The sequence below is a fragment of the Drosophila miranda genome (assembly GCF_003369915.1).
Source record: "Drosophila miranda strain MSH22 chromosome Y unlocalized genomic scaffold, D.miranda_PacBio2.1 Contig_Y1_pilon, whole genome shotgun sequence".
In the NCBI taxonomy this organism is placed as follows: Eukaryota; Metazoa; Arthropoda; class Insecta; order Diptera; family Drosophilidae; genus Drosophila; species Drosophila miranda.
In genome coordinates this window covers 26,685,075-26,757,163 of record NW_022881603.1, presented here as the reverse complement: position 1 = coordinate 26,757,163, position 72,089 = coordinate 26,685,075, and the positions used below count along the sequence as shown (strand labels likewise).

General features: G+C 44.3%; 2 protein-coding genes, 1 non-coding gene and 1 pseudogene across 3 annotated transcripts; 1 reads left to right on the top strand and 3 right to left on the bottom strand.

Annotated features, from left to right (window-relative positions):
* Window positions 1-22,992: 22,992 nt before the first annotated feature.
* LOC117191284 (probable 3-hydroxyisobutyrate dehydrogenase, mitochondrial) lies at window positions 22,993-24,318 on the top strand. Its single transcript, XM_033396193.1, has 2 exons — window positions 22,993-23,085; window positions 23,152-24,318. The coding sequence occupies exon 2, from the start codon at window positions 23,154-23,156 to the stop codon at window positions 24,129-24,131; it is 978 nt and encodes a 325-aa protein (XP_033252084.1). The 5' UTR covers window positions 22,993-23,085; window positions 23,152-23,153; the 3' UTR covers window positions 24,132-24,318.
* A 7,956-nt stretch (window positions 24,319-32,274) lies between these two features.
* LOC117191840 lies at window positions 32,275-36,121 on the bottom strand. Its single transcript, XM_033396608.1, has 2 exons — window positions 35,951-36,121; window positions 32,275-32,855 (listed from the first exon to the last, which is right to left on the bottom strand). Exon 2 carries the CDS (start codon window positions 32,671-32,673, stop codon window positions 32,281-32,283), a length of 393 nt encoding a protein of 130 aa, XP_033252499.1. The 5' UTR covers window positions 32,674-32,855; window positions 35,951-36,121; the 3' UTR covers window positions 32,275-32,280.
* A 4,144-nt stretch (window positions 36,122-40,265) lies between these two features.
* LOC117190722 lies at window positions 40,266-59,180 on the bottom strand (annotated as a pseudogene).
* Trnal-aag lies at window positions 44,490-44,571 on the bottom strand. The gene has a single exon. It is a non-coding gene; the product is annotated as a tRNA-Leu (tRNA).
* Window positions 59,181-72,089: the final 12,909 nt, after the last annotated feature.

Sequence of the window (72,089 nt, the reverse complement as noted above, 5' to 3'; positions counted from 1 at the left end):
CGGACCGAGACGAGTTTGTTTCAAAATTTCGCCACACCCCCTTCCGCCCCCGCAAAGGACGAAAATCTGGGGATATTCAAAAATCTCAGAGACTATTAAGGCTAGAGTAACCAAATTTAGTATCCGCACTCCTGTTAGATCTCACTATAAAACGTGTATCTCAAAATTTCGCCCCACCCCCTTCCGCCCACACAAGGGACGAAAATCTGTTGCATCCACAATATTGCACATTCGAGAAAACTAAAAACGCAGAATCATAGATAATGACCATATCTATCAGATTGCTGAATCTGGATCAGATCAGATCATTTTTGTAGCCAAAAGCAAGAAATCAATTTTCAGTGGCTACGCAGCGCCCGACGTCACGCTCAGACTGATTTTCTGTCTCTCTCGCACGCACTCTTTGTCGTGTCGTTTGATATTAGCGGCGTCTGCCGGAGGAGAGCCATACTGACTTAGTATCGGGTACAACCGTAGAGTTGCGGTGTCCGCAGCAACTCACAACGTTCCCCCTCGTTTTTTCTGGGTTGAGGAGATTTTTATACCCGATACTCAAAATGAGTATTGGGGTATCCACACTCCTAATATATCGGACCGAGACGAGTTTGTTTCAAAATTTCCCCACCCCCCCTTCCGCCCCCGCAAAGGACGAAAATCTGGGGATATTCAAAAATCTCAGAGACTATTAAGGCTAGAGTAACCAAATTTAGTATCCGCACTCCTGTTAGATCTCACTATAAAACGTGTATCTCAAAATTTCGCCCCACCCCCTTCCGCCCAAACAAGGGACGAAAATCTGTTGCATCCACAATATTGCACATTCAAGAAAACTAAAAACGCAGAATCATAGATAATGACCATATCTATCAGATTGCTGAATCTGGATCAGATCAGATCATTTTTGTAGCCAAAAGCAAGAAATCAATTTTCAGTGGCTACGCAGCGCCCGACGTCACGCTCAGACTGATTTTCTGTCTCTCTCGCACGCACTCTTTGTCGTGTCGTTTGATATTAGCGGCGTCTGCCGGAGGAGAGCCATACTGACTTAGTATCGGGTACAACCGTAGAGTTGCGGTGTCCGCAGCAACTCACAACGTTCCCCCTCGTTTTTTCTGGGTTGAGGAGATTTTTATACCCGATACTCAAAATGAGTATTGGGGTATATTAGATTTGTGGTAAAAGTGGATGTGTGTAACGTCCAGAGGGAATCGTTTCCGACCCCATAAAGTATATATATTCTTGATCAGCATCAATAGCCGAGTCGATTGAGCCCTGTCTGTCTGTCCGTCCGTCCGTCTGTCCGTCTGTCCGTCCCTTTCAGCGCCTAGTGCTCAAAGACTATAAGAGCTAGAGCAACGATGTTTCGGATCCAGACTTCTGTGATATGTCACTGCTACAAAAATATTTCAAAACTTCGCCCCGCCCACTTCCGCTTCCACAAAGGACGAAAATCTGTGGCATCCACAATTTTAAAGATATGAGAAAACCAAAAACGTAGAATTGTAGAGAATGACCATATCTTTAAGACTGCGGAATCTGAATTGGATCGTATTATTATTATAGCCAGCATCAAGAAAACAATTTCATTTTTTCTCGCCCTGTCTCTCTCTAACACACACGTAGCATAGGCGGCTTTGCTTAGAGTAAAACATTAGCGCCTAGATCTCAGAGACTATAAAAGCTAGAGCAACCAAATTTGGTATCCACACTCCTAATATATCGGACCGAGACGAGTTTGTTTCAAAATTTCGACACACCCCCTTACGCCCCCGCAAAGGACGAAAATCTGGGGATATTCAAAAATCTCAGAGACTATTAAGGCTAGAGCAACCAAATTTGGTATCCGCACTCCTGTTAGATCTTACTATAAAACGTGTATCTCAAAATTTCGCCCCACCCCTTCCGCCCACACAAAGAACGAAAATCTGTTGCATCCACAATATTGCACATTCGAGAAAACTAAAAACGCAGAATCATAGATAATGACCATATCTATCAGATTGCTGAATCTGGATCAGATCAGATCATTTTTATAGCCAATAGGAACAAATCACTTTGCAGTGGCTACGCAGCGCCCGACGTCACGCTCAGACTGATTTTCTGTCTCTCTCGCACGCACTCTTTGTCGTGTCGTTTAATATTAGCGGCGTCTGCCGGAAGAGAGCCATACTGACTTAGTATCGGGTATAACCGTAGAGTTGCGGTGTCCGCAGCAACTCACAACGTTCCCCCTCGTTTTTTCTATGTTGGTTAGTGTATGGCTTGGCTACGCGTCCATGCATTAAAAGAATGCATGGAATGCGAGCAAGGCAAGCTTAGCAGAATTGGCACCGAAGAGACCGAAATGCTTCGAGCGTGTGGAGCGCAAGCGTTGCGCTCTCTTATCAGCAGCGGCTGGCCGCTGCGCATGCGTTTTAGATTTTGACGAAGACAGGCGCAAAGGAGAAAATTGAAATTGGGTCACTTACGGCTTTAATACAGTGGTCCCTCGCTGAAAGGCGCCTTTCGTTGTGGAGCTGTGGAAACCATGTTAATGTGTGCCCTGGTCGGAGGGGGATTGGTAAATAGGGGGGTATGAAAAAGGTTTTTTTTTTGTTTTTTTTTTTTTTTTGTAGTCTGTTACTTTATGATAAAGTTTTTCGGTCTCCAACCCGCAAAAATAAATTCCGTTTTGGGAACTTTCACATTCCCGCCTATCGAGGTAGGACTGTGACGCAGAGTTAAGGAAAGATACATAATCATATAAGTGCTCAGAAGGAACCAAAAACAAATTACAATTAAAACTACACTATGCTTCGAAATCTGGGTCCGGATCCGTGGCGGCGTCTTCTCGGCCGTCGCAGACAGCGAGTTAGCGGCGCAATGGTGGGGGGGGGGGGGGGGTGGTGATCTCTATGCCCTCTATGCGCGTACGTTAGATATGGCACAAGGGTTATGGCCGGTGGAGGTTATGTCGCCGGGCAGGTGGATGCTTCACCAACTCCAAAAGGGAAAAAAATCTCGGCCCCACACCAAGGTCGACTCCGAAGAGTACTCCCGTCAAGGGTGGGAGTTTGGTGTGGGTGGGGCAGAACTTTGGGAGAGCCGGGTGGCTACCGCTCGGGGCCAGGGCCCTATGGGCGAAACAGAACCAAAACCACGAGGGCTAAGAAAAAAATCTACATTTTCCCTACAGGGCACTTTAACATACCGGTTTTTCGGACTTTTCCACGGAGACACGAGCGTTGGGTTCTCCTGGCAGAGCTGCGGGACGCACGGGTTTGCAATAAGAACAACACTTGCTGGCGAGGCGAGGCAAATATGCACTTTTCGCCAGGGTAGTTTCTTGCCAGTTTTCTCGGCGCACGGTTATTAATTTTCGCCCGATTTTTGCGGCGCGCCCACCGTGTGGGATTTTCCCCGTTCCGTTTTATTTCTTTTCGGTTTGTCTTTGTGGCACTTATTTGGGTTACTTTTCTTTTCTTTTGGGCTTACACGTGGTCGATTTAGTTATATATTTGCTACCGACGCGGAGATAGCCACCGGCTGCACAGATTCAAATTTTGGAAAGAGAACGTTCTGGTGCTTTTGCACTGCTTAAATAAGAGCATACCGATCTTAAAGCTCGGCTTCGAAATCTCAGCTCAGCTGTTCCCTACCTCGAGCTTGCTTGCACCCACCCCAACTATACTATGCCCTGCAGCGATAATTGGCCCAAAGTTATTGCATGCGATATCCGAGCACCATAGCGATAACCTATTTTGAATCGGTATTGTCCAACCGCAACCGTTGCAAATTGTACTGTTTTTTAGTCATTTCCATTGGTCCAACGTGATCAATGTGATACGTTTGTAACGGCCTATCACCCTTGTCTATTGGTTGCAAATAACCCTCACGTTTTCCTGTCTTTTCTTTGACAATGATACACTCGACACAACTATTTATTACGCGCCATACTTTGTCTTTTAACTTCGGAATATAATACGACTTTTCAATGATATCTTGTGTCTTTTTAACTGAAAAATGTCCTTGCTTATGTGCTATTGATATAATCTCATTTTCCAACTGAGCTGGTACTACGATAAGCTCCTTATCCGGATCCTTAAACAAAATCTGATTCTGAATATAATAATCCTCATATTCCTTGTCCTCCACAATACTTTTAACAGCCTTAACCCAATCGTCGCTTAGCTGAGCTTCTTTCAAACGATGAGCTATACTTTCGCTCACCATAAAACAAGATACACGACTCAACGCGTCAACGTGCCTCATCTTCGTTCCTGAGCGATGTTCTATAACATAATTAAAATCTTGTAGGTACATGGCCCAACGTGCTACTCTCAAAGGAACGTCTTTCTTTTTGATCGTCATTGTAAATGCATTACAATCTGTGACAATTTTGAACTTTATACCCAAAACGTATACACGCCATTTCGCTAAAGCTTCGATAATTGCCAGAACCTCAAGGTCATAAGCAGGATATTTCTCTTCACATGGCTTAGTCCTACGGCTCATATATTGAACTGGATGGAATTGGCTGTCTTCCAAACTCTTTTGCAGTAACACGGCTCCATACCCCCATTTTGATGCATCAGTATGGATTTCTGTCTCCAACTTCGGGTTGTACATTTCTAAAACAGGTCTACTAATCAATGCTACCTTTAGTTGTTCAAACGCAACCTGATGTATCTCCTTAAATTCAAATTTAACATCCTTCCGCAGCAGATCTGTCAATGGTTTTGCAATAACAGCATAACCCTCAATAAACTTTCGGAAATAAGAAGTCTGTCGGGTCAAGCAGCTTAAATATTTTAAATTATTGCCAGTGGTGCGGCCCAAAGGAAATGCATTTTGGTGTTGTCGTTTCCAATGCCCCCACTGCAAAGATCATTTGCTACCGCATATGCGCATGCAGCGAAATTCTTTCGTCTCCTTATGTCGCAATCTCTCGGACTCGGCTTAACAGCGTCCCCGAGCAGCTCTAACGCTCTCGGGCTATCATACGCTCTCGCTCGCGTCTAAGCTTGCTGCATAGGGCCCGGCAGTCTTGCAGTCTGCATGGGCAGTCTTGAGCTAATCGTCGCAGCTATTAGACTAACATCCTCGCATCAATCGTTCGCCCCAATCATCCCCATATGTACATATGCGATAAGTTGGTTTACATATGCAACTAAATTGTGAATTATAAACAGCCTCTCGACTTTCCTTAATTTCAAATTGCAACAGTTGTTAAAAACGCTTAATAGCTTAACATTTGGTGACCCCGACGTGATCGTGCAATAAATAATCCATCAGTGCAATCATACTCCATCTCAGTCTGCACTGTCTGAGTCTACGCCGTCTGAGCATACCACTGCGCCCTCTACTTCAGCGGCTACCTCGTCTGCCCTTATTGCCCAAGATCTCAGGAATGGTGTTGTTCTACTTGCCACGGCCACGGTCTTAGTCAAAAATCGTTCCGGAGTTTTAGTTCCCTGCCGAGCGTTGCTGGATTCCGGCTTCCAGTTGCATCTAATAACTTCTCGTTTCGCGAATCAGCTTTAGCTTCGAAAAATGAAATCATCGACTGCAGTCTCGGGAATAGGCGACTCTAGCTTCGTCACGGATGGATTTTCGGTCAACGTTAGCCTGCACTCTCGCTCATCGGATTACTCAACTCTCATCGCTGCCATTGTAGCCTCTAGCATAACCGATCGACAGCCAAGCTTTGGAATTGATACTCAAAACTGGAACATTCCATCTAACATACCACTAGCTGATCCGGAGTTTTATAAGCCGCAGCGCGTCGATCTGCTAATTGGCGCAAGTCTGTTTTTCGAGCTCCTGTGTGTTGGTCAGGTCAAGCTACTGCCAGGATTGCCTTCAATTCAGAAAACGCGCTTGGGATGATGGGTCGTGCCTGGAAGTTGTTCGCGTTTAAAAGGTTCCTCGTTGATGGTCTCTCGCGCTCGGGCCTTATCTGCTGAGGATAATAGTCCAGAGGATCGGCTTGAGGTGCTTCTTCGGAGGTTTTGGGAGGTAGAAAATTGCATCGAACCAATAATAAAGTCTACCAAAGAAGAGCTAGATTGTGAAGCACACTTTGTGCAGCATTTCCGTCGACTACATAAAGGCGATTATTGTGTTCGGCTGCCAGCAAAATATAATTTGGATCTCCTTGGAGAATCTTACAATCAAGCGCTTCGTAGATTCCTGACCCTTGAGAGAAAGTTAGATCGTAGCCCTGATGTTAAATCTCAGTATGCAGCATTTATAAAGGAGTACCTTGATTTAGGCCATATGTCTCAGGTTCCTACCCAGTCAATCAGCAACTTCCCATATTTTTTGCCTCACCATTGCGTGATGAAGGAAGATAGTTCTACGACCAAGCTTCTCGTCGTTTTTGATGGATCCGCTTCAACCTCATCTGGATATTCCCTGAACGACGTTTTAATGGCTGGTCCCGTAATCCAACCCAAACTGTTTCATATTCTTGCTCGATTTCGGTCATACGCCGTTGCGATTACGGGAGATATCTGTAAGATGTATCTTTGTGTAAGAGTCTCGACCGAGGATAGCAACTTGCAGTGTATTCTGTGGAGAAACTCCAGGGAAGAAGACTTGCGTGTGTTTCAATTGGACACCGTTACTTATGGGACGAAGCCTGCCTCCTATCTATCTGTGCGAGCGATGCATCAGTTGGCAATAGACGAGCAGATGGCGTTTCCAGTTGGAGCTGAAATCCTTCGCCGTGACTTCTACGTGGATGACTTGATATCTGGAGCCAGCTCGCAGGAGGAGGCTATCCGGATTCGGGAGCAAACTACTGGAATTTTGTCTAGAGGTCTGTTCAGATTGAGGAAATGGTGTTCGAACGTTCCTGCTGTGCTGGATGGAGTTCCGGAAGAGGACAGGGAAACATTTTTGAAGTTCGACGATGGCAGCCATGTGACTAAAACTTTAGGACTTGCGTGGGATCCGGTTTCTGATCTACTATTATTTTCGTTCTCGGCCTTCAATCTTCTTTGAATTCCTGCAGGCGCTCTGTTTTGTCATCCATAGCGCCATTCTACGATCCTCTCGGACTAGCTGGTCCCGTAATTACTAAATCTAAAATCTTTCTCCAGCGTTTGTGCCAAGAGAAGTTGTCCTGGGATGAAAGCCTTCCAGTCGCACTGAACACCGAGTGGCAGGAAATATGCACCAGTTTTGGTCAGATTCGTCGACTTGAATTTCCTCGGCTTGTGCTCCTTCCAGACTCTACGCTGGAAATTCACGGATTTTGCGATGCCAGCATCGGGGCTTATGGTGCATGCATTTATGTCGTGTCCAAGGGTCAGCATTTCAGCAGTCACTTACTTTGTGCCAAATCTCGTGTGGCTCCTTTGAAGACACTTACAGTACCAAAGTTGGAGCTTTGTGGAGCGGAGTTGCTGGCTAGGCTCATATCTGAGATAGCTGGAATGAATGTATTCAAGGGAAGGTGTTACTGTTGGTGTGATTCTGCCGTTGGGATTCGGATTCGGGACGAGCCGTCAAGATTTAATATTTTTGTTGCAAATAAAGTGTCAACGATTCAGGAAATGACCGAAAAAATGGAATGGCGCTATGTTCCCACAGCTTTAAACCCAGCCGACATTCTGTCTCGAGGGGCTCATCCGACTGAGCTGAATGACTCACCTCTTTGGGCTCATGGTCCTCCATTTCTTTGCGGCTCCTCAGATGACTGGCCACCCACTGTGCTACCTGATAAGCCAGCCCTTGAACTTCGTCGGAAGGCTCTTCTGGTCAAATCGCACTACATGGACATTATTGCTGATTCCAAGTATGCGAATTCATTTGCTTCTTTGCAACGCGTTTTCGGATACATTCACAAGTTTTGCAACCGAATTCGGCGCCCCGGACTCACTGTCTCAGACATTGAACATGGAACCGAGGTATTGCTACGACTAGTCCAGCGTACTCAGCTATGGGAGGACATGAAGTCACTGCGGGCAAGGGGAGCAGTCTCCTCATCGAGCTCAATCGCATCGTTATCGCCATTCATGGATCAGTTTGGACTTCTCAGGGTAGATGGTCGACTGAAAAACTCTTCGTTGGATTTTGATGGCCGTCATCCCATCATCTTGCCCAGCAGCCATCCACTGACTCTTGCAATAATCTCCCATTTTCATGAGCGGAGTCTGCACGCTGGTCCTCGAGCTTTGCTTGGACTAGTTCGATCCCAATATTGGGTTATTGGGGGGAGGAAGACGGTAAACAAGGCAGTAAACAAGTGCGTAAGATGCTTTCGGCTGAAGCCCAGGGTATTGGAGCATATTATGGCGGATCTTTCAAAGGAGCGGCTCGATGGTTCTCATGCCTTTGAGATCACAGGCGTGGACTTCTGTGGGCCGTTTTTCTACAAACCTGAGGCACGCAACAAGGCTCCAATCAAGTGCTTCGTCTGCGTCTTCATTTGTTTCGCTACCAAGGCTGTTCATCTGGAGCTTATAAAGGACTTATCCACAGTTGCGGCCCAAAGGAAATGCATTTTGGTGTTGTCGTTTCCAATGCCCCCACTGCAAAGATCATTTGCTACCGCATATGCGCATGCAGCGAAATTCTTTCGTCTCCTTATGTCGCAATCTCTCGGACTCGGCTTAACAGCGTCCCCGAGCAGCTCTAACGCTCTCGGGCTATCATACGCTCTCGCTCGCGTCTAAGCTTGCTGCATAGGGCCCGGCAGTCTTGCAGTCTGCATGGGCAGTCTTGAGCTAATCGTCGCAGCTATTAGACTAACATCCTCGCATCAATCGTTCGCCCCAATCATCCCCATATGTACATATGCGATAAGTTGGTTTACATATGCAACTAAATTGTGAATTATAAACAGCCTCTCGACTTTCCTTAATTTCAAATTGCAACAGTTGTTAAAAACGCTTAATAGCTTAACATTTGGTGACCCTGACGTGATCGTGCAATAAATAATCCATCAGTGCAATCACAAACTAATATAGCATTCAAAGATCTTAACTAATTGCAATCTCAACCAGTGTCATCGACCACATAAGTTATCCATACATATATACACCGGCCTCCCCTGCATATTCGGTAGTGCACGGAGCTGTTGGCTTGCGCTTCTCTTTTCGGTCATCTTCCCGCAAGAAACGTTTCTTACACCGGCCGCCTTTGTATATACAGTTCGTACATAGCTGTTCGCTTGCTGGGCTCGGTTCTTGTCGTCTATTGCTCGTGTTACTCTTTGCGATCATCTTCCCGCTAGAGACGTTGGTCTTTCTGCTAACGCTGCCGCTACCATGGAAATTAATGCTGCTAACGAAATTCCAATGACCAGTGAGCAAAACAGGTTGTCTTTTTTGAAGCTTAAGTCAACGGAATTATGCGAGAAAATGAAAAGGTTAGCTACCGCTTGGCAGAATGAGTCGTCAGACTGTGACTACTACATGCTCGTGGTAAAGCAAGAGCAAGTCGAGAAGGTGATCAGCAAATTTGAGATGTTTCACGGCGAGCTTGAGGAATTGGATCGAAGCGAAATTCACAGTGGTTTGTGTGACATTTTTGAGTCACTTGCAAGCTCGCTGAATGCGGCGATTATGAGGGAAATGGCTAAGAGTAGCGGCCGCATGCCGTTTCATTCTACCTTGGCTGGAGGAAATACTACGGTTGAGTTTGCCGGCTCGCAATTTCTACCTCACCGTAGACAAGTACCATCCCTGCCTCCTATACAATTGCCGACGTTTAGCGGCGGGTATGCGAACTGGACGGACTTTTATTCAATGTTTACCACCATCATCGACAGCCATCCGGACTTAACAAACATAGAAAAGCTCCAGCATTTGCGTTCCTGTCTGCGGGATTCGGCATTGGAGACTGTTCGGTCGCTGGAAATCTCAGATGGCAATTATGCTGTGGCATTAGATTTGTTGGAAAACAGATTCAATAATCGGCGATTGGTCTTTTAGGCACACATCAATGAGATCTTGGCGCTACAGGCTGTGGAACCTGGGTCAGTGGTCATGCTTCGGGAGCTTTCAGACAAGTTCAATTCACATATGCGCGCGCTCCAGGGTTTGGGCACCACTGAGCAGATCGCAGGATGCATCGTCGTGCAGGAAATTCTCCGAAAACTGGATCCAGCGAGCCAAGAGAAGTGGGAGGAACGATTCAACGACCCCGCATTCGCAAACTTAATTCCGTCGTGGGAATCTATGGCCTCGTTCTTGGAGCAGCGATGCAGATCATTGGAGACGATGGACTTTTCTATGGCAAGCTATGCGTTGAGCAATCAGGTGGGCAGAAGTAGAAAGCATATTAATTCTAGGTCCATATTGGTTACAACGAACCAAACCGTAGCACGCTGCGCGCTGTGCAACGATGGTGCTCACGAGGTCCAGCACTGCCAGAAGTTTAAAGCGCTGTCCCCCACAAATCGCCATAAAGAAGCCAAGCGGCTCGTACCTGCGGGGGTAGACACCATACCCTCCTTCATTTTGGTAGCTCTGAAGATACCGCAGTCCAAGGGAAATCAGCGCCGTATACTCCATCTCAGTCTGCACTGTCTGAGTCTACGCCGTCTGAGCATACCACTGCGCCCTCTACTTCAGCGGCTACCTCGTCTGCCCTTATTGCCCAAGATCTCAGGAATGGTGTTGTTCTACTTGCCACGGCCACGGTCTTAGTCAAAAATCGTTCCGGAGTTTTAGTTCCCTGCCGAGCGTTGCTGGATTCCGGCTCCCAGTTGCATCTAATAACTTCTCGTTTCGCGAATCAGCTTAAGCTTCGAAAAATGAAATCATCGACTGCAGTCTCGGGAATAGGCGACTCTAGCTTCGTCACGGATGGATTTTCGGTCAACGTTAGCCTGCACTCTCGCTCATCGGATTACTCAACTCTCATCGCTGCCATTGTAGCCTCTAGCATAACCGATCGACAGCCAAGCTTTGGAATTGATACTCAAAACTGGAACATTCCATCTAACATACCACTAGCTGATCCGGAGTTTTATAAGCCGCAGCGCGTCGATCTGCTAATTGGCGCAAGTCTGTTTTTCTGGCAACTGCCAGGATTGCCTTCAATTCAGAAAACGCGCTTGGGATGATGGGTCGTGCCTGGAAGTTGTTCGCGTTTAAAAGGTTCCTCGTTGATGGTCTCTCGCGCTCGGGCCGTAGCTGCTGAGGATAATAGTCCAGAGGATCGGCTTGAGGTGCTTCTTCGGAGGTTTTGGGAGGTAGAAAATTGCATCGAACCAATAATAAAGTCTACCAAAGAAGAGCTAGATTGTGAAGCACACTTTGTGCAGCATTTCCGTCGACTACATAAAGGCGATTATTGTGTTCGGCTGCCAGCAAAATATAATTTGGATCTCCTTGGAGAATCTTACAATCAAGCGCTTCGTAGATTCCTGACCCTTGAGAGAAAGTTAGATCGTAGCCCTGATGTTAAATCTCAGTATGCAGCATTTATAAAGGAGTACCTTGATTTAGGCCATATGTCTCAGGTTCCTACCCAGTCAATCAGCAACTGCCCATATTTTTTGCCTCACCATTGCGTCATGAAGGAAGATAGTTCTACGACCAAGCTTCTCGTCGTTTTTGATGGATCCGCTTCAACCTCATCTGGATATTCCCTGAACGACGTTTTAATGGCTGGTCCCGTAATCCAACCCAAACTGTTTCATATTCTTGCTCGATTTCGGTCATACGCCGTTGCGATTACGGGAGATATCTGTAAGATGTATCTTTGTGTAAGAGTCTCGACCGAGGATAGCAACTTGCAGTGTATTCTGTGGAGAAACTCCAGGGAAGAAGACTTGCGTGTGTTTCAATTGGACACCGTTACTTATGGGACGAAGCCTGCCTCCTATCTATCTGTGCGAGCGATGCATCAGTTGGCAATAGACGAGCAGATGGCGTTTCCAGTTGGAGCTGAAATCCTTCGCCGTGACTTCTACGTGGATGACTTGATATCTGGAGCCAGCTCGCAGGAGGAGGCTATCCGGATTCGGGAGCAAACTACTGGAATTTTGTCTAGAGGTCTGTTCAGATTGAGGAAATGGTGTTCGAACGTTCCTGCTGTGCTGGATGGAGTTCCGGAAGAGGACAGGGAAACATTTTTGAAGTTCGACGATGGCAGACATGTGACTAAAACTTTAGGACTTGCGTGGGATCCGGTTTCTGATCTACTATTATTTTCGTTCTCGGCCCTTCAATCTTCTTTGAATTCCTGCAGGCGCTCTGTTTTGTCATCCATAGCGCCATTCTACGATCCTCTCGGACTAGCTGGTCCCGTAATTACTAAATCTAAAATCTTTCTCCAGCGTTTGTGCCAAGAGAAGTTGTCCTGGGATGAAAGCCTTCCAGTCGCACTGAACACCGAGTGGCAGGAAATATGCACCAGTTTTGGTCAGATTCGTCGACTTGAATTTCCTCGGCTTGTGCTCCTTCCAGACTCTACGCTGGAAATTCACGGATTTTGCGATGCCAGCATCGGGGCTTATGGTGCATGCATTTATGTCGTGTCCAAGGGTCAGCATTTCAGCAGTCACTTACTTTGTGACAAATCTCGTGTGGCTCCTTTGAAGACACTTACAGTACCAAAGTTGGAGCTTTATGGAGCGGAGTTGCTGGCTAGGCTCATATCTGAGATAGCTGGAATGAATGTATTCAAGGGAAGGTGTTACTGTTGGTGTGATTCTGCCGTTGGGATTCGGATTCGGGACGAGCCGTCAAGATTTAATATTTTTGTTGCAAATAAAGTGTCAACGATTCAGGAAATGACCGAAAAAATGGAATGGCGCTATGTTCCCACAGCTTTAAACCCAGCCGACATTCTGTCTCGAGGGGCTCATCCGACTGAGCTGAATGACTCACCTCTTTGGGCTCATGGTCCTCCATTTCTTTGCGGCTCCTCAGATGACTGGCCACCCACTGTGCTACCTGATAAGCCAGCCCTTGAACTTCGTCGGAAGGCTCTTCTGGTCAAATCGCACTACATGGACATTATTGCTGATTCCAAGTATGCGAATTCATTTGCTTCTTTGCAACGCGTTTTCGGATACATTCACAAGTTTTGCAACCGAATTCGGCGCCCCGGACTCACTGTCTCAGACATTGAACATGGAACCGAGGTATTGCTACGACTAGTCCAGCGTACTCAGCTATGGGAGGACATGAAGTCACTGCGGGCAAGGGGAGCAGTCTCCTCATCGAGCTCAATCGCATCGTTATCGCCATTCATGGATCAGTTTGGACTTCTCAGGGTAGATGGTCGACTGAAAAACTCTTCGTTGGATTTTGATGGCCGTCATCCCATCATCTTGCCCAGCAGCCATCCACTGACTCTTGCAATAATCTCCCATTTTCATGAGCGGAGTCTGCACGCTGGTCCTCGAGCTTTGCTTGGACTAGTTCGATCCCAATATTGGGTTATTGGGGGGAGGAAGACGGTAAACAAGGCAGTAAACAAGTGCGTAAGATGCTTTCGGCTGAAGCCCAGGGTATTGGAGCATATTATGGCGGATCTTTCAAAGGAGCGGCTCGATGGTTCTCATGCCTTTGAGATCACAGGCGTGGACTTCTGTGGGCCGTTTTTCTACAAACCTGAGGCACGCAACAAGGCTCCAATCAAGTGCTTCGTCTGCGTCTTCATTTGTTTCGCTACCAAGGCTGTTCATCTGGAGCTTATAAAGGACTTATCCACAGTTGCTTTTCTACATGGACTAAAGCGCTTCATATGTACCAGACGGAAGCCGCGGCAAATTTGGTCAGACAGCGCAACCAATTTTGTCGGCGCTAAGAATGAGCTGATGGAATTAAAGCGCCTGGTCCTCAGCGATGACCATCAGAAGGCGCTGCTGGAATTTTGCTTGGTCGAGGCTATAGACTGGCATTTCATTCCTCCGCGCTCCCCTCATTTTGGTGGTCTATGGGAGGCTGCAGTGAAGACGGCCAAGTACCACTTCTACCGTGCGATAGGCAACTCGGTTCTTGGATTTGACGAGCTGCGGACGCTGTTGTGCCACATCACGGCAGTGATTAATTCAAGACCTTTAGTTTCAATTTCAGAGAGCCCTGCCGATCTAGATGTTCTAACTCCAGCGCATTTCTTGAATGGTGGCCCTCCTGCTTCGTTCGCTGAGCCTGATGTCACGCAGCTAAACTTCGATCGCCTGGACGGCTAGCAGCGCGTTTCGTACCTGCAGCAGCTCTTTTGGTCCCGGTGGAAGGAGGAGTACATAACGTCACTGCAGCAGCGCTCAAAGTGGCGCACTGCGAAGCCTAGTTTAGCAGTCGCAGATTTGGTTCTTGTCAAGGATGAGAATCTTCCTCCCATGAAGTGGCCACTGGCGAGAGGGGTCGAGCTTTTGCCTGGACGAGATGGCGTTGCCCGAGTTGCTGTGCTGAAGACGTCATCTGGAATCAAGAAGCGCGCCGTCAACAAGCTGTGCCTGCTGCCCCTTAAAGATGCTGTTGAAAGTCAGGCTTCCAACGGGGGGAGTATGTCGGGTCAAGCAGCTTAAATATTTTAAATTAATACCAGTGGTGCGGCCCAAAGGAAATGCATTTTGGTGTTGTCGTTTCCAATGCCCCCACTGCAAAGATCATTTGCTACCGCATATGCGCATGCAGTGAAATTCTTTCGTCTCCTTATGTCGCAATCTCTCGGACTCGGCTTAACAGCGTCCCCGAGCAGCTCTAACGCTCTCGGGCTATCATACGCTCTCGCTCGCGTCTAAGCTTGCTGCATAGGACCCGGCAATTTGGCCCGTCAGCCCTTGCATGGGCAGTCTTGAGGTAATCGTCGCAGCTATTAGACTAACATCCTCGCATCAATCGTTCGCCCCAATCATCCCCATATGTACATACGCGATAAGTTGGTTTACATATGCAAATAAATTGTGAATTATAAACTGCCTCTCGACTTTCCTTAACTTCAAATTGCAACAGTTGTTAAAAACGCTTAATAGCTTAACAAAGTCAATCCTATGAAACGCTGCACTGCTTTTTTATCAACTGGCACTGGGAACTTTTCGACTGCCCTCGTCTTCTCATCACTTGGTCTTATCGTATTCTTTTCTATTATATACCCCAGAAAATTAACCTTTTGTCGTATCAGCTGACACTTTCTCCAATTTATACGTAGCCCATTCATTTCCGCTATCTTCAGTACTTTTCTCAACTTTAACAAACCCTCTTCTATATCTTGACTACAAATAATAACGTTATCCATATAGACTGCTGCTTCATTATTCTTTACCAAATCTCGCAACACAGCCATTATAAATCTGGTAAACACCGCTGGAGAATTTGAAATTCCAAATGGTACATATAAAAATTCGAACTGACCATTCTGAGTCACAAAAGACGTATATTTTTGAGACTCGACTTCTACAGGCACATGGAAAAAACCATTCGTTAAATCCAACGTGGTGAAATACTTTGCACCCTGCAGTTTCTCCAATACTGTATCCATATGTGACATTGGAAAGTTATCGCGAACTATTTTCTCATTCAGCTTTCGGTAATCACAGCATAGTCTCTTGCTACCGTTCTTTTTGGGTACCAACACTACTGGTGATGTATACTCCGATGTACTTGGCTTTATAATCTTCTGAGCCAGCCACTCTTCCACTTGCTTGTCCACGATTTCCTGTTCACACAACGGTAATCGTCTCGGATGCTGGAAAACTGGTATCTCATCCACTAATACAATTTTCATTTTTATCGGCGCTTCTACATTTCTCTGAGGTTGGTACTTTCCTACCATACCCCTAACCTCTCTAGCATGTGCTTCACTGAGATGACCAACATCAATTGAAAACTCCTTCTCAACTTCGTCAATACTTGACATGCAAATGCCTTTATATTCATTAAACAATTCTACGCATGAGGACGATGCTACCTGATCAAGTTTCTTATCTTTATCCTCGCCACAAACTCCACGAACAAATCTTGTTCCTGTCTTAGAAACTTGCATGTCCACATGATCCAGAATAGTCCTTCCTAAAATGGCTTCGAAACCAATATCCTCGTCTGGAATGACATGAAATTCTACATCCATTTCAATCTCATCGATTTTCACTGATATCGAAAAGCTACCAAAAGTTACAACTTGACTATATCCAATACCTGTTAAACATTTCTCCTGGCCGATCAGTTCAAGATTTCCAAATTTCAAAAATACCCTCCTGCGAATTAAACACAAATCTGCTCCAGTATCAATCAAACCTTGGAATACCAAATTCGCGTACTTAATATCCTTTAATTCCAAACCTGATGGAGTGAAAATACCTGACGGCTTATCAACGACTTCCTTATCTCGAATAATGTTCGTATTCGATCTCTTTTCTTGTCTGGTTTCGACCTTGACATTACAGCTTGCAGCACGGTGTCCTGGTTGGCCACATTTGAAACAACAAAAATCATTTTTGGGACAATCTTTCCTCAAATGCGATTTGTCTCCTAACAAATCCTAAAATTCTCTGCCATCGACCCTTTTACCGAACTCTCACTTTTATTACTCAGCGGCCAATTCTTACTCATCGGCTTGGATCCGCCTCTAGCTTTCTGGTAAACATCGATCTGAAATTTAAGCTCCTTTAAGTTTCTAGCTTGGTACAGCATTGCCTTACTTGCCCTAGCATCTGGTATACCATCCACAAAATATTCGATTAAGCTCTCATCATCTAGTTTAATTGGCTTGGCTATCTCCATTAACGCATACTAAAACTCATGCAACGACTCTCCTTTTTTCTGCTGGCGCTTTTGCAACATTCTATGTACTTCTACGGACGACAGTTTAACACTAAACTCAACCACCAGAGCTGCCTTCAACGAATTCCAGTTACGAATATCACGTAAACTACGAGCGAAAGATTTTGCTGCACCAACTAACAACTGCTTGGCATAAATGAATAATTGTAATTGACTCCATTGAACAGTAGCTGCGCATTCTTCTAATTCCTCTATCCATTGATTGATGTCGGGGTTATTAGAACCAGAAAATTGTGACACACTACCTTCCACGTCTTTTAACCTAAACCAAGATTTATACTCTGCCTGTCGCGTACCTGGTTGAACTGCTACGGTATCATCCACTGCTGTTACTACGGACTCATTCTCTGACTCTTCTTCATCCTCAACTGGAAGGCCGTGATGTATTAATAGTCTATCTTGCAAATCGCGCTTTCGTCCCGTCGTCTGCAACGCAAGCTCTCTTAACTTCTCTCGCAAATCTGCGACTCTCAGTGTCATTATCTCTTCAACTTGCATCGTGACGATTTAAATACAAAATAATTAATATTAGCTTATATCTAAGAAAATGTAATTAAATCAACTTAAACAACCTTATTACTGCTGGCCTGTTAACAATTTTCCAGTTAACATCGACTCCGAAATCGCCTTTAAAGTCGTCACTGTTAACGATCGCTTCTCTGTTAACGCTCACCTTGCCTTGCCTTGCTCTCGCTGTTCGCCGTTAACTCGTTGTCGCTTCCCGAATCGTCGCTGCTTCTGCTGTTACAAAATGGTCGTCTCCTTGCTGCTTGTCTCTTCTTGTAGTTGTAGTCTCCGCCCGACGCAGTGCAACACAACAACAATCAATGTTCTTTGAACGAACGCACTCAGATTGTCGTCTCTGTGCCGCTTGTCTCCTTGTAGCTCTAGCCTCTCAGACGCAATGCACAACAACAACAACGAAGGTTTTGATTCTTGCTGTGTTTGCTGCCGTCTGCCGTCGTTTTGTCGCTTCTGCTCTCTTTGGAACGAACGCGCTCAGATTGTCGTCTCTGTGCCGCTTGTCTCCTTGTAGCTCTAGCCTCTCAGACGCAATGCACAACAACAACAACGAAGGTTTTGATTCTTGCTGTGTTTGCTGCCGTCGTTTTGTCGCTTCTGCTCTCTTTGGAACGAACGCGCTCAGATTGTCGTCTCTGTGCCGCTTGTCTCCTTGTAGCTCTAGCCAATCAGCCGCAATGCACAACAACAACAACGAAGGTTTTGATTCTTGCTGTGTTTGCTGCGTCTGCCGTCGTTTTGTCGCTTCAGCTCTCTTGAATGTCTGCTCACACTAATGCGCCTTCTTCGACAAGTGTCTCTCTCGCACTTATAGGCCAGACTGCAACTCAATTTCGCACCGCGACCGATCTCTTGTGTCAAAATCGTGTGTCGTGTTCGCCAAAATTTCCAAATACACGCACAAATCTCACTTGCAAATGTTGTTGTCTTGGGCTTATTTTCGGACGAGCCCCCAATTTGTAGTAGTTTAAGTTGCTTGATGGCAACGAGTAACATTTATTTGATAAGTATGTTGGACTAAAAATTATAACAGCTCCAAGTTTTACAAGTATGTTCGTGACTAATTATATGCGTGTACGTCTGATGCGTGGCTGACAACTGACAACTGACTGATCTCTCTCTCTTGCTATCGGCTCTCTCAGAGCCGATTACTGGTCTATCCCGACGACACGACGAAAACACGACCGCTTTGTGTCTCTCTCTTTCCTTCGTTTCCTACATATATACTTTATGGGGTCGGAAACGATTCCTTCTGGACGTTACACACATCCACTTTTACCACAAATCTAATATACCCCAATACTCATTTTGAGTATCGGGTATAAGAACGCAGAATCATAGATAATGATCATATCTATCAGGTTGCTGAATCTGGATCAGATCAGATCATTTTTATAGCCAAAGGGAACAAATCAATTTGCACTGGCTACGCAGCGCCCGACGTCACGCTCAGACTGATTTTCTGTCTCTCTCGCACGCACTCTTTGTCGTGTCGTTCAATATTAGCGGCGTCTGCCGGAGGAGAGCCATACTGACTAAGTATCGGGTATAAATGTAGATTTGCGGTCTCCGCAGCAACTCACAACGTTCCCCCTCGTTTTTCCATACGTATGCGGAAAAGAGTAACGAGACTTGCATAAAATTCGAGTCAATCGCTTCAACTGTGGCCAAAGTGTTCCCACAGCGCCAAATAGATCAATTTAATTGCGTCTGTAGGTCTCTCTCTATTTTTTTTCGGCATAATTTAAACTTATTCATGGTAGATTCTTTGTGGAGCAGCAGGAGGACGGGCATTGGCGGTTGTGTGTTGGAATGGCAGTTGAGCAGCAGCTGGAGGAGCTGGAGGAGGCTGATGCAACATTGACAAGAAGACATAAATATCGGGCATTATGCAATCCAGTGCACTCGCCAGGCGAGATTTGGCCAAAGGCGGGAGGCCAACAGGAGGAACAGAGAAAGAGGCTGATGCCGAGAGACATTTATCGATGCGTCGACGCATCGAGAGTCAAATGCAGTTTAAGCGCACGAAACTAAGACAACTTTTTGTTGCTGCCTCCGGGTGATGGCCAAAATGCCTGCGGCTGCTGCTGCTGGTGCTGCTGCTTGGCCATAAAACGCTTCCTGCTCCCGCTGCATCTCACTGCAGTGCAATGGTCAAAATGTGGTCGAAATCTAAATTGGATTGTCGTCAGTGCAGTCCCCTCCCTTCCGACCCCCGCCAGAGGAGAGCAGCCTCTTGGTGCCTTTGTGCGCCCCAGCAGTTTCCTTTTTTGTGTGTGGATTTGGGTTAGCTAAACATTTATCTGCCGCTCGAGCTGTTGGTTTTTATGCTGATGCTGATGATGGTAACGAGGGCACGGGGAAGAGTCTCGGAGAGTGCTGGGTATATTGACTTTGAGGGGTGGTACGTGAAAAGACCACAAGTGCCTTGTAGAGATGGAACTTTAACGAAGGCTACTCTCTGCTACTTCTTCTTGTACTTGTTCATCACTGAAAAAGTATCCAACATTTCATTTGCCTTTCGCTCTTCCACCTTCCATTACTTTCTCCTCACTCTGCAATTAATATTTTGTAATAGTGACCAAAAAAAAAAAAAAAACAAATCCCCAAGCAGAAACAACAAATACAAAAACAAGGCGAGTGGGAAAAATTACGGCAAAAAAACATTGGCTTTAAACGGTCACATGGAATGTGTGTTTTGTCGGGAAGCGAATAATTTTACCACTTTCAACAATGATTTTTTAATTTCACTGCAGCGGATCGAAACTATAGGCCACGGTGTCGGCAAATGGGGCCTAAGTGAAGAGATAGCAACGTTTATATGTGCTTATGTATGTATTGAAACGATTCAGAAACCGAACGAAAACAAATTAAATCCCATTGAAACAGACAGCGGGGAGGAGCGGCTATAACTTCACTTTCCTTTCGTTTTGTTTCGTTTCGATTCCCAAAATGTGCCTGCAGTGACTCCGACTGCATTTCAATTTTCCATGTGATGTGCGCGGGTCTTTTATTATTTTGGTTAGTTTTTCATTTTCATATGGCTTTGAAGTGGTCTCTTCAGCTGGCATGTTAATGTAGGTCCAAACGAGAGCGGACGGTGGAGAGCGAAAGCCCAGAGTCAGTTACAGCGATAAAATCAGGGAAATAATTAAAACTCCATGAAAGCGATTATCGGCCAACAGTTTCACTGCCAAAATTTCTTTGGTTAATGTAATTTCAATTACGTGCTGGCCGGAAATGAAGCGAAAATGAAACGAAATCGAGTGCTCAGCCCAAAATGTCAGTAGTCGATCACGATGACACAATCAATCGCTGGCAAATAATTGTGTTCCGTTCCTCCTCGAAGTGTTCACTGAGTCACGGATCTACGTTGTGGCATGCAGATAGCTGCAACTTGACACGGCCGCCGGTGCCGCGACAATTGCGTGCAGAGAGTTCAGCGGGGTTCAAGAAACCTTCCGCCTTGTAAGTCTATGGAATCTAAACCAAAAGGCATGGATTTTCAAGCAGAGCCTTAGATTATCCACCAGGAAATGATACAAGTTATCGATAAAGCAATAAACGCTTACTTTTCGAGTTAGTTATCTAATCAGTTACCCAACAATAATCAGATCTAATTTTAATTGTTTTGTGGCTTATGTCTGCCATTAAATTGTACATAGTCATGTGGCATTTCCTTACAATAGTTCTATAGTTTCGAAGCGCACTGTAAAGTGTGTTAATAATGAAATTTTTGCGAGCAAGTAAAATTCAATTTCAAGTTGAATTATTTTAGCGGTTTCAAGTGCATGCTGTTTTTGTGGGTGCGCTGTTGGCTATGAGTGAAATCTGTGTGTGTTTTGACATGGACATTAGTGGCAACAACAACTGCGCGGAGAAATGCTTAATGTCTGCCTAATGAGCTTGGTACACCGCTGCGTATACTTGATGTATACCCCGAATGCCACAAAACATGAATGGACAGACGGACAGTGCCAAGCCCATCTGTGGGGTCCAAAGACACTCCACTTCATGCTTGTAATTTATGCGCTTTAATGCTTCACTTACGAGTACTTGTGGCTGGCTGCTTCTTCTGGTGGCTTTGGCTTTTCGAGTTGTAAGCTGTACTCGTGAATTGTTTCATAGAGACTCCCGCTCTCACCGGGTCATTGTTGTTCATATTCGTGTTAATCATACGCTGAATTGCACTTTATGGCGTTAGATAAGGTGTTTGCCATTGCCTTGTGCCGTCACTTTGACAATTGACAAGCCCAACGGTTGATACTCGCTTATGTAAGGGAGTGTTGGCCAGAGATGATGTCCCCTATTTCAATTTGGCGTCATTGTTGCGTTCGGTCCCAATTTGTTCCACTCCCCAAATTGATATTCACTTAACCAGGCCAGGCGGCGGCTCCAGCCCACACGAGCAGACGCTCTGTCCCAGATAAATCACAGAAATCATCTGTGGTGGAAGATCCGATCTACCTCGGCGCTACCTCTCTTGCCATCAGCGGGTTCTCCTCGGGGTGAAATCGAGTTTGCGGGCCGCAAATTGGTCGAGACTTTTGCGAAACGCAGCCCGAGCCGAGCAGTTGCAATTTCATGCATGCCGATTTTTATGTGAAGAAAAACAACAACAATAAAATCAGCAGAAACAGCAACAACAACCAGCCTTATAACCATTGTACAATTTGGGTGAAAAAGATATCTTCGCCAATTGAGGCTCGAGTTTTGATAAAAAATAGCCCAAGAAAACAAAATGCAAAACATCAAATTGTTCACTGTGGGATCAAGTACAAGTATTGGCAATGCTCGAAGGCGAAGTGCGAAAAACACCAATTAAAGAAATCGAGTGAATTATGAAAGACGAATCCAATACACCCTATCAGCACTGGATCATTTGTTTCCTTTGGGTATAAGGAGGTTCATTTGAGGATAAATTCTTCATTAGATAAATTCTTCTTCATGTAAAGAATTTCTTGGTAATAAGTGAGATAGAAGATCTCTAAAAGTAGGTACCTTAGTGAAACACTATTCCAAACTCGCAGTTTGTAAGTTGTAAAACTCTTTTGGGAGAGGGTAAACTAAAAACCATAGTTTTGAAACTTTGCGTGCGAATTAAGTTATGCACGATATTTCACGCAATTGCAGCGATTCCCGAATTGTCGTTCAATTCAACCAATGCAAAAGGTGGCCGGTGACCGGTGACGGAAGGTCGTTTCGGGGAATGCACACAGGCAGAGTAGACGTAAACAAAATTCAAGAACAGCCGAAAAAGCGTTTTGCAATAAATTACAACAGAGAAAAAGCTTACAGTTTTAGAGGAACTGTGACCAGCTGACACACCCACTCTGTGCGCTGGCCGGACCATCCCCCAGAAACGTTGAAGGTCAACGAAAGTAAACGAAATGGAAAGTTTTAATAGCCTCTATGTTGATGAACAAAACAGCGGCACGTGTCGCCCATAAGAACATATGTACATATGTATATTATAGCAAACCGATGGAATGTCATATGACCAGAGTAAACCCGAAGAGCTTTTGCCGGCAGCACTGGAATACAAGCGCTTGCCAAACGAGAAATAAGTATTAATAGAGAGAGGGAGAGTCGCCGCAGCTTTGATCTAGCAGAGTTGTCGGGTGGCCAACAGTACGTGTTTTCCATGGAATCGCCTGTTCAGATGGAGAACTTTCGAACGATTCGACAACCCATTCGCCGCTGCTGGAACGACGTTGAATTACGTGACTCGATGGCGGCGACGCTGCGGGCGACCAGAACAGTCTGCTTTTGGTGGTCCGATCGTTCGCAGGCTTAGTTTTACCTTATAGAAAGATTTTTTGTGCTACAGGTGGGTGAGATTCTGCGGGGAGGAAGCTTCGACCGATTACATAACATTTTCACTCCACTCCTCCAGCCATGTCGCTTCGTGTGGTGTCCTCCCCTTCCCTGCTCAATGCCTGGAGCCAGACTCTGGTGCGTGCCATGTCCACCCAGGGCGGCAGCAAGAACATCGGCTTCGTGGGTCTCGGCAACATGGGTGCCAACATGGCAAGCAATCTGATCAAGGCCGGCCACAAGCTAAATGTGTTCGATATCTCGAAGTCAGCCTGCGATGGACTGGCGGCCAAGGGAGCCACCGTCTACGCCAAGACCTCGGAGCTGGCCCAGAACTCTGACTTTGTCATCACAATGCTGCCCAACAACGCCACTGTGGACAAATCGTACGAGGAGATGACTGCCGATGGCGTCAACAAGGACACCATCTTCATCGACTCCTCCACCATTGCCCCGGAGCTGGTGAAGACTCTGCAGAAGCGCATCAGCGCCAAGGGAGCCCGCTTCATCGATGCCCCCGTCTCTGGAGGAGTTCCCGGCGCCGAACAGGCCACCCTTACCTTCATGGTGGGCGGTACCGATGCCGAGTACAACGCAGTCAAAGCTGTGCTGGAGTGCATGGGCAAGCGCATCACCCACTGTGGCGTCTACGGTATGGGACAGGCCGCCAAGCTGTGCAACAACATGATGCTCGCTATCTCCATGATTGGCGTGTCCGAGGCGATGAATCTGGCTGTGCGCCAGGGCCTCGATTCCAAGGTTTTCGCCGAGATCATCAACTCCTCCACTGGCCGCTGCTGGGCCTCTGAGATCTACAACCCCGTGCCCGGCATTTGCCCCACGGCTCCTGCCAACAAGGACTATGCCGGAGGTTTCTCCTCCGCCCTGATCACCAAGGATCTGGGTCTGGCCTCTGGAGTGGCCAACAGCTCGAACACACCGATTCCACTGGGTTCGCTGGCCCACAAGATCTACACCTCGCTGTGCACCCAGGGTCTTGGAAACAAGGACTTCTCCGTGGTGTACGACCAAATGAAGAAGGAGAAGTTCAGCGTTTAAGTTACTTAAGAGACTTTAACTGATAGCGAAGTTGAATCCGTATCCAAAACAAACCAGTCCTGCATTTATTTAGCACTAAGTTAGTGCGGTCTTAGGGCTTCCCTATTTCCAATTACGACTGTGCAATTACTTTTTATGTGTTTCCGCGTACATATATATTAAAGATGTATTCGTTTATCGTATTGTATGGAAAACTTCTCTTCTATTGCGTAACCGCAGGCCTGGGGGCTGGGGGTTGTGGGCTGGTCTGGCGATCGTCTGTCGAGTGGAATCCCGAGTGCTGATAAGACTCGTCAAACAGCTATGGGATTAATATTTATTGCCATATTTCAAGACCCCAGCAAATAAAATCTACGAACGAAACCTTATCACTGCTTCCACATGGCGACTGCTTTTGCATTGATAAAGCTTTTCAGGTAAACAGAGCAAAACAGAACAGTTCGATAGATAAAAGTTGAACTACTTTAATTAATGCCGAGAAATATTAACAGCGTAGCATAAAAGCTCTTAGTTTTAGAGACATTGGCCTTGGACAAGTTGACACACCCACTCGGGAGGCCCAGCACCTGTCTGAACGCCCGCGCCAACGAAAGTCAATGAAGAGAGCGATATGTTGTCCTATATGAGCATCTACTTTTCTTTGCGTGTGATGAGTTCATGTTGTTCAGAAGAACTTCATGTTGTTCAGAAGAACTTCCAAGATAAAAACGAGGTGGAACGTTGTGAGTTGCTGCGGACACCGCAACTCTACAGTTATACCCGATACTAAGTCAGTATGGCTCTCCTGCGGCAGACGCCGCTAAAATTGAACCACACGACAAAGAGTGCGTGCGAGAGAGACAGAAAATCAGTCTGAGCGTGACGTCGGGCGCTGCGTAGCCACTGAAAATTGATTTCTTGCTTTTGGCTACAAAAATGATCCGATCTGATCCAGATTCAGCAATCTGATAGATATGGTCATTATCTATCTTTTTAGTTTTCTCGAATGTGCAATATTGTGGATGCAACAGATTTTCGTCTTTTGTGGGGGCGGAAGAAGGTGGGGCGAAATTCTGAGATATACGTTTTATAGTGAGATCTAACAGAAGTGCGGATACCAAATTTGGTTACTCTAGCCTTAATAGTCTCTGAGATTTGTGGATGCTCCAGATTTTCGTCCTTTGCGGGGGCGGAAGGGGGTGTGGCGAAATTTGGACACGAAACGGTCAAGGTCCGATATCACAGGATTGTGGATACCAAATTTGGTTGCTCTGGCTCTTATAGGTTCTGAGATCCTTGAACTCATATTTTGCAATTGACAAAACCGACCATGAAACCTGTGTGTTAGAGAGAGACAGAGCGAGAAAGAATGAAATTGTTTTCTTGCTTCTGGCTATAATCATTATACGATCTGGTTCAGATTTTGCACTGTAGAAGATATGGTCATCCTCACCGATTCTGCGTTTTTGTTTTTATCGTATCTTTCAAAATGTGGATGCCACAGATTTTCGTCCTTTGTGGGGGCGGAAGTGGGCGGGGCAAAGTTTTGAAATATTCTTGTAGCAGTGACATATCACAGAAGTCTGGATCCAAAACATCGTTGCTCTAGCTCTTATAGTCTTTGAGCACTAGGCGCTGAAGGGGACGGACGGACGGACAGACGGACAGGGCTCAATCGACTCGGCTATTGATGCTGATCAAGAATATATATACTTTATGGGGTCGGAAACGATTCCTTCTGGACGTTACACACATCCACTTTTACCACAAATCTAATATACCCCAATACTCATTTTGAGTATCGGGTATAATTAAAGACTAACTACGCACTCCAAGAAATAAATTATACCGAAAATCTGGACGGCGATTAGACCATCAAAGCTTTCGCCGGCAGCTCTGTATTGCCAGCGCGTGTTGAGAGAGTGAGAGAGCTTGATGGGATGAACAGAGTTGTCTTATATTCAAATGCTCTCTCAGGTCTTTGCATTTCATTCTTTAATAATACGTCTCTCCAAGAATTCGACAACTCCGTTCATCCCACTGCAATGTTAAAGTAAATCTGTACAACTACAGACTACAGTATGGAGAAATCAACAGAGAAACTGCAGAATGGAGAGCAAAGCGAACGAAAGCTTTTTTTAACAGTTTGAGAAGTATTTGGGTAGCTTCAAACAGCTTTACAATTTGATAAGAACTTTTTCTATTTTGAGCGAAATCCAAAAATATGTTTTAATATTTTTGCCGTCGAGATGTTGTATAGATATATTGAAAATCGAGGAGGAACGTTGTGAGCTGCTGCGGACACCGCAACTCTACAGTTATACCCGATACTAAGTCAGTATGGCTCTCCTCCGGCAGACGGCGCTAATATTGAACGACACGACAAAGAGTGCGTGCGAGAGAGACAGAAAATCAGTCTGAGCGTGACGTCGGGCGCTGCGTAGCCACTGCAAATTGATTTGTTGCTTTTGGCTATACAATTTATCCGATCTGATCCAGATTCCGCAGCCGGATATATATGGTCATTTTCTATGATTCTGCGTTTTTAGTTTTGTCGAATCTGCAATATTGTGGATGCAACAGATTTTCGTTTTTTGTGGGGCCGGAAAGGGGTGGGGCGAAATTTTGAGATATACGTTTTATAGTGAGATCTAACAGGAGTGCGGATACTAAATTTGGTTACTCTAGCGTTATAGTCTCTGAGATTTGTGGATGCCCCAGATTTTCGTCCTTTGCGGGGGCGGAAGGGGGTGTGGCGAAATTTTGACACAAAATGGTCAAGGTCCGATATCACAGGAAAGTGGATACCAAATTTGGTTGCTCTAGCTTTTATGGGTTCTGAGATCCTTGAACTAATATTTTGCAATTGGCAAAACCGACCATGAAACCTGTGTGTTAGAGAGAGACAGAGCGAGAAAGAATGAAATTGTTTTCTTGATTCTGGCTATAATAATTATACGATCTGGTTCAGATTTTGCACTCTAGAAGATATAGTCATCTTCTACGATTGTGCGTTTTTAGTTTTTTCGTATCCTCGAAATTGTGGATGCCACAGATTTTCGCCCTTTGTGGGGGCGGAAGTGGGCGGGGCAATGTTTTCAAATATTCTTGTAGCAGTGACATATCACAGAAGTCTGGATCCAAAACATCGTTGCTCTAGCTCTTATAGTCTTTGAGCACTAGGCGCTGAAGGGCACGGACAGACGGACAGACGGACGGACGGACAGACGGACAGACGGACAGACAGACAGGGCTCAATCGACTCGGCTATTGATGCTGATCAAGAATATATATACTTTATGGGGTCGGAAACGATTCCTTTTGGTCGTTACACACATCCACTTTTACCACAAATCTAATATACCCCAATACTCATTTTGAGTATCGGGTATAATAACAAACTTAACTTAGGTGCTAATTATACCCGATACTCGAAATGAGTATTGGGGTATATTAGATTTGTGGAAAAAGTGGACGTGTGTAACGTCCAGAAGGAATCGTTTCCGACCCCATAAAGTATATATATTCTTGATCAGCATCAATAGCCGAGTCGATTGAGCCCTGTCTGTCTGTCCGTCTGTCCGTCTGTCCGTCCGTCCGTCTGTCCGTCCCCTTCAGCGCCTAGTGCTCAAAGACTATAAGAGCTAGAGCAACGATGTTTTGGATCCAGACTTCTGTGATATGTCACTGCTACAAAAATATTTCAAAACATTGCCCCGCCCACTTCCGCCCCACAAAGGGCGAAAATCTGTGGCATCCACAATTTCGACGATACGAGAAAACTAAAAACGCAGAATCGTAGAAGATGACTATATCTTCTAGAGTGCAAAATCTGAACCAGATCGTATAATTATTATAGCCAGAATCAAGAAAACAATTTCATTCTTTCTCGCTCTGTCTCTCTCTAACACACAGGTTTCATGGTCGGTTTTGCCAATTGCAAAATATGAGTTCAAGGATCTCAGAACCTATAAGAGCCAGAGCAACCAAATTTGGTATCCACACTCCTGTGATATCGGACCTTGACCGTTTCGTGTCCCAATTTCGCCTCACCCCCTTCCGCCCCCACAAAAGACGAAAATCTGTTGCATCCACAATATTGCACATTCAAGAAAACTAAAATCGCAGAATCATAGATAATGACCATATCTATCAGATTGCTGAATCTGGATCAGATCGGATCATTTTTGTAGCCAAAAGCAAGAAATCAATTTTCAGTGGCTACGCAGCGCCCGACGTCACGCTCAGACTGATTTTTTGTCTCTCTCGCACGCACTCTTTGTCGTGTGGTTCAATATTAGCGGCGTCTGCCGCAGGAGAGCCATACTGACTTAGTATCGGGTATAACTGTAGAGTTTCGGTGTCCGCAGCAACTCACAACGTTCCACCTCGTTAATTAATCAATTAATTGAGTTTGGTATTTTGTATGTATGTATGTATATAAAAACGTTTGTTCTTGCTCTTCCTGCGGGATATAAAATAGTTTGACTATCTAAAATGAATCAAATCGATCGATCGGAGTGGATTATAATTGCAATAAGTTGTAATTGTTACACAAATAACGTGTTTATGGCTGGGCCGGGGCGGGGCCTTAACGAGCTGATTATCCTAGACATATGTATTATTATTAGGTAGGAATTCATATAAATATTAAAAAATGTTTTGAACAATTTGCTTCGAGTGAAATAATTACAATTAATTTAATAAGGTCTTGTTTAGGTATGTATATAAAAGGTATTTGTAAAGGTATATCAAGAAGAAGCATCCTTAAAGGAGTCGAGTGCAATTGATTTCTAAATGGATTCGAGGGAGATTGGAGTGCGGGAAGGATCCTCCTTCCGTCAGGGGTTAAGTCACATAAGTAAGTAAGCCTAAGTTGCAAAATTCTTGGAAAATATCACAAATCGAAATACGAGTACACAATAAATAATTCGGATTCGCGCAAAAGGAATCTGGTTGTTAGCATTCTGAGTTTTTCTTGGTAATTATTCGAATATATATGTATCTTTTAAAGAGAGAGTGAGAGAGTTAGGGGCTACCTTAGGTACTTTGAATATCTTCTATTTATTTTTGTTTATATGTAAGATATTATTTAGAGTATTGTTTATTCGTATTATTATCGCGGTGGCCTGGTATGTGTGCTTACAAAAGTTCTTAATGTTACGGCTTATTTCTGCTGATTTTCTGCTGCTGCTGCCGTATGCTGCTGTTCTCTTCTTTTCACTGCTTCGCTCGGTTCCTCTTCTTCTCTGTCCGCTGTTGATCTGCTGCTGTTACTACTGCTGTTGCTGCTGCTGTTACTACTGCTGTTGCTGCTAATCAGCTGTTCCTCTGCTGCTGTTATTACTGCTGTTGCCTATCCCCGCTGCCCCCTCAATAAGCCAGCTGGCCCACTCCTTCTTACACTCGGTCATCCTGATTAGTCATCAGTCCCTGATGACCATGCGTCCTCGTTTTCTACAGAAAAGCTCAATAGTTTCATGTTATCATTGCTTGTGGTCGTATTGCTTGGTCCTTCGACGTCTGCTGCCTTCCGAACATTATAGCGTCCGCCTCGTTTCACGTTGGTTATTTCGTATGGTCCTAAGAATTCGCTGGCCATCTTTCTTCCGGTTACAAATTGTGTTCTACGTATGGCTACGAGATCTCCGACCTTGTATACGTATTCGCATTTCCGCTTTTTATCGAATTGTTCCTTGTATCTGTCCTGGGCCTGCTCTTTGTAGACACATGAACAGTGCTGTTAATAGCCCTCTGAACTCGCGGTACGAACTTATACCATCTTCCAGGCTCCTCCGACGATAATTTGGAAATGATGCTCAGAATAGATCGGTTTACGCGTTCAATTTGTCCGTTTGTGTGTTCGTGTGGTGCTCCATATGTGTTCGATGTTCTTTTCCTTGACAAACTCCTCAAAGCTTGAAGATGTAAATGCTGCTCCACGATCGCTTACTATACGTGCCGGATTACCAAATACATCAGACCACTCCCTTAACTTCTTGAGAACTTCGTCTGCTCCTGTTGTTTTTGTGGGATACATCCATACGAACTTACTGAAGCTATCAACCATTGCGAAGATGTACTTGTACTGCTTTGAAGTAGCATCCATAGGCCCAAGGTGATCCACGTGTATAGTATACAGCGGCTGTGATCCTTTGTCAATTTGATACAGAAATCACTCTTTTTTGCCAAGCTTTTTGTTGTAGATTATACATTTCATACAGTTTCCTATGATCTGCATTACTTTTCCTTCCAGATGTGGAATCCAATAGCTCTGCTGTACGGTATGCATTGTTTTTTGAGCGGCAAAGTGTCCTGCGTTGTGAGCGTCGGTTATTATTTCTTTTTCTAATGATTTCGGTATTGCCAGCAAGTCCGTGCCTTGCACCACTTTGTATACGAGACCAGCTTTCAACTTAAAGTTGTCATATGGTTTACTTTTCAAAATTTCGGAAACTGCTTTGATCATCGTATCCTCCTGCTGGGCTTTCTTAATTCTTGCTGTGACTTTCGAAGATACCATCATGACATCAATTGGGTACCTACTCAGGCAATCCACATGCTTCAGCCGTTCTCCTGGTCTGTGTTCCACTTCAAAGTCGTAGTCCTGCAAGTACAGGACCCATGGGGCTACCTCCCGCGGAACGTCCTTCTTGCTTAACGTTTGCTTGAAAGCAATCCGTTACGAGCTTAAAGTTGGTTCCAAGTATGTACTGATGAAATTTTTTGCACGCTAGGAAAATTGCTTTGGCTTCCTGTATATAGCTATGCTGTCGTGCTTCAGACTCCGTGGTTTTCTTACTCCAGAATAAGATCGGATGCAATTGTCCTTCGTGCCATTGTAACAACGCCGCTGCAAACCCGTCCTTTGACGCATCAGTGTGTATCTCGGTTTTTGCATTCCGGCGATAAAGTTTCAAGATCGGCTCTTTCACCAATGCTTCCTTTAACGTAGCGAACGCCTGCTGCTCCTCCAGACTCATTTTAAATGGGACATCTTTTCGCAGCAGATTGGTCAGTGGTTTGGCGATTAGCGAATAGTTTCTTATGAATTTACGGAAAAACCCAGTTAATCCTAAAAACGACTGCACAGCCTTTATGTTTTTCGGCATCGGGAACTTGCTGACGGCTTTGGTTTTCTCCAATCCAGGCTGGATTTCCCCTCCTCCAGCTTGATGACCCAAAAATGTAATGGTCGACTGCAGAAATCGGCACTTCTTCCACTTCATCTTCAGCCCGTATTCAGCTGCAGCATCAAAAACCTTCTTCAGCTTTCCCAGGCATTCGTCGGCGGTTTCAGCGTGTATAACGATATCGTCCATGTACAGGTCAAGAATGTTTTCATTTATAAGGTTTTGAAATACAAAACTTATAAAACGGATGAAAACTGCTGGCGAATTGCAAAAACCGAAAGGCGCACGGTTGAACTCAAAGAGGCCTTCCTTCTTTATGAACGCCGTATATTTTTTGCTGCTTTCTTCCACAGGAACGTGGAAAAACCCATTTTCTAAGTCCATGATGGTGAACACCCTAGCATTTTCCAGTTTTTTCAGCACCTCTTCAACGATTGGAACGGGAAAGCAATCTTTCAAGACCATCTTGTTCAACTGACGATAGTCCACGCAGACCCGGCTGCTCCCATCCTTTTTCTTGACAATTACAGTCCGACTGGCGAAATTTGATGATGAGCGTCGTATTATCCCAGCGTTGGCCCATTCATCGATCTGCTGCTTGACAACGTCGGCTTCGCTGATGGCCACTCGACTTGGCGAATATCGAAACGGCGCTATTTTCTCGTCCGGTACGATCTTCAGCATGATCGGGCACACTGCAGTCTGCTTCTTTTCAGTAAAGTCCTGAATAATTGTGAAATTTTAGAATAGTTTTTCTAAATAACGATACCGAAACAACTTGGGTGACTGCAATTTTGTATTTTAATACGACGAAAAAAAAGGAGTGCGTGCGTTCGATTTCATGGATTTTTCTCGACTTCTTTTCATATATTAAAACAATTTCTTCTGTGCCTACCTTACCTACGGTGGCAAAGCGGGGCGAATTCGCCAAGAGCGAGAGAGCGAGCTTTTATTGCGCTCTCGCTTTGCCCTAGCCTAACTTACACTAGACTTCATGAAATACTATCCTAATAACAATTATTATTATCCAAATGGCGCTACACCGGCCCCGTTGAAGGCCTGGAAGGCTTCAAACTATTGGCAGAAGCGCCAATTTGTGGATTGGCCTCCTGAACGTGGCTCCGCTGCTCGACCTTAGGTCGACCACTCTGACCCTCGCTGACTCGCTTTAAGCAGCTCAGACCCTCCTGGTCCGGGGTCCTGGGTGCTGGGGGTGCGATGAGCGGCCCGCCTGTCAGCAGGTGCCCGGGAGTCAGCGCGTCTCCGTCGCTTGGGTCTGGACTTAGGGGTCCTAGCGGGCGCGAGTTGAGTACCGCTTCGATCCCGACCAGCACGGTCTCCAGCTCCTCTGCGGTGAGGAGAGCGCTTCCGACTGCCCGTAGGAGTAGGCCCTTGGCAGACTTCACACCGGCCTCCCAAAGTCCGCCCATGTGCGGTGCTCGAGGCGGTATGAAGGCAAAACTCGCACCCGCTTCTTGACGCAAATTCGCGTATCGCGTCCGCTTCCGCCTCTATATTCCTCCGCAGTTCGCTGAAGTGGCGACTTGCTCCGACGAAATTTGTCGCGTTGTCGCAGTTCACGCATTGCGGACATCCTCGACGACCGACGAACCTTTGGAATGCCAGCAAGAAGGAATTAGTCGTCAAATCGGAGACAATTTTTAAATGAACTGCCTTGGACGCAAAACAGACAAATAACGCTATGTAGGACTTATAAGGGGGCCTTCCACAAATTTTCAGAGTCGTATAGACTGGGCCACAAAAATCAACGCCACATACTGAAAATGGGCGGAGAGCACGGAGCCGGTCTGCGGGTAAGTTGCCCATCATTTGGGTCTGGAGTAGCGGCTTGCATTTAAAGCAACGAAAACACGACCTAACTGTCGCCCTGCAGACCGCCTGAGCATTTACTATCCAAATTCGCTGTCTAAGGATACTCACGAGTGCTCGTGGGCCGGCATGAAAATTCGTTTGATGCAGATAGCGAACGTATGTCTGCACAAACTGCGAGCGTTTTGTCAATAACAAGGGAAATTTGGCATTATATGAAATTGGAGCGTTAACTAGTCGCCCCCCAACTCGCAACAACGAAAAAGAGCACCATGTCCCAGCCTCTTCATGGATGAAGGGATTCAAGCGCTGAAGACTGGGGCCTAACTTGGTGCCTTTACGAACCCTTTCAATATCTTCTTGAGACTCATTTTTCTGAGCTATTTCGACTATTTTTAGAAACGCCTCGTCGTATTCTACGGATGACGGAATTTTTCCAAAGTTGAGACTTTTGTCTTTGCATTTTCGGATGAAGCGGAACACGAAAACGAACACTCTTAGCAGTTTGAGGTGTGACGAGTATCCGTCGATTACATCCACTAAGTAATTTGGCTTGGCCGCGACGGTCAGTCCGACCGATTTCTTCCGACTTTCCATCTGTATCTCTTCTTCGGAAAGCTCGAAGTGTGGATTTCTGGGCCAGCTCTCTTCTTCAAACTTTAAGAACTCTGGTCCACCAAACTAGATCGACTGCACGATTTCCTCTACGTCACAACCTCTCGAAACTATGTCTGCTGGGTTCTGTTTTGTTGGCACATGCCGCCACGTAGCTTCACTTGACCACTCTTGAATCTCCGCTACTCGGTTCGCAACGAATGTTGACAACGACGAAGGGTGGGATCTGATCCAATGAAGAGTAACTTCTGAATCTGACCAGAATATCATTTTATCAATTGGAACCTTGAGCAGTGATTTGATTCGGTGACAAAGGTCTGCTAGAAGGTGAGCGGCACATAACTCAAGCCTTGGAAGCGTTTTCGTCTTGAATGGCGCTACTTTCGACTTTGCAGTCAACAAGGAGACCTTGAAACCTTCTGCAGTCTTTCTACGGATATAGACGCAGGCTCCATCAGCTCTCATGGATGCGTCGGCATGTACTTGAATCGGTGACATGGGATCAGTATGCACAAATCGAGGTATGGTAATCTTCTCCAACTGACCCAAGGATTCTTTTAATAAGTTCCATGCTGTTTCCAAGTTCATTGGAATTGACTCATCCCAATCTAGCTTGTTGAGCCAAAGCACCTGCAGTAGGATCTTTCCCTTAATTACTAAAGGACTTAACAAGCCAAGGGGTTCAAACAGCTTTGATATCACCGATAATATGTTCCGTTTTGTCGCTCGGAGACCCATAACTGACGTGTCAATTTGGAACTTAAAAACGTCTTCGTGTGGCAGCCACGATATTCCTAACGCCTTAGTTGACTCTGAGTCCGAGATCTTTTTATCATCGCCTATCGACAACAACGAACCATATATGGATGAGGCGGTATCGATAAGGTTTCTTAAGGACGATGCTGATTGCTGGGTCATTTTGGGAAGACTAAATAGGGCATCAATGTTATTTTTAAAGATCAGACAATCATTCTCGTAGTTGGTCTCGGTTACTTGGAAAGCCCTAACTGTTCCCAACGCTTCACCGGAGAGACACGAAAGCAAATGGTTGAACTTTTCGATAATTGGAATGCTTTGGTCATTGTGAACTAGAGTCTCAAATAAACCTATGAAGTTTTTAAAGTCCGAAAAGTTGCCGGCAGAGCTAACTTCGGAAGGCGAGCACGAGTTGGGCCACCATAAGCTGGTACTGCCGGTATTGTCTCATCAGCTGTCTTTAATGCGCAAATGAGAGACATTAATTTTGCCTTTGTGACAATTGAGAGTTCTTCCAACTCGACTCCAAATTCATCGTCAATGTCTATATCTTCAATCTTCTCTTGAAGTTCGCGTGCCGTGTCAATGCTACGCATCAGCGTTTCGAGTCTGCACTCGAGCTCCGTCAATACCAGCGGAATATCCCCCGCTTCTAAACGGTCCGCTAATAAACGAATGCCTTTGACACGGCAACTGCGCTTTTTCTTCAGCTCTTCAAGGGCAATATGGTTGGCTTTTGAGGTCATATTGATTCTCAATACAAGCGGTATTTAATGCCGAGGCATGAAATAATGGGTATTTGTACCCACCAATATACCCGAAAAATTTAGGGTAGAGCGTCGCTTGGCTGGCGCGTACACGAAAACCACACAAGAATAGCAACGAACTGCACTGGTGACAAGCGAAAACGAAAAATTTCACCGCTGCAGTTCTGAAGAATGGATGTTGTGTATATGTACGTATGCACCGACAACGACCGACGCTAAATTGATTTGCGAGGCACGACTTTGTCTTAATTGATAGTTGGATCCTACTGACACCAAACGAATATACCCGACGAAAACAGGGTAGCGCGTCACTTGGTGTTTGGTTTGGATCAAGCGCGCCAAACAAAAGAACAACGATAAGCAACGGTGAAGAGCGAAAGCGAGACGAAAAAATTCACCGCTGCAGCTGCGTATTGGTATGCGTGCTTGGCCAACGACCCAACTATACATATATTTGACACAACGAAAACGAGAAAGGGGAAAGGGGTGACAGCGATTGCAGTTAAAATGAGTTACATATGTGTAGTTATTGCGTCCAAGAGGGTTCGATGTACATATGTATATATGTATTAATATATATATGCTCAACTCTAACTACAGCATGCAATCTAGCTCTACTATGTCATACGTATGTGCCAAGAATTGAAAGCGAGGTGCAATTGTTTCAGCACAAGACAATAATTGCGAGTTTTTTAATCTTTTCGTCTTCACTCGAGCTTTCAATTTTTTGCACAAATACCTCTTGAGAAGATTGGAAATTCCAGGTGCTGTACTCTCCTCTTCTTATACTGGATGCTCCACTTGGATCTTCTTGGGTAGATGGTATATGTGTATCTCCTTTTGTATATAGCTGCAGACAGGGTATTGCACGACCGACGCGGTGATTTTTAGTTTTGTTTGTTGAATTATTTGCACACACATCGCGGTCAATTTGGCAACTTAGCTGCAGCACATATGCATGTACATGTAGGTATAATAGATTTTTGCTATTTATCTTTTCTCCACTGTGTCACTGTCACTTTTTGCCTTCCACTTGAATGAATACGTTTAAATTGCAAGTCCACCCGGGGGCGCCATGAAATTTTAGAATAGTTTTTCTAAATAACGATACCGAAACAACTTGGGTGACTGCAATTTTGTATTTTAATATGACGAAAAAAAAGGAGTGCGTGCGTTCGATTTCATGGATTTTTCTCGACTTCTTTTCATATATTAAAACAATTTCTTCTGTGCCTACCTTACCTACGGTGGCAAAGCGGGGCGAATTCGCCAAGAGCGAGAGAGCGAGCTTTTATTGCGCTCCCGCTTTGCCCTAGCCTAACTTACACTAGACTTCATGAAATACTATCCTAATAACAATTATTATTATCCAAATGGCGCTACACATTGATTGGACGGCATCTCTGAACTGCGATGGAATGTTTATGTCAGTATTTGCTTCGACCACGTTGTAAATACTTATTTGTTTGGTGTCCTCAGTTTCCTCCTCCGGCAGGGGAGAAAACTTATATCCTCCTGGCGTTGATGTTATTGTGAACTTGGATATAAAGTCGTGTCCAAGCAACAATTCGCATCCGACGGCATGATCGGCCACCACAAGGAATTTGTGTGCCAGTCGCATTCCGTCGATCTGCACTTCTGCCGTAAACTGCCCAGCGGAGCGTGTGATGTTGTTTCCAAGTCCCCTCAAAGTTGATGAGCTGGCTTGCAGATGGACAGCACTCATTTTGCCGAACACTGACATCTTTAATAGGGAAACATATGCACCGGTGTCTATGAGCCCCTTGACTTGCACGTCGTTAATTTTAAGAGACTTCAGGCGTTTTTCCTCGTATGCAACGTTTACGGCAGCAGCACTCGGGCAATCCTTAGACATGTGTCCAGTCTGATTGCAGCGGAAACACTTTAATGCAGCTCGGCAATCCTTGCGTAGATGCTCCTGGGATCCACAATTGTAGCAGTGTTGTTTCCTTTCATATTTGGTGAAATTGGACATCTTTCCGAACGGCTGGGAGTCTTTTTGTTTCGGGGCCAAGCCCCCATCAACCGCGAGCGTTCTTTCGTAGATTTCGTACTTCTCTCGCAGCTGCTTGTATGAGCTGCATCCATACAAGGTGTACTTATAATCCGTTTTTAAATTCAGTCCGTCGACAATGTATCGAATCACCGACTCCGTGTCTGTTGTCCCACGTGCAGCAATGCGTTTCATCTGTAGTATATATTCGTGAAAACTTTCGCCGGCAATCTTCACTCGCATAGACAATTGATTGTGAATTTGCGCACTGCATAAACGCTCACACTCGAACTCCTGTAACATTGGTGACCCCCCAAGTGCCGTAGCTCTCCTGCGCCTGAAAAGAAGAGTAAGAAGAGAGTATGCGAGAACGGGTGATACTCGAGTTCATCAAATCTACTTGAGACTAACAAACCGTTTGCAAAAGGTACTTGCAAAAGTCAAGCAGACGAGCATTGATAACATTTTAGAAAAAGCTGGCCCCGATGCATCTTTCAACTATACTCTCTGGAAGCTTACAAGCCGATTTAAAAGAGTAGTCATGCCTAAATCGCCAATTAAAAATCCAGCAGGCGGTTGGTGCTACTCCAGTCAGCAAAAGGCTGATATCTTCGCAGACAGTTTAGAGCAAAGATTTAAGCCATTTAATCTTACGTCTGCTGTTACACGAAGGGCCGTCGAGCTACAATTGGAAATGCCATTTCAAATGTCCTTGCCAGCAAGCCCAGTCACATTTCAAGAGGTGGTGCAGCAAATTAAGAAGCTGAAGGCCAAAAAATCCCCTGGTGAGGACCTGCTGGACAACAGGACTTTAAAACTTCTGCCTAAAAAAGCGCTGCTATTTATAGTGCTGCTCCTCAACAGCATTCTTAGGATAGGACACTTTCCTACCTGCTGGAAGATGGCGCTAATCTCCATGGTACCTAAGCCAGAAAAACAACACACAGAAGTCGATGGCTACAGACCAATTAGCCTGCTCTCAGCGCAAGGGAAGATGGCGGAAAGAATGATACTGAACCGCATCATGCAGCTTGAACCTGTAAAGAAAAGAATTCCAAAGTGGCAGTTTGGATTTAGACAAGGTCACGGCACGCCAGAACAACTTCATCGAGTGGTCAACTTCGCGCTTGATGCAATGGAGCAAAAAATGTATTCGGTAGCTGTGTTTATGGACATTCAACAAGCGTTTGACAGGGTGTGGCATGATGGCCTCCTCTTTAAGCTGAGAAACATATTGCCGCCGCAGCTATTCCAGCTGGTGAGTAGCTTTCTAATGGACAGAAGTTTTAGAGTTGTTGTAAATGGAGCAAAATCATCGAAGCGCCCAATCTGTGCAGGCGTCCCACAAGGCAGCGTTCTTGGACCAACGTTATATACCCTATATACAGCCGATATGCCTTCCTCAAGGGTAATAACTGGGTTGGACGAGGACGATGTGTTGATAGCAACCTACGCGGATGACACTGCAGTGCTGACCAGAAGTCCAAGCATAAATCTAGCTACGGAAGCTCTGCAACAATATGTGAGCAGCTTTGAGGTCTGGGCTCAGAAATGGAACATAGGCATCAACAGCAGCAAATGTGCTAATGTTACTTTTGCTACGAGAACACTTTCTTGCGGAGGCATTAATATGCTGGGCTCCACACTTACGCACAAGAGCTCGTACAAATACCTGGGTGTTGTACTCGACAGGTCACTAAATTTCAAAACCCATACTACCATGGTTCGACAGTCTGTGATGGCGAAAGCGGGAAAGATGGCGTGGCTACTTGCACCAAGAAATAAGCTATCGCTGTACAGCAAAGTCACGATATACAAGTCCATCCTCAGCCCCATATGGAAATACGCACTTCAAGTTTACGGCATCGCGTCAAAAACCAACTTAAATAAAATTAGAGTTGCTCAGTCAAAAATTCTACGACGAATATGCAATGCTCCATGGTACATACGATACAGCGACATCGAGAGGGACCTAAAGGTTCCCAAAGTGGGCGATGTTATACAATTACATGCAGCAAGGTACTTGCAACGACTTGGTGGTCACCCTAATGCGCTAGCCAGACGTCTAATTAACCCGCCAAGGAAAAGAAGACTCAAAAGGAGTCATCCACTGGATCTCCCTACTAGATCCCTCCTATAACATCTCATTAACTTTTTGTAAATATTCTAAATAATGTATGTACCTACTCCATATATGTAACATTAAGTTTAAGTATGTATCTCCTGTGATCAATTGTTTTTCCCCTTAAATGTAAAACTAGATTAAGTTGCCACGAAAGGTAGCAGTAAACTTGTTTACAAAAAAATACAAATTTTCCACATGAAAAAAAAAAAAAAAAAAAAAAAACATTGGTGACGCAATTGGCCGTACTCATACACTGCTGTGGACTTGAGAAAAAGACGGCTGTACCTGTCATTTTTGCTCGGACTTGCGTCTGTGTGTTTTCTTCTAGGAGTGTTGACCTCATCGCTTCCTCGTTCGCGTTTTGCTGGCGATTGATCATGTTTTCTTCTGATCCACTTGGGCCTTCGTTTTGCTGTATATTCCCGGCTGGTGGTCCACTTGTATTTTGCATTATAATTCTACTGCGCAATACTCTTGTGGGCAGCCGGCTTGAAACAACCGTTTTTTCTCGGTTCTTCTTTTTGCTTTTCCGTCTCGCTTCGTCTGCTGACGGCTTCTGAGACATGAGACACACAATTTTTGATTTTTTCCACTTTACACAGGCAGTACGCGACTGGTTGAGCCCCCAAGTGTAAGATATTATTTAGAGTATTGTTTATTCGTATTATTATCGCGGTGGCCTGGTATGTGTGCTTACAAAAGTTCTTAATGTTACGGCATATTTCTGCTGATTTTCTGCTGCTGCTGCCGTATGCTGCTGTTCTCTCCTTTTCACTGCTTCGCTCGGTTCCTCTTCTTCTCTGTCCGCTGTTGATCTTCTCCTGTTGCTACTGCTGTTGCTGCTGCTGTTACTACTGCTGTTGCTGCTGCTGTTACTACTGCTGTTGCTGCTAATCAGCTGTTCCTCTGCTGCTGTTATTACTGCTGTTGCTTATCCCCGCTGCCCCCTCAATAGGCCAGCTGGCCCACTCCTTCTTACATATATACAATATCTTTCTGTGTAAATAGTTTCAGTTTCCTATATATACATACATACATATTCATATTCATATAATGCTAAGAATATAAGTGAAGCGAACTTTGTGCTGCTTAATTGAGTCAAGTTTTAGTTGCGTTGAGTGTACTAGTTTAGTGGATGGGATGTCTGTCTCAGTGTGGAACTTTGTGTCTTGGTGCTGCCCTCTCCTTAACTAACTAACGAACTCTGCTAACTTTGGTGTCTAATTACTTTCGCCGTGGCTCAGACTGAGGCTCTTGCCCTGGCCAAACTTCTGCTTCAGTTGGCTGGTATTGGCCCGGAAGCGCTCCATCAGCTGCTGCCTGCCGCCTCCTCCAATCATCGCGCTGGACTGCAGCGGCGCCACCATCGCCATTGCCGCATCAGCGCTGGTTATAGACTATGAGCCCTTGAGCTTTTTCTTTGGATTGCTGCGGGTCTGATCGATGGGCGCCGAGGGTGGTAGCTCTCGATATTGATTCTGTTGTGGATTTGTTATTACGTTATTGGAAATTCAGATAATCTTTAGTTACTCACAATCTCCTCGTTGTCGGGCACACGGGATAGGAAATCCAGAAGCTCGTTGTTCGGTATAGTGTTGGGCCGCAGCAGGCGACGCGAGAACTTCATTAGGCCCCAGAAGAGCAGGAGCCAGCGCAGCGGCACAAAATGAAGCACCAGAATGGCGCCCAGAAGCAGAGCGACGGCCAACCAGGTCAGCTCGGGGACGGAAAAGTTGAATGTGATTCATATGGAGAAATCAGAGTTAATACCGATTGCGTATATAATAGGGTGGAAGTACTAACTTGATGGTGCTCTCAGCCAGGGAGGCCAGATAGCCAATGGTGTTCTGTACGGTTTGGGAGACTTCTTGAATGGCCTGGAGTCCCTCCTTGATGGACTTTTTCTCCTCCTTCTCCTTGTCATCTTCGTCGTCCTCATCGTACTCGTAGTCATAGTGCCCCGCAGAGGGGTCTGTCGTGCCCGTGATCATGCGAATCAGCCACTTTCTAAAGGGAAAAACCAATAAATTTGGTATACCCTAGAAGAAACATCCACTCACTTAAGTATAATGAGGAGTAGAACCAAAGGAACTGTCTCCAGATCGCCATAGACACAGCCCACAGTCCAAAAGACAAAGGCTATGCTGGAACGCACAGGAGATTCCCATTCAAAGCAGCTCCTAGACCAGAAAAAAGGGACTAATTAGAAGAGCAGTTTTCTATGGGGAAACTTCCACTCACTGCACAGAGCGGGCTGCATTCAGGATGTCCATGATGATCTCCTTGAGACGGTTGACATTGCGAAGAGCTGGCGCTTAAACTTGGCCTCCTGCTGTAATCCGGCAAACGGCTCGGATTTCGCTCCAGACGACAGTCAGCTCCAGCTGGATTTGGGGGGAGTTTCCTTTGGCTCGGACGCAGAGATTCTTGTCCTTCAGAGTGTACCAGCGCTTGACGCCGCTCTTGATGCGCAGCAGTGGAATGACGAGCTTGCCCAGGAACTCGACGCGATGATCGCGATCCTCGTCGAAGACTGTGATCTCTAGACCCTGTGTGATGTCTTTGACATTGCTGGGGAAGGGTATTCAATGAATTGGAGACCAGGATGGAGAAACAATTGCTCTTACAAGGTGAAGATCTTGTTCCAGTTTGGCGAGAGGGTCTTGTACTCCGTCTGAGTCTGTAGTCGCGCATTTCCCAGCTCGAGGACGCAAAAGGGATCCGACTTGCCGCCAATGTCCGCAGCTGCCAGGCTCGTGGCCCCAAAAATCTTCACTGTAAGATGACCCACATCCCTCAGGTTCTGCAGGCAGCGTAGAAAGCGATAACGATCTCTTAGCAGCTGGGACTCGCGCGGATCCTCCTTGAACGCCTTTAGGTCACTGATCGTCTCCAAGGCAGTGGTTCCGCTAATGGTGAGCATTAGGTGCACTTCGCCGGGGCAATCCTCCAGCTGCTTCCATATCTGGTGCGTTGTCTCGCTCTGGAACACACTCAAGTCGATGACGGCCTTGCCGTATAAGGTGTTCCGATTCCAGAGGGCCAGCTCCAGGCTCTGGTCCTCGTCCAACAGGTGCAGATCGAACTGTTCCAGCCAGCGCTCCGTCCAGGAAGACTTGCTCTTGTACTTCTCGTTGCCCCATCTATGTCGGAGGGCAAAATCTCTGTTTAAGGGAGGTGTGTTACTTCAAAGCAGATCGCACTCACCTGAACCTGAAGTGCGATTCGATCAGCTTGCTGCCGTCTTCGGCCAGCGGCAGATCGTTGGCCTTCACCAGCAGAATGGTGACCACTGAGCTCCAGATCTGCGACTTCAGACGCTTCGATGACTCGGCCAGTTTGGAGTTGCGCTGAAAGTGCTGCAAAAATCCAACCGATTAGCTTTCAATTGGGACACCGATCCCCACTCCCTTTCCCCTCCTCCCCACTCCAAATAGGCACCTCCATCAGGTCGTCGCAGCCCTGCTCCAGTTGTTCACACAGCTCCTCATGCTGCCGCCTCACATGCTTGAGCAACATGCGCGGTGCCCGCTTGCATCCAGCATTACCCACAAGTCCACACACCAATGTACAGAAAACCGAAAAGGGAAAACACAAAACAGAAGACCGAAAAACAAAACCTCAAGCCCAGCTTTGCTTTCGACGCTCAAGCAGTGACTAAAGGCAGTGGCAAAGGTCTTCGGCTCGAGTCAGAGCGATTGCGAGGCGGATACCCTAATAGCTTAAAGGGTATGCTAGCTGGACGGAGCTTAAGAGCATATCTATAGAAGTCTGAGGATATAACTCTGCCCAATGTACATCTCAATCTACACTACCTACAAACTCTATCTACATTATCAAAATATTATCCCCTGATCTGCATAGGGTATCAACGCTTCTATTCTCACTTTGTTTTCGCGTCTGCCATTGTGTTTTCCCACTTTGTCATATGTTTACTTTGAAATCGCCTTCATTACCTCCCAGATAACATGCAATGGCAATTGTCAGCGCTCAGGCTGGAGCTTTGTTGAGCCGAAGCCGATGCAGCGATCGGCGCTTTGTGTGCCGCTCTGCTCTCCCGTACTGCACAAGTCACGATGAGTGTGTCAATGGTGGAGTGGAGAGGGGGGGACAGCCGCTCACGGGGTAGATTCTGGCTAGTCAGTTCGGGTATTTAGTTCCGATCTCGGCTCAGTCGAGTAGCAGAGATAAAGCTCCATAAATATTTGCAATAGTCCGGGCCTCTCACCCCGAACCCGTAGGTATGTATGTAGGTCTATTAATTTCAGTTTGAGTTGAGTCATAAATAACTTTGTCGGTGGGCGGGGCTAAGGGGTAACCGAATATGAATGCTTATAATTAAACGTCTTCACACACAATCCAGAAGAGTGACTCTCTATGGGCCTATGGGTGGGTGCCGAGGGGCAATTAAGAGTGCCGCCACACAAAAGGTATCGAGGAAATCGCTTTGTTGAAAGCAAAAGGAAAACCACGGAGTGAACGGCTGATTGATGGCCCAGTCAAACGTTTCCGAACTCTCGACACTGGAATGGAATAGAGGGATTTATGAGTGCCACTCACCATTTCCTTGTCTTCTTGGCTACGCGGCCAGAGAGTCAAATTGATGCGTATCTCGCCAATGGCCCGCTTCCCGTGGCCGGCCGTGTCGCACAGCTGCAGGTGGATGTCCTCGGCCTTTCCCAGCTCCAGTTGGGTGAGATCCAGCTTGGCCGAGCCCATGAAATCGTCCTGCAAGCCCCAATCGTAGTCAAAGACCTAAACGCCGGACGGAAGGGATACAGGGTCAAGGCGGAAATTGATTTCGATTAGTACGAAAGAGCTTCAGATTTCTGAGGGTAGTGCCAAATTGATTTGGTGTTCGGATTTTCCCAATGCCAGAAATTCTCTAAGGGACTATAAATTCCCATTACGGACATGAAGTTGAATCAAATAGGAAATTATTAAGAAATAAGAAAGGAAGCTTGAGGATGTAATTGATTTGATTTGCAGCGGCCGCAAGTCAATGGGGAATTTATACATGAAATAGGAAAAATAATTTAAAAATAGCTAATTGTAATCTTTAAATTGAGTAAGGGATTCATTTATGGTTTAACGGTTTAATTGGAACAAAAACTAAAACAAAAAGAGACATTACTGTTCTGGCAGCGGTGGGATTCGAACCCACGCCTCCGGGGAGACTGGTGCCTTAAACCAGCGCCTTAGACCGCTCGGCCACGCTACCCTGATGAAAATCATTTCTTGGCTAATCATTCTTAGCTAAGTGATACATACATATAGTGACATATCCATAATTCCCCACATCCCATACACATTATGTTTATGTACAATTCATCCACCCCAACCACACAAGTAACAGGACCCCACTCAAGAATCAATAACTGTTTCTTCCCATACTCCAAGCTAGGGCCCCCCATAATATAAACAATGGACCACATTGTTTCATCAACATTAGAATCACGCCACTCTCGAGAAATCGATTCTTTAGAATCACGCCACTCATGAGGACCAATCAAAGCTAGACATAAAACCAAGGAGTATCACATTCCTAGCTCCGTCATGTAATGTAACACCGATCGCCAGCAGTGGATGCCTTTCATCAAAGCCGACGCATCCCCAAATATCGATCCAGGCACGTACGCCACCGACACGAAGATGCAGCCGAGGAAAGCAACGCCCGAAGCCAGAGTCGGGAGTTCCAAGAGAAGGGCTCATGGAAACTAGCCAGCAGCAGAGAGATCAGTTCCGTTTGAGACAAGCAGACCAAAGTCAAGTCGGGGAATTCATTTAAATCTTGTGACATAAAGATATTTAAGTTGTAAAATAAAAGTCTTTTTTAAAAAACTTAAAATCGAGTTGCGGATATTTAACTGGCGCAGTCGGTAGGATTTCGTTTAAAATTAACTCCTATATTTCGGTAATGGTCAGCTTGTGTAATTTCTAATTACTGTGATCACGTAATTCCGGAATCGTTAATAAAATTGTGAAATCCGCCAAAGAACCTATGTGTTACGAGCACATACGATTTGCAAAACTAAAATTAAGTGAACTGAAGTAAGCGGAGATAGTGATCCACCAAGAACAGTGAAACACTAAATACAAAATCAAAAAACTTACAAGTGAACCAAAATAAAGTTAAAAACTACTGAAAACAAAACAAAACCCAATCAACACCAACAACATGGCGTTACCACCACTATCATTGAGCGAAATCCACTTGAACCAGGCACTGCTGTCGATCAGACAAATACCTGCCTATGACGGTTCATCTGGACAGCTAAGCTCATTTATCAAACGAATCGAATATGTATGCGGATAATATCCAACTGAAGATCTTCGCCAACAAAGGATCCTATTTGGAGCGACCGAGATCCAACTGTCAGGAGAGGCACAACGCATATCGCAAATGATACAACCCAACACGTGGCTCGAACTGAAGACGGCGCTGATCAACGAGTTCAAAAATCACACACCATATGAAGAACTCTTACGACAACTATACACCACCAGATTCAACGGCAGTCTTCGTAAGTTTATAGAAGAATTAGAGATAAAAGCATTATTAATAAACAATAAGCTAAACTTAGAAAACATACCAGAAAATAATGTCATTTATAAAAACGCTTTGAACAACACAATTAAAGATGTCATTACTCGAAAACTTCCTGACAGAATGTTCATGACCTTAGCAAGAAAAGATATTACCACATTGTCTAATCTTAAGAAGGCAGCACAAGAAGAAGGATTGTACGAAGCTAGTACAACAGATTCAGGTACAAATAAAGATCAATCGAAATCGTCTCAATCAAATCGAAAGAATGTTGGAAACTATTATCCAAATTATAATACTACTAACTATCACAATCAAACTCAGAGTTCATCTGGAACAGGTCAGACTAATCGAACAAATCAAAATCAAAATTCCAAAAATCCTGGATTATACAATGAGTTCAAAAATTCCTTGAATCAAGGTAGGGCTCAGAATCCATTCAATCAGCAAATATCTCAAAACCAAGCTAGTGGGAGTGGACCCAACCAACCTACTAAAAGAGGGAGGGAGAGCCAGAGTGGCCAAACGAAGATGGACGTAAATTTTCATCAAGCCGCCTCGGAAGAAACCGAGGAGCACCCTATATAAACATTACCATTAATAAAAGAATATTAAGGTGTATCGCTGACTCGGGATCATCGATCAACATCATGAAAGAAAATTATACAGATTCCGAGATAAAAGACGATAACCTTACGGTCCATACCATCAATGGACCTGTCCGTTTAACTAAGAGTATAATGAGGAATGCGAACAAAACATGTCCGTCCGAACAAAAGTTCTACATACATAACTTTTCCGAAAATTATGATATTTTATTAGGAAGAGAATACCTGATGGCAAGTAAAGCCGTCATCGATTACAGAAATGACACTGTAACACTAGTAGCTAGGTCGCACCCAATCATTCAGAGTGGAGAAGCTATTGAAGCCGGCAAGACCGCACAGAAGTGCACTGATCCCTCTACAAAAGAAGAGAAGATCGCACCTGAGTGCCTTGACCCATCTCCAGAGGGAGATCAATACTTCGCTTCCGCTCTAGACAGTGAATTAAGGGAATGTAATCAATTAAGATTGGAACACTTAAACGACGAAGAGAGGGAAGAGTTAAAGAAGGTCTTATATGAGTTTAAGGATGTGCAGTACAGAGAAGGTGACAATTTGACTTTCACAAGTACAATCAAGCACGAGATCAAAACTCAACATGAAGACCCGGTCTACAGACGACCATACAAATATGCCCAGATACATGATCAGGAGGTAAACCAGCAAATCAAAGATATGATCAGGCAGGGAATAATTCGAAAGTCGAATTCTCCTTACTGCTCGCCCATATCTATGATTCCGAAGAAGATAGATGCTTCAGGAAAGCAAAAATATCGAATGGTAGTAGACTATAGAAGTCTAAATGAAATATCAGTTAAGGACAAATTCCCAACTCCACGAATGGATGAAATCCTAGACAAACTAGGTAAATGTCAGTATTTTACGACAATCGATTTAGCAAAAGGTTTCCATCAAATACCCATGGAACCTAGCTCAATCCCCAAAACTGCGTTCTCCACTAAGCATGGACATTACGTGTTCACTCGTATGCCCTTTGGGCTAACCACTGCCCCAGCTACCTTCCAAAGATGTATGAACAATCTGCTAGAAGAGTTAATCTTCAAAGATTGCTTTGTATACTTAGATGACATCATTATATTTTCCACTTCATTGGAAGAACACTTGTTGTCACTAAGGAGAGTATTTGGAAAGTTGAGAGACGCCAACTTGAAGCTACAAATGGATAAATGTGAATTCATGAAAAAGGAAACTGAATTCCTAGGTCATGTAGTCACTACTGAAGGAATAGTACCAAATCCAGTCAAAATCTCTGCCATTGTCAAATTTCCAATACCAGAAACGACTAAACAAATAAAGTCATTCTTAGGTCTGTGCGGGTTCTACAGGAAATTCATTCCTAATTTTGCAAACATAGCAAAACCCATGACACTCAAACTAAAGAAAGGAGCTGTCATAGACCCCAAGGAAGAAAAGTACGTCGAGGCATTTGAGAGACTAAAAGTACTCATCACCTCAGACCCTATCCTTGCATTCCCAGACTTCGACAAAATTTTCACGGTAACAACCGACGCTAGTAATATAGCATTGGGAGCGGTTTTGTCACAAGAACACAAACCGATCTGCTACGCTAAACGAACACAAAATAAAGTATTCAGCCATCGAAAAGGAATTATTGGCAATTCTGGGCAACCAAGTATTTCCGTTCATACCTGTTCGGTAGAACATTCGAGATACAAAGCGATCATAAACCCTTGATTTGGTTGAACAACCTCAAGGAGCCAAATATGAAATTACAAAGGTGGAAAATAAAACTGAATGAGTTTGATTTTAAAATGAAATATCTACCAGGCAAAGAAAATCATGTAGCTGATGCCTTATCAAGGGTAAAGCTTAATGAAAATCTCCTTGGAGAAGCTTCCAATAGCGTTGGTGCAACTGTACATAGCGCACAGGAAGACAATCTAAATCACATTGCTATCACGGAAAGACCAATTAACTATTACAATCGGAAAATTGAGCTAATAAAAGGCAATGAAGAAACAATTCGTTATTTTCACAAGCTAATCATCAAGATCACGTATAAGGAAATGACTAACACCTTAGCGAAGGATATAATAAAGGAATATCTATGCACCAAAAAGAGCGCATTATATTTCCATAACGAAATAGATTTTCCTCCATTCCAAAAAGCCTATTTAGAAATCATTAATTCTAACAATATAACCAAAGCTATTAAATCAAGCACGAAACTCCTAGATATTCAGAATTACGCTGAATTTAAAGAAACCATATTAAAGAATCATAAAGGCTTACTCCATCCAGGGATAGAGAAAACCGTCAATTGGTTTAGGGGAAAATACTATTACTAGGATTATCAAAAACTAATCCAAAACATCATAAGCGAATGTCCTACTTGTAATATTGCCAAAACAGAGCATAGAAATACGAAGCTGGCATTCGAAACTACACCGGAAATACTGAGCATCAGAGAGAAATACGTCATAGATTTCTATATTTCCTATCATGTATTGACGTATACTCGAAGTTTGCCACTCTTGTAGAAGTAAAAAGTCGTGACTGGTTAGAAGCAAAAAGATCCATCATGAAAGTTTTTAACGAGATGGGCAAACCAATTGAAATCAAAGCCGATAAAGATTCAGCTTTTATGTGCACAGCATTGCAAGCATGGCTGAATGCGGAAAACGTCAAAATAGAGATCACTTCCAGCAAAAATGGAATATCTGACGTATAAAGATTTCATAAAACAGTAAATGAAAAATTAAGAATAATATCTAGCGAGGATAACACAGAAGATAGATTCACGAAGTTTGAATTAATTCTTTATACTTATTGTGGAGATAATTTTTTTTATCCCCAATCGGCCGACTAATTATTTCGAATTAAATAAAACTCGGCGCAGAAATAAAATTACGATATGTTCTTTAGTGCGTGACATCCAAATTGCAAGTGTGGCTTGCCTGCCCTTTACATTGCCGCTCCGATCGCTAAGCACAGCTTCGCTCGGCCGACGTCGGTAGGCAGACGCAAAGCGGAGATAGCGAAGAGCGAGCTGGCAGAGAGCGTTTAGCAGGGCAAGCAAGCGCAGAGCTTTAACAAACAAATGAGTGACATAGACATAAGTAACAAACAAAATAAGCGGCTGAGGGCCAAGAATTAGGTGCTATTTGGCAAGCAGCTAATCGGCTGGGTTCTGCTCCGAACATTCACCCCCCGTTGGAAGGCAAAGGCTTTCAACAGATCCATCCTGAAGGGGCAGAACCGCTATTTTTCCAACGGCCCTCTTGAAAAGGCCTTTTTGAGTGCGGATGACGGCTACTCTGATGGTTCCATCTTTTCCTGGTATGACGCTCTCAAAGCGGCCAAGCGGCCACCTTAATGGTGGCAGCGTTTCCTCCTTGATCATGACGAGCGCTCCTAGCTTGATGTTTGGAGACGATGACCGCCACTTGCTCCGCTCCTGAAGAATCGAAAGATACGCCGTGCTCCATTTTCTCCAAAACGCCTGCTTCATTTGACACAGCCGCTGCCATCGACTAAGTAGGTTGACCCGGAGATGCGCCACATCTGGCTCGTCGAATGCAGCTTTCGGGGCTCCATTGAGAAAGTGGTTTGGCGTGAGCACATCTAGATCATCGGGACTTTCTGTAATTGCATAAAGCGGACGGGAATTTAACAAAGCAGAGATTTCACAAGCCAAGGTCTGAATTTCATCAAGAGTAAAAATGTAGGTCCCGACGATGCGATGAAAATGATATTTAGCTGCTTTAACGCCGCCTCCCACAAACCCCCAAAATGAGGTGAGCGAGGGGGGATGAATTTCCAGTCGATTCCACTAGAAACGCAGAGATGTGACACAGCCGACGTATGAGGATCACTGAGGAACATTTGCCGAAGCTCCAAAAGCTCCTTTTTTGCTCCTACAAAATTTGTAGCGTTGTCTGACCAGATGATTCGAGGTTTGGGACGTAGACTTATAAAACGCCTTAATGCTGCCAGAAAGGATTCTGTAGATAGATCCCGAACGACTTCCAAATGAGTTGCTTTGGTGCTAAAGCATACGAAGACAGCGATGTAACATTTGATAGGAGGCCTGCTTCTGACTTCCGACTTGTGATAAAAGGGTCCGCAAAAATCAACGCCCGTTGTGTGGAATGCTGGATTAGTCCTCACGCGATCCGCAGGCAAGTTTCCCATGATATGTTCCCTCAGCACTGGCTTCAAACGAAAGCATCTAACACATTTGCGAATGATTCCCGCAACATATTTGCGTCCACCAATAGGCCAGAATTTTTGCCGAAGCAGTCCGAGCAATCCTTGAGCTCCTGCGTGGAGAAACCTTTCGTGAAAGAAGATAATAATAGAGACAGTGACAGGATGTCCCTTAGGAAGCAGGATCGGGTGCTTCGCGTCGTAGTCCAATTCGGCATTTTGGAGGCGGCCTCCAACACGCAGCAATCCAAAGCTATCCAGAAATGGATTCGGTGAGGCCATCCTGCTTTTTGGGGGTAGGGCCTGTTTGCTGCCGAGGGCCCTTATCTCTTCCGAAAATTGTTGCTGCTGTATTGCCCTTATGAGCAAATGCGTACCATTTTTGATGTCGATTACGGTAAGTTGACCCTTCGACCGCGCTATGCCTTTGTCCTTGAGAATGTAGAATCGATATATGTAAGCAAAGACGCGCTGCATGGATCCGAATGAGTTTTGAAATTTGCAATCGTACGATACATCCCTTTCGTTTGAAACAACCAATGCTGCATGACGACGTTCTGGTACATCGGTCGGCAATTGCAAGCCTGCAGGCCACTCTGAGCTCTCAAGACGCAAGAATGGTGGTCCAGAGATCCAAAGGCTGCTATCCATTAGTTCAACGGGCGTGGATCCACGTGATATGATGTCGGCAGGATTCAACTTTGTGGGCACGTGATGCCAAGTCATTCCAGCGGTGAGCTCCTGAATCCGCTGAACTCGATTAGAAACAAATATATTAAAATTCAATGGTGATTCTCGAATCCAGGCAAGGGCTATGGACGAATCCGACCAGCAATGTATTTGGCATGGAGCTGATAATCCCTTAACTATGGTGGACACTAGTTCGGCTAATACGAGGGCAGCGGACAGCTCAACCTTGGGGATAGTCATACTTTTCAAGGGCGCGACTCTGGATTTAGAGCATAAGAGATGACTTTGCACAATGCCAAGAGCTTCCGAACGCATGTATACACAGGCGCCATATGCTGCTCGCATCACAAAACGCGTGCATTTCTAATCTGGCTTGCTGCCGAAGCACGTAACGTGGAAACTTAAAGTTTTTAACCATCGACAACTGCGAAGTCAGCTCAATCCAAGTCGTATGTAGATCCTGGGGCAGGCTTTCGTCCCAATTCAACTTTAGGCTTTCGTTCCATAGCGACTGCATAAATATTTTAGCTTTTGTGATGATGGGAGAGATGAGCCCTAGAGGATCGTAGAACCTAGCTAGTGTAGACAGGACCGAACGCTTCGATATTGGGCCTGCAGCGGTTCCGACGTGAGCGAAGCTAAACAGAAGATTGTCCGTGGTGGGATCCCAAACTAGACCAAGCGCCTTGGTTACTTCAGTCCCGACATGAAAGGTAAGGAACTTTTCGCGATCCGCCTCCGATACGCCTTCCAAAGCAGCGGGTTCATTGGAACACCATTTACGTATGGGAAAACATCCTTTCGAAAGTAGCTCCTTTACCTGCTGACGAATCTTGATGACAGAATCAATGCTGTCCCCTCCAGATATGAGATCATCGACATAGAAATCTCTTCGAACAACATCAGCGCCAAGCGGAAAACGCAACTCTTCATCATTTGCCAATTGATGCATAGCACGAATTGCTAAGAAAGCGGCAGGTTTGGTTCCGTAAGTAACAGTCTCCAACTTGAACACCTGAATCTCCTCCTTCGGGTCATTGCGCCATATGATGCACTGCACGTGCGTATCGGGATGGGAAACGCGTACACAGCGGTACATTTTGCAGATATCGCCACACAAGGCGACTTTAAACGAGGGGGAACGTTGTGAGTTGCTGCGTACACCGCAACTCTACAGTTATACCCGATACTAAGTCAGTATGGCTATCCTGCGGCAGACGCCGCTAATATTGAACCACACGACAAAGAGGGCGTGCGAGAGAGACAGAAAATCAGTCTGAGCGTGACGTCGGGCGCTGCGTGACCACTGCAAATTGATTTCTTGCTTTTGGCTACAAAAATGATCCGATCTGATCCAGATTCAGCAATCTGATAGATATAGTCATTATCTATGATTCTGCGTTTTTAGTTTTCTCGAATGTGCAATATTGTGGATGCAACAGATTTTCACTCTTTGTGTGGGCGGAAGGGGGTGGGGCGAAATTCTGAGATATACGTTTTATAGTGAGATCTAACAGAAGTGCGGATACCAAATTTGGTTACTCTAGCCTTAATAGTCTCTGAGATTTGTGGATGCCACAGATTTTCGTCCTTTGCGGGGGCGGAAGGGGGTGTGGCGAAATTTGGACACGAAACGGTCAAGGTCAGATATCACAGGAGTGTGGATACCAAATTTGGTTGCTCTGGCTCTTATAGGTTCTGAGATCCTTGAACTCATATTTTGCAATTGGCAAAGCCGACCATGAAACCTGTGTGTTAGAGAGAGACAGAGCGAGAAAGAATGAAATTGTTTTCTTGATTCTGGCTATAATAATTATACGATCTGGTTGAGATTTTACACTTTAGAACAAATAGTCATCCTTTACGATTCTGCATTTTTGGTTTTATCGTATCTTTAAAAATGTGGATGCCACAGATTTTCGTCCTTTGTGGGGGCGGAAGTGGGCGGGGCAAAGTTTTGAAATATTTTTGTAGCAGTGACATATCACAGATGTCTGGATCCAAAACATCGTTGCTCTAGCTCTTATAGTCTTTGAGCACTAGGCGCTGAAGGGGACGGACGGACGGACGGACGGACGGACAGACGGACAGACAGACAGGGCTCAATCGACTCGGCTATTGATGCTGATCAAGAATATATATACTTTATGGGGTCGGAAACGATTCTTTCTGGACGTTACACACATCCACTTTTACCACAAATCTAATATACCCCAATACTCATTTTGAGTATCGGGTATAAAAAGCGGAAACGAAGCAGAGTTATCAGAATTTTAGGTTGGATGGTGGGTCCAGCCATTAGCGCATCATTCAGTGATACTCCAGACGCTGTTTTGGCAGATCCATCGAACACTACGCGTAATTTGGTGGTTGTACTATCATGCTTGTGGACGCAATGGTGTGGCAAGAAGTACTGCGGGAGGTCTGACTGCCGCGAAGCTGGCGACATGTGTCCTAAATCACGATACTCCTGGAGAAACTCCATATATTTTGCCTTAAGCTGTGCATTTTTTGCTAGCTTCCTCTCCAAATTGAGAAATCTACGTAGCGCCTGCTGATACGATTCTCCTAATTCCTCTAGACTGAATTTGGTTGGCAAACGCACGGAGTAAGCTCCGGACTCTAGGCGAATGCAGTTTGTGACGAAATGCAAGCGGAGATGACAGGGGGATCTTCAACGGCTGCTAGCGCCGCACGGGCTTTCTCAGAGTTTTTAATACTTCCTGACACTATCCAGCCAAGTTTCGTCTTCTGCAATGTTGGCAATTGGTCTGACAGTCGAATCTGTCCAACGCACATTAATTCGAAAAACAAACCAGCACCTATCAACAGATCGACACGCTGGGGCTTGGCGAAATTAGGATCAGCCAGTTTTAGATTATTTGGCATTGGCCAATCCTTTGCGTCTAGGCCGAAGTTAGGCTGCATTCCTGTGATTGAGGTAGTGATATTTGCAGAGAGGAAACCGCGATAGCTTTCGTCTTGAGATTGCAGGACGATGTCCACAGCCTTGCTGTATGGTAGAATTGACTCTCCAATACCGGCGATTTTAACGTGAGACGGGTGAGGATCTAACTGCAGCTGATTGGCGAGTCTCGATGTTATAAAGTTAACCTGTGAAGCGGAATCTAAAATGGCAGAGATTTTTGACTCGAGGGGGGAGGGCTAATATATTTTGCTTGCTACTAGGGCACTTGCAGGGTCATGCTGGGTCGATTCCGTGCTCGGCGACGGCAACTCAGCGTCAGCGCCCGACTGCATGTGGAGCAGTGTGTGATGCTTGGCTTGGCAATTTCTACATGCCCCTGACTTGCAGCGTTGCAATGAATGGCCTTTGTTGAGGCAGTTTAGACATAAATGGCGCTTCTTCACCTCCTTGTATCGAGAAAAAACAGGGAGATCTATAAATGCCTGGCATCGGGATATGTAGTGATCGGAGGATTTGCAATACTTGCATGTTGAGCTATTATGATCGTTAATGGAGGTGATTAGGGTGCTGGGTTTACTTTCTCCCACCTGCTGGCTAGGAATTGTTACCATAGCCGATCCCAAATTTTCCAGCATCCGACATCTTGCTTCCAAGAATGAGGCCATGCTTGACCACCGAGGCAATCCTGCCGTCGGCAAGTTCTCTTCCCATTTCTCCTTGGTCTTGTGGTCCAATTTCGTGCCTATGATGAAGATCAGCAACCCATCGGAAATCTCCTGCGGGGTCGCCAAGGTCTGAAGTGCACGCAAGTGCGAAATGATTTTATCGCTGAGCGCGAGCAAGCCGATAGCCGAGGCCTTCTCCACCCCTTGCAGCCCGAAAATAGCCTTGACGTGTGCCTGAAAATGTAACAGTTTATTATCGAATCGCAACATTAGTAAATTCAACGCCTTGTCGTAATTCTCCTCAGAAAGTTCCAAGGAACGAATCGTATCCAGCGCAGCACCATCTAGACATCCACGAAGATATTGGAATTTTTCGATGATTGGTATACGATGGAATTCTGGCCAATCCATGTAGCTCCCACCGAATCGCGGAAGCTGCAACTCGGGCATTCGAGAACGGCCTATACTATTATATGCGAACAACGACGAATTCCCCTCGAGAGTATGCCGAGCCGTTGAATTGGCAACATTTACCGTGCGAGCAGCCATCAACTCCCGCGACAGCCTGGACCTAACCTTGACATAAACATTCGAAAAGTCCAGCCGGGCATCATGGGCTAACTGCAGGAAATCCAGCCTTTCAAGGCTCGTTTGAGCGGCATCGAAATCCGCATTCATTCGCTCGATCTGCTCTAAGCGAGCTTGAAGTTCTGCCTCATCTAACTCGGCAAGCTCTTCCTTGGTGAGAAAGCGATCCATGGCCTTTAGTTGGCGCGCGATGGACTCGGCCTTGTGCTTGTAGAAATCTACATCACTCGGCATTGCTGCGTTCGCGACATTGGTAGGCTCAGGTGCTGCCATGTTGAGGTTTTAAAAGAGTCACTCAGCACGACCGAAAAAGACACCCTGTATACGTATAAACGTGGGAACCGAAAGCAAAGGGATTACAGCTAATGCCTTTAGCTGTGCGAGCTGTCCGATTCCGCTTTGTACTCCGCTTGTGTGTATTAGTGAGTTCGCTGCACTGCCTACCGCACTGCACTGACCGAATTGTCGCGACAGAGAAATTAATAGCCAGCAATGCGTGTATGTAGGTGTATGTAAGTGTGTTTTAGCTCCGAATTGTGCTTAGCCGCCGAAAATTTGCTAGGGCTGACGAATGTCGATCGCGAATGATTATTAATTGACACTGCAACTCAGAGATCACGTCGGGGTCACCAAATTTTATGTGGAGATAATGTTTTTTATCCCCAATCGGCCGACTAATTATTTCGAATTAAATAAAACTCGGCGCAGAAATAAAATTACGATATGTTCTTTAGTGCGTGACATCCAAATTGCAAGTGTGGCTTGCCTGCCCTTTACATTGCCGCTCCGATCGCTAAGCGCAGCTTCGCTCGGCCGACGTCGGTAGGCAGACGCAAAGCGGAGATAGCGAAGAGCGAGCTGGCAGAGAGCGTTTAGCAGGGCAAGCAAGCGCAGAGCTTTAACAAACAAATGAGTGACATAGACATAAGTAACAAACAAAATAAGCGGCTGAGGGCCAAGAATTAGGTGCTATTTGGCAAGCAGCTAATCGGCTGGGTTCTGCTCCGAACACTTATAATGATAAAACCAAACATAATATCACAAATAGGACACCAGCTGATATATTCATTTATGCAGGCTCACCTGATTATGACATCCAACTAAATAAAGTGAATAAAATCACTCAATTAAATAAAAACCGCATAGAGTATGAAGTAGATACCCGCTATAAACTATCACCTCTAGTTAAGTTTAAGGTAACAAATCCTTTCAAAAGGACGGGCGAAATTAGACAGGTAGACGAAAAACATTATGACGAAAAGGATAGGGGTAGGAAAATAACTCATTATAAATCAAAATTCAAGAAAAAGAAGAAATCTAATAGAAGCATATATAATAATTCCAGAGAAACCGAGGAAGTTAATGGAATCGGCGAACTTCAACACAATTAAAATCCTCATCTTCCTCATAATTACCATCGTAATGGCACAGGGCCAAAACATAGAAATAAATCCTATAAAATCCCAAAACGGATATATGATATTCAAAACTGGATCGATTAACAATTACGAATACCATTATCTAACTGTTAATGTAACTAAAACCGAAGAACTATACCAAAATTTATTAATGCAAGCCACTAAATTCCAGGACATAATCCAAATAAAATATCTAGTAGACAAATTGCAAAGAGAAATGAACGGGCTAAAAATAACCAAAAGAAATAAAAGAGGCCTAATCAATATAGTAAGAACAGCCTACAAATATCTCTTTGGAACACTAGATCAGGAAGATAAAGTCGATTTGGAACAAAAAATAGAAAATTTAGCCAGCCATAGCATTCAAATGAATGAACTAAATTTAGTAATAGATGCAGTTAATAGCGGAATAAACGTAATAAACAAACTTGATGAAGAAAAAGACAGGAATCAACAAATAGAAATTTTTATATTCAATCTACAACATTTCACAGAATATATCGAAGATATAGAACTAGGTATGCAATTAACTAGGCTCGGTATATTTAATCCAAAATTATTAAAACAAGACTACCTGAAACAAATAAGTTCTGAGAAAATTCTAAATATAAAAACCTCCACATGGCTAAAATCCGATACCAACGAAATTCTAATAATTTCCAACATTCCCAAAGATATTACAAAAGTACCAATCTATAAAATCGTTCCGTATCCAGACGAATTAAATAACATGTTAACAGATATGACATACGACAAGTACTACATAAAAAATGAAGAAGTATTTGTTAAAGAAACTAGATTGAAAACCAATGACAATTGTATAAAAAGAATTTTAATGCAAATTCCCACTAAGTGTCCATATTCCAAAATTTTTCAAAACTTTCTAATAAACTTTATTGAACCCAATATACTAATCACATGGAATCTTCCAAAAACAACGCTAAACCAGAATTGTGTAAACCAAGAAATCATAGCGGAAGGAAATACCATTATAAAAATCTACAACTGTTCAATCCAATTAAATGAATTTACAATATCAAACACAATGTTAGATTTTGCCCAGAATGTTTATGTCAACAACAACATAACTAAAATAAAACCACTGTCGTATGTCCAAACTAATGAAATAATTATGCAATACACCAAATATAGTAACCTATTACAAATAAGTCTACTAATTTCATTTGTCATAATTATATTAGTACTACTAAGTTATGTAGCTGTTAAATTTAAGAAAACTTCTAAAAGAGTCACGGTATTAACCCTATAATAGAAGCAGAAGAGGAACCAACCTCAGCCACCGCACTTGACACCCCGTCACTATACCCGAGGGTAATCGCCTAGGGACAGGCTAATAAACGTTGGGGGAGTGACATATCCATAATTCCCCACATCCCATACACATTATGTTTATGTACAATTCATCCACCCCATACACACAAGTAACAGGACCCCACTCAAGAATCAATAACTGTTTCTTCCCATACTCCAAGCTAGGCCCCCCCATAATATAAACAATGGACCTCATTGTTTCATCAACATTAGAATCACGCCACTCTCGAGAAATCGATTCTTTAGAATCACGCCACTCATGAGGACCAATCAAAGCTAGACATAAAACCAAGGAGTATCACATTCCTAGCTCCGTCATGTAATGCAACACCGATCGCCAGCAGTGGATGCCTTTCATCAAAGCCGACGCACCCCCAAATATCGATCCAGGCACGTACGCCACCGATACGAAGATGCAGCCGAGGAAAGCAACGCCCGAAGCCAGAGTCGGGAGTTCCAAGAGAAGGGCTCATGGAAACTAGCCAGCTGCAGAGAGATCAGTTCCGTTTGAGACAAGCAGACCCAAAGTCAAGTCGGGGAATTCATTTAAATCTTGTGACATAAAGATATTTAAGTTGTAAAATAAAAGTCTTTTTTAAAAAACTTAAAATCGAGTTGCGGATATTTAACTATATATATATTATGCATATATTTCCCGTGTGAAAATTTTTGTGAAACTGTTGGGACTACGCGATGGATGTCTCACCTTCACGATAATCGGCTGAAAGGGGTCCTCGACGGGAACAATGAACACCTCGTCCCACACGGGATTTAGGTCGCGGTGTATGGTGCGCGACTTGTGCAGCAGTCGACCGCTAACCTTGAACTTTACATAAGGATCACTCAGTCCTGTCGCAGGGCGAAAGACAAAGGAAAATTAATGTTGCAGCAGCTGGTGCAGTGTAGTAGCCAGCACAAAAATATAGGGAATTGGTTATCTTCTTTCGTCTCGTGAGACCCCCTAGTGATCTTTCAAATGATCAAGCTTTAGCCGCTCTTAAGGTTGGATCAAAGCTTTAGCCGCTCTTAAGTCCGAACGCCCACGCACACATGCAAGCGACGGACAGTGGGAAGCATAGACGGCAATCGTACGATTGCACAGTTAAGCTATGCTGTGCATTAGACGATCGTCTAATGCTGCTCGAATGTTCTAGATCATACGATTGCACAGTTAGGAAAAAGCTCAAAAGCTCTGCTGCACAGGCTACTCAGTCCATCGTCTATTACTGCTTTGAACAAAAGAAGAAAGTTGATCGATCTGTAAAGACGCGATAATTCCCGAGTGCGAGCAACATACACAGTGCACACATATATATATAGTGCTGTCCGGAAAATATATATATTTCCACATATATATGCTGGAAGCATATAATTACAAGTGCCGTACAGTCCAGTGGTCAGTGAATAAGAAGAATTTAGTGCAGATATAATTGGGGAAAAAAGGTATGTTTTCATATTAATGCCGTGCACGTGCTGACATAACCTATGTTGCAGGGAAGTGTACCTAAGCTGCCCCATCGCGGTATAGTCTCGAGAAGACTACCCTGGGAGCTGGCTTAGGCGTACAGTTGTCGAGGTCTCTCCAACTCCAACCATAGTTCATCTTTTCTGGATCTTATATTACCACCGAGTTCGGAATCTCCAAAGATCCATTATCAAGTTCCAACGCATAACACCAGCAGTTTAACGTAATGTAACTAAAACTTTATTAACACCCCTCTTTGATGTTACGCGCGTACATATCTACATACATATGTGCATATGCACACTAAATTGTCTTTCGTTTGTTACTTTTTGGTTCAATTTTCGCGATAGAGCATAACAATTAAATTTCTGTCTGTATTATGAAAACCAAAACAACTGGCTGATGACTATGCGACGGTGTTTGTAGCGTAATTGTATTGTATGCATTATATATTTATGATTTTCCATATTTTAAACAGCTGCGGTCAACATCTACGACATCATTGGGCCCAACGATCAGCGTAAGACAATAACGCCGGAGTGAGTAATTATGTACAGCGAAAAGTAGTTTGGTCAAAAGAGCCATTGGCTTGAAAGTGTAGATATGCATACAACGTATAATGATTCAAACCCGTCTGCTCAGTGTGTATAATGCACCCCAGTCTGATCTAGCTTTTGTTTACGATTTCGATTCTTATTCTCTCGTTTTTATATATATACATATCTATACCCTAATAATTTTCATGCTTTAAATAATGAATTTATAACTAAACTTATATGATAATTAGGATTAAGGGAATATTACCCACAAATTATAACCTAAGTCAATTGTTGTGTTTCTACAACTGCAACGTAGTGAATATTGAAATTGAAGTCTCCCATTATATTAAAATATGAATCGTTTTGAATTGAAATGAATCTTTAAAATCATAAAAATGGTCTGTCGAGTATCTGTGCCAGGATCTTATAAAATGTGGTAAATCTTAGTAAAGGATTCATCAAGGGACAATGCAAGAACTCGAACGCATTGTCATGGTAGGGTGGGTACAGAAGAGAGGGGCAATCAACACCTAGGTTCTCTCTAAATATAAATGGTTCAGTAGGGCTTTTATGTGGCGTGTCGGCGCTATCAGTATTTCAGTTTACTTTGTTTTTGTATAATCACTTATATTTTCCCGTAAAGTGCACTATTTAAATGTAGTGGAGTACGATAGTACAATTAGGTGAGGAAGAACCCCGACCATCCGGCGAGCTAGACCCGAGCCTAGCAAGAGTGCACACGACCAACCCTATTTGTACGCCGTCCTTAAGTTCAGTCATAGTCATCTGCTGATATCAAGGGCCTATATATCTGTTGACATATTTAAACTCTGGTATACTACACATTTATGGCGCCCAACGTGTGGCCAGGCAACTTGCCTTAGAATCTAAAACCAATTAAGAGCCGATATTAAAATTTGGATTTATAGTGTCTTACTATATAGGCCGTTTATTTTAATAAAACAAGCAAATCTTGCCTTGGTTCTACAAGCTCAACCGGTAATACATCAAAATTTCAGCGACACATTTTCTTTTGCAAAATATTGCATAAAGGTTAAAGATTTCAAAATTTATACTTAGACTCGGTTTTCGGATTTAGCAACTGCAATTCAATTGATTCGGAATTGTTTTAGGATTTCGCGGTTCCAGTTCATTTCTTTTTGGATTGACCGACCAAAGCAAACCTGCTTTTTCACTTTAGGCATCTTGAGTTATTTGGATTTACAATTTTATATTGCCAAATCGCGATTGTTGTCCAATGATTCAGTGCACGAGGTCATTAACCTATAAATAGTCCATATTAACGAAAATAGAAAAGCCTACTGAAACCAAATAGATATTTTGTAAGTATTCTGGCATGTGGGAAAGACAGACCTTATTATTACAATTAATACCTTCTTATATAATTTTTTTTTTATTAGTTTTTCCTTAATTCCTTAAGTATTGTCTGATATACAATGGCTGTAAGGCGAAGTACAGGAAGCAGGAAGCAGAACCATTTTGTGGAATTTGCAGCGAAGTATTGGGAACTAGTGAGATTATAGCCCACACCCCGTGTAGACACAAATTCCATAAACTTTGTATTTTGGAACAGATTAGGACAAACCCAAAATGTCCCACCTGTTCATTAGATTGTTCTGCTCTGGCACTAACATTCTCTAACAACACGTTGTTAGCCGAGCTTAACGCCGAAGGAACACGTCCAACTAGTGCTAACGAACCTTTTAGCACAATAGACGGAACGTCTAATCGACCTAAAAAGGGCCAAAAGTTTATTAGAAGGGGTATGAATACGAGATCAACTCAACGATCCCGGTTAGATCGCTCACCAACAGAAACTGAAACCAACAACACAACCCATCCAATAACCACTCAAGTGGAAATCGCTAACTACGTCCAGTCTGCTGTAAGCATTCAACAGGCTCAGTTAATGGAACAACTAACTTCATTTTTAAGCAAAACAATTGAATCTTCGATTCAAAATCAATTAGCGTCACTCCAGTTGACACAACCAGAACATATCACACCCGATGTTTCCGGTGACAATAACATTAACCAAACAAATAACGTGGGTATCGGTCAAGCACGAGATAGTCACGCAGAAGTTCTTTTAGATTTTTCAAGAGCGAGTGCAAATCGAAGTAATTCGAGCTCACACGTAGCACCAGCAAAAGTTTCCAGTATAATGCAGAATTGGCGCATTAACTTCGATGGTTCAAAAACATGCATGAGGATGGATGAGAACATTTATCGAGTACGTTCTCTAACGCAACAAAATCTTTATTACAATTATCAATTGCTTTGTGATCACTTGTATCTTTTATTCGCGGGAAAAGCTAGTGATTGGTACTGGAAATTCCATCGAACTTACCCAAACGTTAATTGGGATACGTTTTGTATAGAGTTTAGACGAAGATTTGAAGATGTTGAGACCGACTATGATATCTGGGAAAAGATTAGGAAACGTCGTCAGGGCGAAAACGAATCCTTCGATGACTTTCAATATGCTATCGAAGATCTCGTGGATAGGCTTCAAAATTCGGTTACAGAAGAAGATGTTGTGAATCTACTTATTAGAAATTCCAAGCCCACTCTTCACCACGAGCTTCTTCACTTAAAGATTGCCAACAGATCGCTATTACGACGAGAGGTACGTAGGCACGAGCAGTTTTATAACGATATAAAATCGGTCAAGCAAAGGACTCTTCGCTCATACGTATTGGAATTGTCAGGTCCAGACGATAGCGAGCAGCTATTCGATGACTTGGTCGAGCATAATGAAGTGTGTCAAATACAACGTCGTACTTCACACACAGTTCCAACTTGCTGGAACTGTGACAACAAAGGTCATAAATTTGACGTTTGTGTAGGTCCTCGTAAGATCTTTTGCTACGGGTGTGGAACAAAAGATACTTACAAGCCGGTATGTCCCAAATGTAACCCTCCGGGAAACCTGCAGAAGGATGTGTTAAACAACAACAAGCAGAAACATCCTTAGAAAAAAGTTTGCAAGAATCACCTACTAGTTTAACGAACGACCAAAGTTTAAGGAAGCCTAAGATCAGCTCACAAACAGTAGAGGATACCCTGCCTACGGCATATCATTATTCATTTACTCCTTTACCTGAAAGGGATGCAAATTATATTACAACGCGTAAGAAAATTTTTGATAAGATAGATAGTTTTAAATTTGTAAGAAAGCCCAAACGTTCAACTAAACGTTTAAGACAATTTTGGAAGATGGTTCGCAAGAATAAGAACAAGTTTGTTTCAGCTATATTTCTTAGTTCGCATAACAGGCTGTATACCAATGTCACCATTGAAGGCAGTGATTACGTAGCTTTGTTGGATTCGGGGCCACAATCAGTTGTATTGGAGGCTCAGCCGCGAAAAAAATTTTTGCGCATTGCAAGATTAAAAAGTGTTCAGGAGCAATACGAACGGCTAACGATACTGAAAGTAAGGTTATAGGCAAGCTGGTAATACAAATTAATTACCGCGGATGCACGGCAGACCTAGAAATGTTTCTTATTCCTGAACTCAAGCAAGACATCTATTTGGGGATAGACTTCTGGCAAAAATTTGGACTTTTAGATAAAATCACACACACTGCAGAGGTATCTGAATTAGATGTTGGAGGTACGGATGACGTCGAAGAACCACCGAACCTACATAAATTGACAGCAGACGAGAGAATTCGCTTAGATAAAGTGATAGGTTGTTTTCCATCTTTCGCTACTGAAGGATTAGGCCGTACCAGTTTAGTCACACACTCTATAGATGTTGGAGCAGCTATTCCCGTAAAGCAACGACATTGGCCGGTATCACCAGCCATTGAGAAATTGATGTTTGCCTAGGTGGACAATATGCTTGCGCTCGATGATATAGAGGAGTCGACTAGTCCCTGGAGCAGTAATTGCGTTTTGGTAAAGAAAGGCGAAAAATATAGACTGTGTCTCGATTCAAGAGAGGTGAACAAGGTTACAAGTCGGGATACATATCCGTTACCACATATTGATGGTATTCAAAGCCGATTACCACCCGCTTGTTACATCACTGGATTAGACATGAGATACGCATTTTGGCAAATCCCGTTGGATGAACAATCGCGACAGTACACTGCATTTACAGTGCCTAACCGACCGTTATATCAATATAAAATGATGCCTTTTGGTCTTTGCAATGCCGCTCAAACTCTCTGTAGACTAATGGATCGAGTTATTCCAGCTCATCTTTGTACACGTGTGTTTGTATATTTAAATGATCTACTTGTTTTATCAGAGGACTTCGAGTCGCATTTACTGTTGTTACAGGAGATAGCGTTGTGTCTACGCAAAGCAAATCTAACCATTAACATAGGGAAATCGAACTTTTGCATAAAAGAAATCACGTATTTGGGTTTTATTATTGGTAATGGTCAGATAAAGACAAATCCAGACAAAATCAAGGCCATCTCGAAGTTCCCTGGGCCAGTTACCGTTAAGCAACTGCGCCGATTTTTGGGGTTATCCGGTTGGTACCGACGTTTCGTTGAAAATTATGCTACCGTTAGTTTTCCCCTAACCGAGTTGCTTAAGAAGAAAAAAGATTTAAGGTGGAATGAGGATGCTCAACAGTCGTTTGAGACCTTAAAAGTCCTGTTAGACCGCATCACCCATTTTGATAACTCCTGACTTCTCAAAACCTTTTATTTTGCTCTGTGATGCTAGCACTTACGGAATCGGCTGTGTTTTAGCGCAAGAACGCGACGGCGTTGAATTGCCAATTGCTTACATGTCAGAAAAATTATCCAAGGCACAACGTAATTATTCGGTTACCGAACTAGAGTGCTTAGCAGTCATAAAGGGGATACAAAAATTCCGCTCTTATATTGAGGGACAGGACTTCGTAGTCATAACCGATCACGCAGCACTTAAATGGTTAATGCAACAAAAAGATGTATCGGGTAGATTAGCCAGATGGTCTATGAAATTGCGTAGTTGCACATTTAATATCCTACATACAAAGGGGACACTGAATGTTGTCGCTGACACTCTATCGCGTCAGGATGAGCCGGCTATAGAGGAGCTCACGCAAATAAACCCCATGGTTGATCTAGACTCAGATCAATTCAAATCAGCTGAGTATCTGAGTTTAATAGAAAGCATTCAACAGAATCAGAGTAAGTTCTCAGACTTGAAAGTGATAGACGGTCAAGTTTTCAAAAGGACAGTATTCGCTTCGGGAGATGAGTCTCAAGAGAACGCATCATGGAAACTTTTGGTTCCGTCAGGGTTAATTACGAACGTATTATATCAAGCTCATGACGCCCCTAGCTCCGCACATTGTGGGATGAGTAAAACCATAGAGAACCTTAAAAGATCCCAATTTAAATCTAGCTACTTTCAGGCATTTTTAAATAAATGCACAGCTATTTATTCACCGCAAGCGAATGCCAGCGAGCGACTGAACAGATCCGTGATAGCTGCGATACGAGCTTATATCGGTAACGAACATTCCAATTGGGACTGTAACCTGAATGCCATTAGTGGTTCATTGAGATCTACCTTACATAGGAGTACAGGGTATTCTCCATATTTTCTAGCATTTGGTCAAAACATGATGTTGAATGGGAAGGATTACGCGCTCTTGCGTAAACTAGACCTTTTGAACGACGATACTAGAATGGAGAACCCAGATTCCTTGCAGCTAATCCGGCAACAGGCTAAAGCGAATGTCAAAAAGGCACACGAAAAAAATTCGCGTAGATACAATTTACGCTGCCGTGATACACAATTAAAGATTGGAGATTTGGTATATGCTAGAAATTTCACACAAAGTAGTGCTGTAAAAAAGTTTAGTTCTAAACTAGCCCCTGTGTTCATTCCCGCTCAGGTAATTAAAAAGCGAAGTCCGTACTATTACGAAATATCTCGGCGTGTATCATCTGAAGGACATTCAGTTCAGGAAATAATCTCTCCTAATCAGTTAAGCTATGCTGTGCATTAGACGATCGTCTAATGCTGCTCGAATGTTCTAGATCATACGATTGCACAGTTAGTAAAAAGCTCAAAAGCTCTGCTGCACAGGCTATTCATCCCATCGTCTATTACTGCTTTGAACAAAAGAAGAAAGTTGATCGATCTGTAAAGACGCGATAATTCCCGAGTGCGAGCAACATACACAGTGCACACATATATATATAGTGCTGTACGGAAAATATATATATTTCCACATATATATGCTGGAAGCATATAATTACAAGTGCCGTACAGTCCAGTGGTCAGTGAATAAGAAGAATTTAGTGCAGATATAATTGGGGAAAAAAGGTATGTTTTCATATTAATGCCGTGCACGTGCTGACATAACCTATGTTGCAGGGAAGTGTACCTAAGCTGCCCCATCGCGGTATAGTCTCGAGAAGACTACCCTGGGAGCTGGCTTAGGCGTACAGTTGTCGAGGTCTCTCCAACTCCAACCATAGTTCATCTTTTCTGGATCTTATATTACCACCGAGTTCGGAATCTCCAAAGATCCATTATCAAGTTCCAACGCATAACACCAGCAGTTTAACGTAATGTAACTAAAACTTTATTAACACCCCTCTTTGATGTTACGCGCGTACATATCTACATACATATGTGCATATGCACACTAAATTGTCTTTCGTTTGTTACTTTTTGGTTCAATTTTCGCGATAGAGCATAACAATTAAATTTCTGTCTGTATTATGAAAACCAAAACAACTGGCTGATGACTATGCGACGGTGTTTGTAGCGTAATTGTATTGTATGCATTATATATTTATGATTTTCCATATTTTAAACAGCTGCGGTCAACATCTACGACATCATTGATTCAAACCCGTCTGCTCAGTGTGTATAATGCACCCCAGTCTGATCTAGCTTTTGTTTACGATTTCGATTCTTATTCTCTCGTTTATATATATATAAAGTTAAATATCCGCAACTCGATTTTAAGTTTTTTAAAAAAGACTTTTATTTTACAACTTAAATATCTTTATGTCACAAGATTTAAATGAATTCCCCGACTTGACTTTGGGTCTGCTTGTCTCAAACGGAACTGATCTCTCTGCAGCTGGCTAGTTTCCATGAGCCCTTCTCTTGGAACTCCCGACTCTGGCTTCGGGCGTTGCTTTCCTCGGCTGCATCTTCGTGTCGGTGGAGTACGTGCCTGGATCGATATTTGGGGATGCGTCGGCTTTGATGAAAGGCATCCACTGCTGGCGATCGGTGTTGCATTACATGACGGAGCTAGGAATGTGATACTCCTTGGTTTTATGTCTAGCTTTGATTGGTCCTTATGAGTGGCGTGATTCTAAAGAATCGATTTCTCGAGAATGGCGTGATTCTAATGTTGATGAAACAATGTGGTCCATTGTTTATATTATGGAGGGCCCTAGCTTGGAGTATGGGAAGAAAAAGTTATTGATTCTTGAGTGGGGGGGGGGGGTCCTGTTACTTGTGTGGATGGGGTGGATGAATTGTACATAAACATAATGTGTATGGGATGTGGGGAATTATGGATATGTCGCTATATATATCTATACCCTAATAATTTTCATGCTTTAAATAATGAATTTATAACTAAACTTATATGATAATTAGGATTAAGGGAATATTACCCACAAATTATAACCTAAGTCAATTGTTGTGTTTCTACAACTGCAACGTAATGAATATTGAAATTGAAGTCTCCCATTATATTAAAATATGAATCGTTTTGAATTGAAATGAATCTTTAAAATCATAAAAATGGTCTGTCGAGTATCCGTGCCAGGATCTTATAAAATGTGATAAATCTTAGTAAAGGATTCATCAAGGGACAATGCAAGAACTCGAACGCATTGTCAACACCTAGGTTCTCTCTAAATATAAATGGTTCAGTGGGGCTTTTATTTGGCGTGTCGGCGCTATCAGTATTTCAGTTTACTTTGTTTTTGTATAATCACTTATAGTTTCCCGTAAAGTGCACTATTTAAATGTAGTGGAGTACGATAGTACAATTAGGTGAGGAAGAACCCCGACCATCCGGCGAGCTAGACCCGAGCCTAGCAAGAGTGCACACGACCAACCCTATTTGTACGCCGTCCTTAAGTTCAGTCATAGTCATCTGCTGATATCAAGGGCCTATATATCTGTTTACATATATATATATTTAAACTCTGGTACACTACAGCAGTGTGCCAAGTGCTTGATTAAACATAAAGAGAGGGTGTTACACTCGGAGAAATGATTCTGTATCATGGAAATTACCCAACAGAGAACTTTCATACCACTTCAAACACTAAAAACTCTCTGAAGTGTACAAAAATGATCAGAAATATTTCTTCGAGTCTAGAGCAGTAGGGGAGAGGGTCTTGATGCGGGATGTTGGCAGGAGCGTCACTAGGGTTCTGTCCGCTCACCATTCTTGTCCATGGCCACCAGGTCGCTGCCGGATTTGAGATGGACGCGCAGATGAAAGAAGACGAATTGACGTAATTAAGCATCCCGCTTGCGACGCAGCTCTTCGGCCTGCCAATCGACAATCGGTAATCGGTAAGCGATCGACGATCGATGATCGAAGATCGATGACAGTTGCAGAGGTTAGAGATGTTCAGCAGAGCAAGACGTAGAAGAAGCGAAAATGGAAATTGCAGATTTTCCGAGTTAGTGCCAGAGTTTGGACAAAACAAAAACTAAACCAAAGGAAAGCCAATCGAAAGCGAGAGTAAACAAGCCGGAATCAGAAGCCACCATCACTCACCTGCAGGGCCTCCAGCTGCTGCTGCGGAGTCAGCTCCACGGGACTGCAGACGGCGCCCTCCATGGAGCCGCCAAAACGCTGAATGACTTGCGCCATCTTGGCCGTGGCTCGGAACTCGCGGGCCAGCGGCGAACCGCCGATAGTTGTGGCCCGGTGACGGGGACTTTGCGTCACGGAGCTGCTCTCCGAGCTGTAGTCCGCCGCATAGTCCGTGCTCTCCTCGAGGAAGTCGCTCGGCGACTGGCCACGCCCCCACCCCAACCAGCTGCTAGGAAACGGCGCTCTTGGCCCGCTTGGGCGATATGTGCGGCGACTCGTTGCTGTGGCAGTCGTGTCCGTTCAACTCCGAGGCGGACTTGCTCAGATGCTTCCCCAGGCGCTGCTGCAGCTGCGGCGATCCGTGCGGTGAGATGTTACGTGGCGGCGTGGCACTGGCATCGTTACTTGTGGCAGCCGCCAGTCGACTGGAGCCAGGTTGTGGCTGGAGGTGCTGCTCCGAATCCTGCTCCGCGGGCTGCTCCTCGACACGGTCAACGTAGTGGATGCGTGCTGGGTGGGAGTGAAGGATAAGTGTTATTTAAGCAGGCACGCAACTTTGGCAATCGATTAAACAACAATCGAGCGACCGGTGATAAGCAATCGAACCGAACAGGCCACACATGCCACACCAACTGACTGACTGAGAAGAGGGGTAGAGGCTCTTCCGGTGCCCCCCTCCATTTATGTATGTGCCACCCATGACATAATTTTGCTTAGGCGATTGTCTCAATTATAAAATATACATTCAGCGAAACGATACATTTCATTTGTCGATGCTGTGAGCGGAGGAAGTGAGAGCGAGATGATGGCCAAGATGTGACACGACTGTAGATTTTGGAATCGAATTCAGATTCCGCGACTTAGATTTTTTAGGCTTTCAGGCTTAGATGCAGCGGTTGCATGGCATGGACTCGGGGCAATTCAGATGAATAAGTGATTGGTTGCACTTCTGGATTGCCTTTGGCACTGGCTGTTTGTAACATTTCCACGATATATTTCTATACGTGAGTAGGGGATGGATTGGAGGGGATGTCGAGGTCACGGCCGGGGGGGATTCTTTGGTTCCGTGCTCATTCGGTAACTTGGGGGGGTTCGTTTGACCGCGTCTCGACTCCTACTACATAAACTTTAAATTTTTTAGAATCCCGTGACTCTACCGGGAGCGAACTCCGAAAACAACACTATGCCTATTCCGAGCATAACGGACATTAAATGGCACAATCATAGGGCGTACCCGAAAGTACTAGGGGCTTTCGTCGGCGTGTTCCAAACTCTCGCGGGCGTGAGGTCTTGCGATGGAAGTCGACCCACACGATTCTATACCCACCCTTCCATGATTTCCAGTGGTGCGAAGGTTCTGGAAATCCCTAAAATTCTTACCCTACCCCATTACGTCACCCTGTCCCTTGGAAATTATAAGTCTACTCCATGTTCATTGCTAATAACATTCAATATATTTCGTTGTACTTCATCATAGACATGTTGCTTCAATCAAAAACTAGCAAACCAAGTTTCACTTCCAAAAATAACACAAGTATTGAACTACAATCAGCAGGCAACTCAAGAAAAAAAAATTAGTGGAATGAAAAACAAATAGGAGGCTTAATCCCTAAGGAGGAAAAAAAATAATTTATAGATATAGGTATATATAAACGGTGGAGTATAACTAGAAAAGATAGGAATATAATATAGGATATTCGAAATAAGTAAATTAGGTATGTATAAAGGGAAAAAAATAAAAATCAAACAAATTTTCAAAAGCAGCGGGGGTCATACCAGCGATCAGCAATGGTGAGCCAAAACGAAATTTAATTAAACATTATAAATTTATTTATTTTTTTTTTTTCTGGGTTGAGGAGATTTTTTTCTATGTTGGTTAGTGTATGGCTTGGCTACGTTTCCATGCATTAAAAGAATGCAGGGAATACGAGCAAGGCAAGCTTAGTAGAATTGGCACCGAAGAGACCGAAAAGCTTCGAGCGTGTGGAACGCAAGCGTTGCGCTCTCTTATCAGCAGATTTTGACGAAGACAGGCGCAAAGGAGAAAATTGAAATTGGGTCACTTACGGCTTTAATACAGTGGTCCCTCGCTGAAAGGCGCCTTTCGTTGTGGAGCTGTGGAAACCATGTTAATGTGTGCCCAGGTCGGTGGGGGATTGGTAAATAGGGGGGGTATGAAAAAGGTTTTTTTTTGGTTTTTTTTATTTTGTAGTCTGTTACTTTATGATTAAGTTTTTCGGTCTCCAACCCGCAAAAATAAATTCCGTTTTCGGAACTTTCACATTCCCGCCTATCGAGGTAGGACTGTGACGCAGAGTTAAGGAAAGTTACATAGTCATATAAGTGCTCAGAAGGAACAAAAAAAAAATTATCAAAAATCTCTATGCCCTCTATGCCCTCTATGCGCGTACGTTAGATATGGCGCAAGGGTTACGGCCGGTGGAGGTTACGTCGCCGGGCAGGTGGATGCTTCAACGACTCCAAAAGGAAACAAAATCTCGGCCCCACACCAAGGTCGACTCCGAAGAGTACTCCCGTCAAGGGTGGAAGTTTGGTGTGGGTGGGGCAGAACTTTGGGAGAGCCGGGTGGCTACCGCTCGGGGCCAGGGCCCTATGGGCGAAACAGAAATAAAACCACGAGGGCTAAGAAAAAAATCTAAATTTTCCTTACAGGGCACTTTAACATACCGGTTTTTCGGACTTTTCCACGGCTGCACAGATTCAAATTTTCGAAAGAGAACGTTCTGGTGCTTTTGCACTGCTTAAATAAGAGCTTACCGATCTTAAAGCTCGGCTTCGAAAGATCCGTTGCGATGCGCTGCACAGCACGTACGGCAGCTCAGCTCAGCTGTTCCCTACCTCGAGCTTGCTTGCACCCACCCCAACTATACTATGCCCTGCAGCGATAATTGGCCCAAGGTTATTGCATGCAATATCCGAGCACCATAGCGATAACCTATTTTGAATCGGTATTGTCCAACCG

Bases quoted from the DNA above. Each gene is read 5' to 3' on its own strand.
- LOC117191284 (XM_033396193.1), top strand. From the start codon at position 23,154: ATGTCGCTTCGTGTGGTGTCCTCCCCTTCCCTGCTCAATGCCTGGAGC.
- LOC117191840 (XM_033396608.1), bottom strand. From the start codon at position 32,673: ATGGGCGGACTTTGGGAGGCCGGTGTGAAGTCTGCCAAGGGCCTACTC.